The 55,000-nt window shown below is 37.8% G+C and overlaps 2 protein-coding genes across 2 annotated transcripts in view; both read left to right on the top strand.

Moving 5' to 3' along the window:
• Positions 1 to 12,546: 12,546 nt before the first annotated feature.
• Positions 12,547 to 46,628, top strand: LOC139734736 (neprilysin-1-like). The gene is made up of 20 exons (XM_071645530.1): positions 12,547 to 12,685; positions 18,638 to 18,748; positions 20,032 to 20,193; positions 21,071 to 21,154; positions 23,573 to 23,790; positions 25,542 to 25,607; positions 26,643 to 26,759; positions 27,314 to 27,400; positions 29,105 to 29,238; positions 31,041 to 31,263; positions 31,815 to 31,913; positions 33,343 to 33,420; positions 33,892 to 33,995; positions 36,125 to 36,177; positions 36,990 to 37,109; positions 38,827 to 38,957; positions 42,317 to 42,382; positions 45,116 to 45,214; positions 45,808 to 45,884; positions 46,482 to 46,628. The coding sequence occupies exons 1-20, from the start codon at positions 12,547 to 12,549 to the stop codon at positions 46,579 to 46,581; spliced, it is 2,268 nt and encodes a 755-aa protein (XP_071501631.1). The 3' UTR covers positions 46,582 to 46,628.
• Positions 46,629 to 51,958: 5,330 nt separating this feature from the next.
• LOC139734737 (mesenchyme-specific cell surface glycoprotein-like) overlaps positions 51,959 to 55,000 on the top strand; it is a 64,020-nt gene continuing 60,978 nt past the window's right edge. Inside the window, exon 1 of the mRNA XM_071645531.1 lies at positions 51,959 to 52,114. The gene's annotated coding sequence lies outside the window, so the exon portion shown is untranslated. The remainder of the gene's footprint in view (positions 52,115 to 55,000) is intronic.

Here is a 55,000-nt window from a genome sequence, read left to right on the forward strand (position 1 = left end):
TTGTTTGCTTTGTTACTGACACCAATTGTCATCCAGTGATGAAATACATGTACTACTGTCATAGGGGCCTACCAGTATAGTACCTACAATAGGAAAGCCCAGTTCACTTAATACCAAGGTCAGGAAAACACCGCCTTTTTATTGTTTGCAGACTGATGATACACGTGTTGCCGATCTTCGAAATGTATAATTGCATGCAACAAGTAAAATGTATACAACATACAAATATATGCATGCAATTAAACACACTATGGCCTATGCACCCACTGCATGTACAATTTTGTATCACAGGTATACAGTTTCTTGTACTGTTGTACATGAGCTTGCTCCACATGCATGTAACACAGTTGAACTGTAGGAGGTTGCATACAGTTGTGATTATTTCTGCCACTTGAGGTTTTATGTTACTTATATATAGTATTGTCTGCATTATTGTTTGTATGCAAAACAACTTGAAAGGTTGAGAACACATTTGGATGAAACTTGTATGAAAAGATGATAATAACACAATTACATTTTAAAAACAGATGATAAATATAAATTTTGGTAGTGATGCGAGAATCTTTATGAAATTTTGATGATTTTTATCTTATGGCAGATGAGATCAATGGAATTGGGAGTTCAAGCTGCATGAATTTGAGGTTTGCATCCATGCGCACTAAAGGTAAAGGCATGTGCTCAAGGTATAATGCACTACCACACACCTGGAAGTTGATGGCATTTAAAAGCAAAAGGCTTTTATGTGGGAAATTTGGCAGTTTTTAGCATGTGTGGATGGGTGGAAATGAGCTGCTTGGCAAAGGTCTGCACTGTCTGAGTATGTTTCTAGTGTAGATATCAATAACTCCATTCTTTTGGGGGAGGGAGTGGGATGGGGCATGTGGATATATGTACACACACAATGCTTCTGTTGTCATAACTTCATCTTAATTCAAGAAGTTCCATTTATTACTTTTTATGACACGCTCATTCATACCTCTCCAAACCGTATAGGCCCTTCACACTAAAAAATGGGGGGGGGGGGTAGCAAAGGTAGGGGATATGTTTGATTACTCTTTGTAAGTGAGATATTTTGTCAGCTTTTATCTTTATTTTTTGCACACTCATAGTGGGGCCTACTTTCCCCCAGCCAAATTTGATCCATGGGTGCTGTTGGCTAAATTAAACCCACGAAGGGGCGCAATGGGCGGTGGTGGGGGGGGGGGGGGGGGTGGGGGTGAGGGGATCTGGCAACCCCTTTCCCAACCAGATATCGTGTCAGTTTTTATATTTTCATTATGTAAACTTATAGTACTTTCATTGGACCAAGTTTGGTGCATGGGCTGCGTGGGGTAAATTACACCCGCCAGGGGGGGCCCAGGGGGGGGACGGTCTGGCAACCCCTTTCCCGACCAGATATTTTGTCAGTTTTTATATTTTTATTATGTACACCCCTAGGCCATTCTTTTAGACCAGGTTTGGTCCATGGGCTCCATGGGGTAAATTACACCCGCCGGGGGCCATTTTGGGGGGGTCCCTGGGGGACGACCCCGCCCTCAGGTATCAGGCTGACGCCCAGTTTTGTAATGAGGGGGGTGGCCCCAGTAACTTTGAGGGGTCAAACCTTTTGGGCTTGATGGGGTAAATTGACCAGCAGCCAGCTCCTGGTCTATCTGATTCACTGGACCACGGTGCCTCTTTGTAACTGTAGGCCTATGCCCTGGTTCAGGGGGGCATTTCATGAAGCATTTTGGTCGGATATTTTTCTGACAAACTGTTACAAGCTACTGAAATCCTTGCATCTGATTGGCTGAGAGCAGATTTGTCCGACAACGTTGTCGGACAAAATGCTTCATGAATTGCCCCCCACCCCCCCCCCCCCCCCCCGGACTGTCAACGAAAATGTTTCAGGTCTACCCAAAAAAAAAAAAATTAAAAAAATAAAAAAATAAAAAAATAAATAAAAACTGGCCAAACGCTGATCCCAAGATTTGCCTCGACTTCTCAAACTTTCTTTTATTATCAGATGAGCTAGCAAAAGTTAAAAAGGAATAGATAAGAACTGAAAGACCGCTCAAGACGTATACATGCGTGATGTCCAGCACGAAAATGGTTATGTTTTGATACGAAGACATTTTCTGGTTTTGTTGTCATTCATACACTTTGCAAAGTCATGAACTAAAAGAAAGCAAAAAATGACATCTTCTTCAAGCGCAACTATCATCTTGCTCATATTGTGTGAACGCTGATTTCTCTTAAACTGGTTGAACTCAGAATGTGTTGACGCTATTGCGAGTCAAGGTGACTCCACATTCCCCGATTTCAAATTTGATAGGGGCCTATCCAAAATGCTTCATGGGAAATTCTCCTTAGTTTCTTTGTCGCTATTGTTACAAACGAACACGGTACTCTGTAAACGTGAGATAAATCATTGAATTTACTAATAAAGTAACAGCCCCCATAGAAAAAAAAAATGAAGGGGTGGCAAAGTTATCAATTACGCGTAACCCACATAGAATAATAAAAGTACTTGGGAATCGTTTTCTGCGCACATATCAAACATTTGAACCAACCTTGACAGTGACCTTGACCCAGACCACTGCGCGAATAGTTCCTGTGACCGGACTTACTCCCTTGTGTTTCTGCCATTGTCAACAGTGCATTATCTACCATGATGCAATCGAATGTTGCAATCCTACAGTATAATGCTGCAGATATCACCTCTCGTAAAGATTAGAAGAGGAAAGAACAAAAGGAAAACACAATCAAACAACCCTTTAAAGTAGGGCATGGGGAAATTGCCGGCAATTGGTTTCCTTTTTAAAAACAGTGTCACGTAAATTACGCCCTTACAACTGCATCGTATATTGAGCTGCCCGGAGGAAACCCACAGAATCGAACCATCCACAGGGTTTTAAATTGCTGACATCAAGAACCACTATATTTGTGATTTTTGTTTTGTTTATCTGATATTATTGGTGTTTTTTTGTGGGGGGGGGGGGTTGACATTTGTATTATCAAACAATAATGTAACAACGGTACAAATTTACTACTTTACATTTGCACAATCGGTAGGGAGCGATTAAGCATCATCTTAGAATAATTGGAACTTCTTGGTTTCTGTTTCTCCGTCTGTCTTTTCTTTTTATTTTTGACGCATCTTTCAGTCCATCTATCTGTTCATCTTTGCATGTCTTTCTCTATCTGTATATCTGTCTATAATCTATCTATCTATCTATCTATCTTCTGTCTATCTATCTATCTATCTATCTATCTATCTATCTCTATCTATCTATTTATCTATCTATCTATCTATCTATCTATCTATCTATCTATCTATCTCTCCATTGATTTGTCTTTGTACCTCTAGATATATGTCCTACAAAGATACTATAATGAGCAAATTGAATTATCACTGATGATAATAATGTGATCTTCTTTATCCAGGGTAGCCTGTTCAGTTTTGCCAATGCATTACCAGAGGGCCCTGCCAATGTTATCACGTTAGCCATGCTAGCGTGACAAGCTACCTATTAATGCTCCTTAGTCTATATAGCTGGACATTGTGGATTAAAAAGATCTTGTCCAAGGACGCAGTCACTTGAAGGGACTCGAATTCGGGACCTCCGATTGAAAGTCTACAGAGTCTTATCCACTATACCGCAGTGTCCCAATCATTGTTTGAAGCTTATCATTCAGGCACTGCCTGCTATGCAACACATTAGACAATGTGGCATTACAAAACTTTCGAAATTATATCAAGAATTTGAAGTTTCGAGAGCAGTGAATGCAGGATTTTGCAAATCTTTAGCTGCAACTATTACGAAACATACAGCACAAACATGCCTACAGGTAGAATGTTAAATAAAAAAAAAATGTTAAGGAATTTGTCCGGTGTAACTTTTCAATACATTGGAGGCCATCCCGCGAGCTCGAAGTCCACGAATCTTACCGCCCATGGGCTCTACATTTATACAAAAGGTCCATGAGTCATACATGTACAGCCGGGTGCACGTCACGAGTCCGACACCCACGAGTCATACAGCCCATAAGTAATATATCCCACGAGCGCGACACTTGGTAAATAAGGTCTATGAGTCCGACACTGGGCAAACAATTAAGGCCCACGAGTCTGGCACTAGGCAAAAATATGCTCAAGAGACGGACATTACATCACGGGACTTAACTGTACGCAGCAGCCTCGGTGTCGGACTCACGGGCCTAATTTGTCTAGTGTCAGACTCGTGGGCCCAATTGTTTTCGTACTGTTAGACTCATAGGCCTTATTTGCCTAGTGTCGAAATCATAGGTTCCATGACTCGTGGGCTTTATGACTTATGGACCTTTTTTTGAATGACGACTTCGTGGGCCGTATGATTCGTGGGTGTCGGGCCCGTAGGACTACACCACATAGCCCACGAGTTACACAGCCCATTAGCTCGACACTGGTCCCCCCCCCAAAAAAAATGGCCCCCACCAGCTCGACACAAGGGAAATAAGGCCCATTAGCTGGACACTTGTAAGCATCTAGCCTATAGCCCACAAGACCGACACAAGGCAAACAAGGCCCACAAACTCGACACTAGGCACGAAACCGACAATACATCACCGGCCTTAATGTACGCAATGTCGGCCTAGTGGGCCTTTTCTGCCTTGTGTCAAGCTCTTTGGTCTTGCTTGCCTAGTGTTGAGCTCCCTAATTGGCCGTATTTGTCTGGTGTCGAGCTGGTGGACCATATAGCGCGTGGTCATATTTTACTTGTTCACATAGTGTATAGCTCTTGGGCTGTATGACTCGTGGGTGGTATGACTCGTGGGTGTTGAGCTCTTGACGTGCACCCACGTCCCAAGCAGAAATGAGGGGACAATTTCTTCCTTCCTCATACCACTGATACAGACACGCCTTTCACCCATTCGTCTTGAATCGCTCTCGGTTTCAAATTCCAAACACTGCCAGTGGAACGCGTCGGTTTCAATAATTGATTTTTTTCTCTCTCTCTTCTTTATGATTAATAATAGAACCCTCAAGTCTTTCTATATACGGACAGAGAATTAGGAACGATACTTTTTCGTCACATTCTCATGGTGATTGTTGAGGTTATGACGTCACATTCAGACCCGAGAATATTGTACTCAAAGAATTATTTATGGACGACGAAAGTTTTATGACCTCGAGAAAGGTTTTCTGATTCCAGCGAGCAGCTCCTGGAATATCAATTGTTTGAATTTCACATTTACCTCACATTTTATATTCCTTATGTTGTATTGTAGGCCTATACTTTATGTTTTTTTTAAAGTCATCATTTCCTGCTCATGAACAGCAGATATGTTTCGATGTTGTCACATTAACTGAGCTTTTATAGCTAAAGTGATAAGGCTTAGTGTACATGGATATGGCGTGTGTGTAATGAGAATACGTTAGAAGTTATTGTCGCTCCTATCATAGTGATCTCAGGTCTGTTCGGGATGGTATAGTATTGCTGAGGTGAGGATTTAGTTTTGAACTTTTTTCTTGCGAGATACTTTAGAAACCACTTTATGAAATGTTACAGAGCATACAATTCTACGAGGAATTCAAAGGACTTCTTTTAATGAAATCGACTTTGAAATGGCCGAGATATCTAATAAGAAAGTAAAACAAAGCAATCCTCATAAAAGATGGGTCCTCCCGTTTATTAGGTTCGATTTGTTTGGGATATTTCGGCCACTCAAAATCAATTTTCATCAAATAATCTTTGAATTCCTTTTAGAATTATATGGTCTTTCATAAATCATAACAGGTTTCTCATTATCTAAAAAGAAAAATCATCTTAGAAAAAAAAAAAACACGTTGGAAACCTGCAGACCCATCTCAACCAAAACAGCACCATCCCGTTAAGATGGTTGTTTGTCTTCCAAAAGCGATGAATACCAGAATGCCAGTTTCTGTTTGTTTCTTCATTTGCTTGTGCACAGAAAGAACCCTGAATTATGATATTTACGGTACATTAATTTTTCTTAATGTGTTGTATAATATGTTTTGCTTTAATCATGTTAATGTTCTGTTTTTCCCTAGTCTTCGTTATAATAGTCCTCATAGGGCCATCACCCTAGAACTAAATGTATCGTCATTTCCCATTCGCTCTGTTTGCGCATATTTGATTTTAGCAGATTTATTGGGTTCTCTTTCACCATAATGCAAAGCTCAAGGGGAACATTTATGATGCTATCTGACATGCTCTTCTGTGATTGTTTAGACTAACCAACCAACCAACCAACCAACCAACCAACCAACCAACCAACCAATCAACCAACCAACCAACCAACCGTCCACAAAGTCAACCAACCAACCACCCCCCCCCCAAAAAAAAAACACCCAACCAGCCACCCATCCAACCAACCAACCAACCAACCAACCAACCAACCAACCAACCAACCAACCAACCAACCAACCAGCCAACCAACCATCCAACCACCCACCCAACTAAACAACCAACCAACCAACCGACCAACGACAGCAATACCTGTCTACCTATACCAGGCTATCCCTACACTTAAAACAATGTCGGAATTTTGAAGTTTGGGTATTTTTATTTTGTTCCAAGTTCATCGTGTCACTGCCGACAACCTGGGATAGCCTGGTGGTAGTGTCGCTGTCCGGAAAGCAGTAGATGACAGGTGCGAGTACCATGGCTCCTTTTCTTCCCCGACAAGTTTGTTAAATTACAGATCAGCAGTTGCGATCTTACAAATTTCATTTCTAGAGAGAGACAAATTAAAGAAAATTAATACCTCACTTTTATTATTATTATCATCGACTTCTAAGCTATCCTCCTCCTTCTGCTCCTCCTCCTCATCATCATTATCATCATCACCACCATTGTCATCATCATCAACAGTCATCACGACTTCTTAAGAAGCTTTCCTTAAGATATTACTCTACTTTTGTCTCTTTCACTGAAGGCTGCGTCAATATTCATACTACATTCTTTGCATTTTATCAATCGGTAAAACGCCAACAATGAAAAAGCAAGCAAACAAACAAACAAACAAAGGGTAGTACCTCCCAGGGCCCACTGAACTAGCGGCCAGTGTCAAAATCAGAATAATGTGTCGTAGCAGATATATCGGTCACAGTTTAACCTTCAAGCCCTCCTCAACAGGTGATTGCACGATTCTGCTACCCCACTGCGAAATCCCCAAAGGCCATTTCCCTCCGCTCAAGCTTTATAACCCCCTCCAAAAAAAAAAGGTTCAACGTAGTTTGTCAGCTGCCCCAATATAATGTACACACACACACACAAACATACACACTGACACATTTGAATGCACATTTAAACATATATGAAATACATACATACACATTATGCATGGATTATACATAATATATATATATATATATATATATATATATATATATATATCCCTAGTTGGCACCTTAGGGAGACATATTGGGGGGAAGTGTCTTCATTAGGGAGACAACTGGTCATTAAGGAGACAATTTTCGTGTCTCCATTGCGTAAATTGCCATTGAACATGTATTTTAAAATTTGCATATAAAACAAATGGGAATGTCTTCCAAATGACCCATCTAGGAGTATATATATATATATATATATATATATATATACATATATATATATATGTGTGTGTGTTTGTGTGTGTCTAAATAAATACATACAACATGCACATAAAAATAAATATACACATATGCACTCTTACATAAAAACAAACAAACAAACAAAAAAACATACATACATACATACATAGTCTCGATCTACGGTGTACATCACACCAATGAATCCAAGCGTGCGCTCATTCTAATGCTTATCATAAACTACAGTATCATGTACTTAAAGAAATGTAGCTCCATTCTCTCCGGCTCCTTTGACGTTGTAATAATTCCTATGATCGTTAACGGCCAGTTAACGATCGCCCCGACACTGTACAGGCATGCTAACCTGGAAACATTGAACCGCACATTACTTGAATATGAGACCATTCTGAAGCAAATAATTTTCACATAACAATAGATATATAATGTACTCTTAAATGAATCCCACAAGGATTGGAACAATCATCCCCTAGCATTCCCTCTGATTCCCACTGATCAGTTACTAGCCATCCCCTTTAATGCAAGTTTTATATTTATACGGCTGAAATATGAGATTTTTATCATTTCTGTAAACAAAATGAATAAGAAATTGTGAGACCATGACATCGTCAACTTGCTGATTTGATTATTCATAAGGACTGGTCAAGAACCAAAATATTTTGCGAAAAAAAAATCAAAATGTCATATCATCCTTAGTTCTTATCCGATTTTTTTTTTCATTTTTGTATCATTTTATAGGGACTATTTTCCTCTTTCTTTTGAAGTTAATTTGATTTTGGGGTGGATGTCCCCTTTAAACCAAAGTTCCAGCTCCTCATGCCAGCTTTTCACAATGTATTGATTACAGTAGTAGATAATATGAACTCCGCGCTATCTGACATAATGTTGAGGTAAAAAGATCACGTGATATTATGACGTAGTCGTCAGATTTAACGGGCCCTCACCTCCATGTGAGGAACGATTTATTGAGTCCTTGTCTAGTTAGTCATGGGACATAAAAACCTAATCGTTTGACGTTCATAGGGGTTATTTTTATCGCCACTGCTCGTGTACGCCGGGCATTTGTAAAGACAAGTTCATTTTTGATTTATTCTCAAAAGAAATAAGAAAAGAAGATAGTGTTGTGTTAAAAGACTCGTCGTTTCAAATTATATCTTGAGTCTTTCTGCAACAGCATGAACAGGATGACAATTTACTATACCACACTTTGCCAGCCCCTCTGTTTTTTACGCGACACTCCACTCAGTGCGTTCAATATAGAAAAAAAAAATATCGAATTAAGAACTTGTTCACAAGACATGATATCACATAATACAGGGGCGGATCCAGGAATTCTGTAAAAGGGGGGGGGGGGGCGTGACTAATATTTCTGGTGCCACTTCCGGGTTTCATTTCATTTTTTCTATTCCTTTTGTTTTTAACGAAAAATAAAGGGGGGGGGGGCGTGCGCCGGTTGCGCCCCCCTCTGGATCCGCCACTGTAATATTACATATATAGTGTGTTGTTTGAAGGTTTGCATGGTGAAGTAAATGAGGGAGAAAGTTTTGCGGTGTCACCGCAAAACTTTCTCCCTTACATTGATATTGCTATTATCATCGATCTTGTGGAGTAGCGATGTCATTGCTTCATGTCATGTTAATATGGATTATGACAAATATTACGAACTTGCAGAAATACAGTTATTTTGAAAGATTTCCTATAATAACTTCATTTTCCTATTGAAGGTCATGATACCACATTGTTAGCAATGTTTTCTCTTTGAAAAAAAAACCCAAACAAAATCAAAACTGCATGTCTTTTGCATGCTATCAATGTTTCCAATATTGTGTAAATATGAAACTTTCACATTAACAATAGTTGACAAAAATGTCTTTAAAAAAATAGCATAATATGCGAGTGACCGAACTTAGAGTAATCATTATCTTAAAAGCAAACAATAGGAAACTAATCAGAAATTGATATATTTTGTTAGTGAAAAATTTAACAAAGACAACGGGAATCCCATTATCTTTGTTTAATATCTCATCAATGAATTATGATAATTATCTTCTTACAAAGTGTCAGAAATATAAGCGCGTTGTTAGCATGGTAATAAGTTTGTTCATAGGTCTCTTGTACATGACAGCACTACATTCTGAAAAAAAAAAGTTTATGATAATGCTGGGTTGGGTGCGCTTTGTAAAAATCTATTTGTCCATCCTCACACAGCACATTCCACACAGTTCGAAAGATTTTGAACCAAGCCACGACAAGGTAGAACAAAAAAGAAAGAAAGAAAGATGTTTGAATGTACACGCTAATAGTCTTTCTAGCAAAGTCAATATGACCGTGGAAAAGTTTTTCCCTTGATCGTCCTATCATCATGATGGCAGTGAAAAAAAACACCAAACAAAAAAAAATACAAAAACAAAACAAAACAAAACAAAACAAAAACAAAAAACGACAGCTCTTCATTTCAAGACGAGATAACAAACTCTGATACGAATGTAATGGAAACATAAGCGTGTAACGGGAGTGCATTAAAGAAAATCAAACGAAAGACATCCAGCTGCAATGATATTCTGGCTGACAATTTTCGAAACGACATCCTTGCAGTTGCAGGCGACATGAATGACGGGATTTAGTACTTTAAATGTAAGATTGTATCTTTTTTATATATTTTGCCTTCTCATGAGACAAAACAACAACAACAACAACAAAAACGACGAGTTCTGTAGACTCGGTTGAATACCGGATATGTCGTTTCCACGCAAAGTGGTGAATTTGCCGCCAAATTGCGCTCGAACATGTACCATCCAACAACCACCGTTCTCTGTCTCCGAACAAACCAGGAGGGATGGTTGGAGAGACAGGCTCTCCGGGCGAGCGAGCGATGATTCAATTTTCTCTCACTAGTGGTGTTGATGACGTCGTCTAATTGAATCCTCGATTGCGCCCGATCATCGGTGCTTGAACGCGACGCCGTCAGAGCGCGTCTAAACGCCCGCGATGGCGAAGTTGTTAAAGGGAGGTGTCAACGAAGGGAAACAAAACAATACTGCGTAATTAATGCGCGAAATGCTCGCACGTTAACGCTGTGTTCGTATACTCACTGAGCGTAGCCTGTGAGCTGCTGCATTGTTTTACTGCAGCTCTTGCCGGAGGATCCTGACATTGATATTAGGATTGCCAGCCAGCTAGCTCTTACTTATTGTCGTAGTTAGGTCAGTGACATCGTGGGTAAACTGTCTTGAAAAAAAAAAATGGTTTAAGGATGTTCGCAGTGGGCGCGATTCGATCCTTGAATTTCTTCTTTTAGAATCAGGACCTAGAGCCACTTAACTCCTATTTCGGTGACGGACTTCAAACGCCGTATTTGCAGACAGAGTATCAGAGTTTGACTAAGACACGCAAATCTTGTAACTTTTACAACAGTGGACATTTTCTAAATCCCGCAACCAAGTGTTATCTTTTTCTTTTCCGTTCGGAAAAGCACTAGGTACTTGCCCGTCTTGGGAAGGATGGGTGCAGCAAAAGAGTGATGTAACCTCTTTCTATCACTTCCGCTATACTTTTTATTACTCCCTACTCCAGTTACAGCTCCTTCTCCTGATTTGTGTCAACATTGTTAGCTTCCTCATCCTTCCTGTTCTTTTTCTTCATCTCTGTACTTGTCCGCCCTTATTGTCATTTTTATGACGCGATGATGATGATGATGATGATGATTATCTGTATTATCATGATTATTGACATTTTCATGATACATCATTACCACAATCAACATTATTATAATCATCATCAGCATCGTCATCATCAACGATATCAATCTTGTCATTATCACTGATAGTTGTGACGATGGTTGAGGTACAGCAATTATGTTATGTTGCTGTAATTACTACCAATACTGCTCATGATGCTGATGATTATCAACGTTTCATAAAAAATCAATTCCACCTCCAAATACTACTACTGCCACTTCTACTGCTTCTGTTTATATAACACTCTATTTCAGTTTCAATCTTGTATTTATCATCATGCTTCTACACTCCCTATATCTTAAATGAAAACGTAGTCATCTTGCCAAACGCGTGCAATTGATTGGCATACCCAAAAATCATTATCGGAGGAAATGACGTAATGATCACATTTATATAATGATATTGATAGTGATGTTTACCATAATGATCATCTACATAATGGTGAAGATGACAAAGAGGTTTTCTCGCTATACTTTCTTTTCGATTTTCATCTAACAGTTGAGGCCGCCATTAAAGTTAAACGTCGCCTGTAATGGTACTCTTCAATATCATAACCTTGAATGGATAGATCTTGTACTTCATAATTATAATTTTTCAACGATTTTGACTGGAGTAACTTTTTGCTGTGTTTACAATCAGTGACAGATTGTTCAATATGTTTCTCCATTTTTTCCATGTCATTAGGGATTCCCTTATGTTCGCATACTTCTTTATAGTATTGTTTCTGAAAAAAAGGGAGCGATGCATGTCAAGTCAAATTGAAATCAGTTTAAAGGTATTGTTAACCATTGGGAGCAGTGAATAAAAAAAAAAATGTTCGAGAAGTCATGCATAAGTGTAAGTCATGTATCACAAATCATCCTACCATATAACAATTTAGCAACAAAGCCTTTAATGTAAGGGGATGTCACTACTCTTCTCAATAAACCATGACTGTAGATGGTTTAGTCTAGAAATATTTTTATTATAACTATTGTTCATTAAAGAAATATTTAACAATACTTAATATTGAGCATACTGATTCAAATTTTTATATTGGTTGTTTCTATCCCTAACTCACATTTTATAACTATTTTGAAGCACTAAAGCTGGGTTTTTGTTTCATCTGACAGATAGTAAATAATGCTTTTAATGTGTGCCATTTTGTACAATTCTAATATTCTGAACATATTACAAACTGTGGCCATGCCCATTATTATTTTGAACAGATCGAATTAGATGTTGCGTAATTGTGAGATGACCAGCAGTCAAGCCAAGCTCGCTGTGGAGGAGGGAGTCCCGGGCAAGCGCCGGAGCCCCAAGGTCGTCACCCGCAACCTCGTCGTCATCGTCGTGGTGTTGGCGCTCGTCACCGTGTCCCTTTTGGTCGCTACGGGTGAGCGTGATGTTAGGGGGAAAGAGTTAATGGGTATGTCGGGGTTGGTGAATTGATAATGATAAGGTCTTATTTATCCAGGGTAGCCTCTTCAGTGTTGTCACTGCTCTATACCAGAGGGCCCTGCCATTATTATTACCCTAACGTTGCCAGGTACCCATTTATACACCTGGGTCGAGAGGGACATGGTGGGTAAAATCATCTTGTCCAAGGACGCAAGCACTGGGCGGGAATCGAACTCAGGTCCTCCGATTAGGAGTTGGGAGTCGAATCCACTATGCAACAGCGCCCCCACACATAATTGGGTATAGGGTAGGATTAAATGATTGGCAGGAAGACAGCATCTCGACGTCATCATACAATGAAGCTATTTTTATTTCGTGCGCATAGCATAAATCCGCACCAACCAAGTGAGGGGCGGAACAAGTAGGGGTGATGGTGGGGAGGAGAGTATAATGTTGGGGTAGGGTTGTAGAGGAAGTATGGTATGGGTTAAATGGGACAAGGATGCAGATATCTTCTCAGAGATTCCATCAGATGAGCTGGAATGTAACACCATTAAGAAAATATATTATTATGTCCGCCAACCAGTGCAGGCAGAGATTTTTTTTGATTTTTTTATTTTTTACACACTCGTATGTCCTCCTATTCTCTTCGCAAACTCGCAATCTTCCTATCTGTCGTTTTCAATTTGCACGAACGACATTTACCTCAACGAAAGGATGAGACTTAAAGAATCATTTCTTTTGACACATTGCTAACCCCTTGCCCTTGCATTGAGCTAGAAATTCGGTACATGTTCTGTTGGTCCCCAAGAACACCGCAATAACATCTGTAGAGGCTACGATTAAGGACCTTAATGTCATCATGAAGAGCAGAGAAGTAGAGACGCAGAGACGATCTAGAGTAAATAGGAAGACGGAGGGGGGGGGGGGGGGGCAAGGGGAAGGGGGTAGGCAAGATGTAAGAGACAGTGAATCATGTGGATGTGAAATGTTCCTCAAGTACGCAGCTGGCTAAACACGTTAGTGGGGCTAGCCGGCTGAAGATCGGGTGTGGAGATAGAGAAAGGAAAGGGGGAGAGGGGATTAAGGACATTCGTTTGCATCTTCTTTCTATCCCAAGACAAAGATACTACAGGGATGAGTTGTGAGGCTCATTCATTATGTCGAGAGCACCGTCCTTGTATGTGACATTTCAAATGCAAAGAAGAATGGGGGGGGGGGTGGTGGAGAGAAGGTGATTGTAATGTGGGTAGGAGAGAGGGGTAACTTTCATTTATGTATTTTTTGTCTAAGAACACAGCGAGAGAATGGGAAAGGGAAAACACCTTTGTAGTGCGTGGAAGGAATAGAAAAGAGTAAAAGGAAGAGAGAGGGGAAAATATAATTTCGTGCCTGCCGAAGTGTGTGTGTGTCTGTCTGTCTGTGTGTTGGGGGGGGGGGGGAGGGTAGGGAGTAGGATCCGTAGAATAAGAATCAGTCCTTCCCACATTATATGTTAATTACATAGAGTAATTCCTTTTCTTTTCTTTGTTTTTTTTTTGTTGTTGTGCTCACGCCAGTATTATTACCCCAAACTGCTACGACAATTCTCGTGATCAGAGACATAATTTCATTTTCAATAAAGCACATTCGACAGGCGTTATACCAGCGTCTGCATCCTTTACATTGACAACTTGTAGGAATAGCTTGAACACGTAATTAGGAATCACTCGTTTCTGACAAGCAGTATACATCCCTTTTTGTTGAACGGTTGTCGCGGATTAACATGTTCATCTTTTAATTCTCTCATCCCTGTAGGATTTAAACGATGCCCACTCAATTTCCGTAAGCAGATACACGATCGTTTCGTTTGAATACCGCTTGGCTTTATTAATTTCATTATTAACAATAGGGTTTAGAATTTCACTTTTATTCCTGTACTCGCACATTTTTTTTTTTAAATCCCACTGACCATTCCAAAAATGTCCGAAGTTACAGTGCTGTGCTCCCTAACTGGTTTAAAAAACTATTGAAATTTCGAATATTGGAATAGAAAAGGAACATTAGGCAAAGGGCAGCTCCATTATCTGATTAATTAAACGTCATGTAGGAATGCTATCTTGTGTGAAATCTGCGTTTACATATATCATAATTATACTTAATTGTATATATCATAATTATTATACACGAAATTTTTGAAAAGTTCTAGGTTTGTTTTGCTCACCAAACTCCTTCGTGTGTAAAAGTAGCGATAATTGACCCCTTTACAAACAGAAGGAAAGCGTGTGCATAATTGCCAATAGTTACCAAACACATCTGTCTTAATTCACAAGAAAGAGAAGCCATACGAAATGATAATTTTCTTATATTAATATACTATCATTATGCCAAGTACGCATCCTCAAAAAAGCATGAAGCCCTTACGCTTAAAACCGATAAATATAACGCGTAATCCTGATGATCTTGAATATATTTAAGATTTTCAATAAATGTGTCTATCTGTGAATGCGTTAAACAGTCCTATGAGAATCAAACTATTCACACTTTACGCCCATTATGGTAGACAAGCAAGCGAAATGAATATCTAATTTGATCCAAACCACGCCAGCTGGGTGACGTTATGCCTACTTCACCTAAATTCTAAATACCTGGAACTGGTTGGGACACCCATATCGTACCCCCCCCCCCAAAAAAAAAAAACAAAAAACAAAAAACAAAAAACAAAACAAAACAAAACAACAACAACAACAACAAACAACAACAACAACAACAACCAACCAACAAACAACAACAACAACAACAACCAACAACAACAACAACAACAACAACAACAACAACAACAACTAACAAAAAAAAATCAAGCAAAATAAATAATTGTCTTTGGGGAGAAAATGTGTTGCGTTTCACCAGCGAGTACTTCACTTTGAAATGTCAACTCATAGAAATAACTACATGGACTAAAAATAGAACAAACAAACCAGAACTCCAAAGTGTGAGCATTCTTCCTTAGGACCTTGAATAAAATCATCTTGTTGTTTTTCTATTTTTTTTTTCGTTATGTGTCAGAGACCTGCGTCTCATTTTAACTTGACGGGTCATATCGTTTAGGCCTACATATTGGTCTTGATCGTGCGTCACTATTATCGGGTTTAACTTCTTTCTAAACTTTTCTCTTTCAGAGGCTGATAAGAACATAATACCGGAAATTATGTAATGCATTTGTTGTGTATCTCACGCAGTTTACCCTTTACTCACTCTTACCTGCATTTTTTTTTGTTTTAAGTATTTGTCCAGGCCATTATCAGGTCCTTATCCATGGAGGGGGTCAGGGGGCTCGAGCACCCACCCCCCCCCCCATAGTTATTATTTTCAAATAATTTTATCAGTTAAATAGCGATTTTAGTTTATTTCTTTTTGTTTTTTGCAACCTAAATACACTCAGCAAACCAAAAGAAAGTAAACACGTTTTCATGCTTATATTTCTCATAGAATGTTTTGCTAAATATTGATGTTTTATATACCATGTTCAAGGTCATTTAATTGGCTATCAACCTTGTATGTCATTAACAAGGGAAACTTTACACATGAGTGAGCACATGCGTTTTTTCTCTTCCAAGACACAAAAGTTAAAATTGAAAAAATGGGCAAGTTTTCGTTCGAATGTGCGCTTCCTTATAACCATGAAAAAAAAGACAATTTCAACACAATTAGAAACAAAAGTTCAGTTTTCAAAAATCACCCACTGATCTCTGCAATGTCTTTGTAGCCCCCAAAAATGAAGAATTGCAAAAATAATAATGGAGAAAATGAAGAATCTTCTGTCAAATCCAAATTCAAATGACACTAGAGAAGAGGCAATATAAACAAAAATGGTAGAAATTTGAAATGTTATTTCAAATTAAGAAAATTTAAATGATATTTGGTTCTTGAATTTGTCTCATGAATTCTAAAATTCCTAAATCAAAATAATAGAATACAGATATTCTCTCCATTTTATCACCTTTGCAGCTTACTCCCTATATCAATTGAATTTGAGTTGACAAAGACTCTTTTCCCCCTTTAATAGTTTCCCACTTTGTTTTTGTTTAAGGATATAAAGAGATACAAGGGAATAAAAACTTATTTTTGCTATTCATTCATGTCTCTCATCGCAATCAACTGCTCTTCTGTGTTCAATGCTATCGAAATGGGCATTTGCAAATGAATGACAAAATGTCAATTTCTGCAATTTTGTATATTTTTGTGCCTTAGAATACAAAAACGAGTGTGTTCACTCATGCGTACATTTCTCTTTGTACTAACCTATTACACAATACATTTGCACTTACACTTTAATACCAATATCCTATAAAATTTGTAAAAGTGAGTCGTGAAATCTTGGAAAATTATCATGTAATGAAACCTCACTTTCTCACTTTTCGTATTCTTTAAATGTCTCTTGTATGATATTTTCTTCTCGTCACTAACATTATTGGGAATATTCGGAAATTAATGATTGTGGAATGCAAACTGCGTCAAGGTCACCACTTTGTGAGCAAAAAAAGGAACAGCCAAAATTTGGCATTCGTTCAGTAGGGTAAAACGAAATGGCTTTGTTATACCGTTGTTCCATATCTGCTCACATTCTCTTCAAAATCTCGTTCATGCTGTCTCAATTAACTTCTATTTTGAATCCAGCACTTGACTTAACTTTTGCTCATATGCGTTTGCAACTACTGATTCAAAATTAGAATTGATTTTTATCAATACTGACTTCAAAGGAATTTGTGTATAAATTAATTATTATTTTAAACCTCTTCTCACAAGCACCCCAAATAAAGTTAATGTTTTCTGCATCACCTTCCCACCCTTACCCTTTTCAATGACTTGATACTGATAGCGTGGGGATCCATGGATGGCCCCTATGGCCCGAATTCACGAAGGTAGTACAAATGAAACCATGGTTTAAACCATTATGGACAAAAACCATGGAGCGCCAAATGTCGCACGGAATATTTCGTTACGAAATTGGCCATTTCGCCGACAAAATGACTGTTTCGTTAACGAAATTATCATTTCGTGGACGAAATGGTCATTTAGGCCTAGTTACAAAGTGTTGTCATTTCGTTACAAAATAATCATTTCCTCGACGAAATGACTGATTTTGTAACGAAATATTCAATGCGACACTTGGCGCTCCATGGTTTTTGTCCATGGTTTAAACCATGGTTTCATTTGTACCACCTTCGTGAATTCTGGCCATTGAGTCGATTTTTGTTCGCTGCCCACTGGGGCACATTCGAAAACCACATAATAGTGCCCGTCAGCGAATGCATGCATCGGAAGCTACAACCATCGGTAATTGTCTAGTCCAGTCGAGATTCTTGGGCTGTGTGTGTATTCACATACAGATCGCTGTGTGTGTATTCACATACAGATCAGTGATAAAATTGCACACAATTCGCTACGGGATTCTCGAATATATCCATGCCGGGCCAGCGGCCTTCCAACTCCAGGATACCCCCACGCTACCGTATCTGTAAATGCAATTCCCCATCACGCTCAAAATTTACTTTAACTAATAGTGTACAATAAGACGAACAAAATGGTAGACCTCTGTCTAAAGTCTGACAAAATATTATGATAAGGTCTTATCTCTCTTTAGTGTTACAACTGCTCTACCAGTTGGCCCTGTCATTGATATGCCCCTTGCCTTTGCTAGGCACCCATTTTCACACCTGGGTTAAGGGGAACATCACTTATGATAGACATCTCGTCCAAGGACTTTTACTACGGTGTGCCGTCAACTGGTATTTTAAAAGTGATCTTCTTAGAATTCAACGAGAAATTTCTCTTGTTTTCCCCTCTTTTTTGATTAGACCTATCGAGAGAATAAGTTATACAAAAAATACCCAAAACAATGACAACAAGGGTCCAGCGGATTAGTGTCTTATAACTTAACAAAGTACTTGCATGTTCTTTATTTCAGTTGTGATCGCGTCGGATCGCGAGCACCTTTCGTCCAGGCTGCGATCAGCTAATCAAGTGGCGCCATGTCCCCAGCCGAAGGAGTGTCTCACGCCGACGTGCGTCAAAGCAGGTACATTGATGCCGCATGCTCCATAATTACTAGAAACTGGATATCATGCATATTGTAATGGTCTAGTGGCCCGGGGCCACTTAAATTGGTGTAGGCCCACCAAACTTTCAAAAAGCATTTTTTGTGTGTGTGTGTGTGTGCATGGCTCAATTGGACAACTACAAAAGATTAAAATATAAATTATTGCCCGGACTGGCCACTAGAGAAAAAAAGTTATTGTTCTTCCCAGATATATATATACATATATATATACATATATATATACATATATATATATATATATATATATATATATATATGTATATACATATAACAGCAAAAAGTTTCTACTCGGAGTCTACGAAGATAGTTAGTTCAGAACAGTAGTAATTAAGGAAACTCCGTGAAAGACTTTATTTTAACGAATTTTTCGCCCATAGGGCTTTGTCAAGTTAATAGCAGATTTTTTTTTGTTTTTAAGATGGTATAAATCAAAATGATTTCTTTTATTTTGATTTATACCATTTTCAAAATAAAATCTGTCATTGACTTGACAAAGCCGTATGGGCGAAAATTCGTTAAAATAACGTCTTTTACGGTGTGCCCTAATTACTATTGTGAAACTTATACACATGTATATAATATATATATATATATATATATATATATATATATATATGTATATATATATATATGTGTGTGTGTGTGTGTGTGTGTGCGTGTGTGTGTGTGTGCGTGTGTGTGTAATATGTCTGAAAGTATACGAAGTCATTTAACCATTTTTCGATTACCATTGCTCTATGACAGTAGAGCTACCAGTGAATGACTCATGACACCAATAACTATGATTTCTGTCACATTTATAGTATTGAATGAAATTCAGTTTTTTACATACCAGAGTATCGTGAGTTTACACAAAATAATGTATTATGAAAAAGATTTTGTAATATCAACTTTTATGCAATAAACCGTGAACGCACCGGAAGACCAGATGTTGTGCCGTGATCGTTCTCAGTTTCGTAGAAGACATCAATATGCTGGGAATGTGAATAAATCTCTTGGTATATTACTGTGTGCCAAGAAGAGGACTGTCTACCTATAGACGCCGATGTTTTGAACTTTCGTCCTTCTGGAAATGAACGGACTTCGATTATGATACTCGTCCCTGGAAGATGTTTGTTTCGGCAAGGCTGCCAGTGAATGTAGACACAACGAAGCATCTCTATCTCTCTCTCTCTCTCTCTCTCTCTCTGTCTATATCATCGTTTTCTGCTTCCTTGTTTCCATGGCAACGCCAATGGCAGCCGCTGCTCTCATCGAGAGCATGAACACGGAGGTGAACCCGTGCGACAATTTCTTTGAGTTCTCCTGCGGGGGTTGGAGCAAGAAGCACGTGATCCCAGAGTACCGGAGTTCCTTCTCCTCCTTCTCAGTACTCCGCGAGCAGTTACAGGTCACACTCAAAGGTACGGAGGAAGGGGAATGAAAAGCTTCTAGAGGTATTATTTACTATTTGGAGATGCAGGGGCGGATCCAGGAATTCTGTAAAGGGGGGGGGGGGGGGCGTGACTAATATTTCTGGCGCCACTTCCGGGTTTCATTTCGTTTTTTTTTCTTTTTATTTCTTTTGTTTTTAACGAAAAATAAAGGGGGGGGGGCGTGCGCCGGTTGCGCCCCCTCTGGATCCGCCACTGAGACGAAACAAAAACCCAGCTTTAGTGCTTCAAAATAGTTCTGAAATGTGATTTAGGGATAGAAGCAACCTAAGTGAAAAATTTAATCATTATGATCAATATTAAGTATTGTTAAATATACAAAATGTGAACGATAGTTATAATAAACTTGTTTCCAGAATAAACCGTCTATAGTTATTGTTTATTGAGAAAAAATAGTGATATCTCCTTTTATTAATTTAAATTAAATTAAATTTCATATACTAGGATGTTTTGTGATACAACTGAACTACGTAATGTGCATCAAATGTGGTACTAGTATTAACTCGAACATTTTTAACATCACTGCTCCCAATGGTAAACAGTACCTTTAATGACAAACTCTTTTGCTTTGTTTTACAATGAAAACCATTTTTACTCTTTTTCTAACAATATTCGCTCCATGATCGGCTACATGTTTTAAGTTTTCTATTGAGAGTATAAAATTCTCCTTTTTGTCGCCGTATTGCGTGTCTTTTTACAGTATCTGACATTTATAGTTTGAACTGAAAGTGATTTGATTAATTATCATCATCACAATAATGCACTTACATGTGCATTACATTAATTTTCTTTCCTGATAATGATAGATGATTTAAAATGATGGATGATTTATTTTATTATGTCGCAGGCCTGTTCGAGGCGGATATATCACCGACTGACATCGAGGCAGAAATCAAAGTTAAACATTTTTACCAGGCGTGTATAGATGTCGGTAAGTTTTCACATCTTCTTTATTTGACAAAATAATGATAGTAAAAATAACACCAACAACATTAACTATGATGGTATCAATAACATTATAATGCGGGGTTTGATTCATTTCTACAGGATCAAAGTGCGTATAATTATGCGTGAATAATGATATATAATTTTTACGATGATATATAAATTCAAATTGGATATTACTTACACTACATTTAAATTCTTCTATGCATATTATTTTGTTTGTTTGTTTGTTTTTTATTGTTCCATATTCCACATTTCAACAAATACATAAAACATAAACATCACAATACAAAAGCCTGGATGAATTGTCACGTACAGCTTGTAAGACAATAAAACATGTGAAATATGAGGAATCTACATAGAAGCATTGCTTGTAGGGTGTAGATTCCCAGATGCGGATGTGAGATTATTTCTTACTTGGGTATGTAATTAAAGGAATGACAATTTCTGAATTGGAGAAATATAAACGCCAAAAAGTAAAAAGAAAAAGAGAAAAGAAAACAATGAAAACAATGTCCGCGGCACAGACTTCTTGAGTATTGCGTGATCACCCGAGCGAGGTACAAGTCAGATGCAGTGTACAATAGCAGAGATACCAAATGTGTACAAAGGAAGTTCAGGAGATAATACAGAAATCACGAGCGAGGCACATGTTACATAATCGATAATGTCAGTAATGTGAAGTATGAACAGAGAATATCGAGGAGGATTGAAGAATAGCTATAGATATGAATTCAGAAAAACTAGTTTCAGTTTATGTTTAAATGAATAAAGAGACTGAGATTGGATTATTTCTCTATCCAACTCATTCCAAAATTTAGGTCCTGTAGTGGTTATTGTTTTTAAAGCAGATACGGTTCGTACAGGAGAAAGATGAAAAGAATCTTTTTGTCTAGTAGGGTAAGAATGAACTTCAGTATTTTTGACAAACATCGAAGAAAACACATCAGGGAGACCACCTGAGTATAATTGATACATAAATGACCCGATATTAAAATGATATAAATCCTGGATCTTAAGTGTTCTACTGGAAAAGAACATAACCTATATAAGGCAAAAATAGAGTAGAATACAATGAATGCCACTTAGATACTGATTTTAATTCAGTATTTACGGTATTCCGTAAAACATGAGGGTTTCGATTTGAATAAAAAATACTGGTGTCATCGGCAAAAAGTAGAAAATAGAGCAGAGAGGACGAACTGCGAAAGTCATTCATATAAAGAATAAACAATAAAGGACCTAAAAGGGATCCTTGCGGTACCCCACAAGTTATAGGCTGTGAACTGGACATATGGCCATTCAAACTAACAAATTGAGTTCTTCCAGTAAGGTAACTTCTAAACCACTCCAAGGCCCTCCCACGAATCCCATAGTGTTGTAATTTGTATAATAATATTTCATGGTTGATTGTGTCAAAGGCCTTGGAGTAGTCAAGAAAGATACCTACTGTGTGACACTTGGCATCGATCGCTTTGATAATTTTCTCTATCATGAGTAAAATAGCATGAATTGTGGAATGCTTTTTACGAAATCCAAATTGATTTTCATCTATTACATTATACAGTCATTTAAGAATGTGTATGTAAGAATTATGTGTAACGTTAGAAACAGGAATAATTATCACCCACCTTACCGCGAACTGAAATACTTTAATTGACAATATTTTTTTTTTCAAGCTTTCTTAACTTGGAATAGTTTCCAAGTTGCTTGAATTTGGAATACTTTTTTCAATTATTAGAATTTGAAAAATATTAGAATGACAAGGCGAATTTGATACTCAAATGTTCAAAAGTAAATTAACGTCGCGAGACTGATCTCTCATAATACTAAAATGACATGAAGTCACTCTCCTTTGTGTACATGTTTTCTTCTCGTTTCTTTATTATCATGATGCATCATAATATTTCGATTGTGTATCCGTGACTGTTATATATTGGGCCTTTTGACAATTAAGCCTTGACTGCCCCCCCCCCCCCCCCGTATGTTGTACAATGCCATTTTTGTTACATACATATTGAATTTGGAAATAAACGAAATGAAATGAAATGAGATGTATTTTAATCAATAAAAGGGTTTCTTTAAGATATTTCAAACATTTCATCTTTGGTTCGACTTCAATGAACCTTCTACTTTTATGTTTATTATTTTGACCTAGTCAAGCCAATTCAAGTTGAATATGGTGTAGAAATGCTTTTTTAAAATGCCTTCAGAGTATCGGATATACTACATTATAGTTAAAAATGTGAGAATGACATCATTGTGCCCAAGGAGATGATTCTTCAACCACACGACTCAATTTCTTCGTGGAATATCGAGTCCGCATTTACTCAAGAAAAGAGAGTTACGGATAGATCATCACCAATACAATTTTAATATCCTGTACGTTTTTTCATCTGTCCAGACACTATCGAACAGGTCGACGATGCCCCCCTACGCGACCTCCTGCACAAACTGGGCGGATGGCCGGTTCTCGGTGATCGACACGGAGGTCGATGGAACGAGACCGCCTTTGACTTCGAATGGCTCCTGGCCACGCTGGCGAGCAAATACAGCAAATACATGCTGATCGAACCCTATGTCGGGGTCGATGACAAGAACGCATCGCGGTATGTGCTTCAGGTGAGGCATCCCTGCAGTGAGTAACGTAATAAGTTCAATTTAGTTTAACTTTATTTCATTTGCAAGAATAACAGCAAAGGGAGTTCAAAATCTTGCAGGTGCAGTAATCTCTTGACAACACGAGGTATGGGGGTGTTCTTCAATTTATATAATTATCACTAAAATGCGCTAAAACAGCAGCAGCGGCAGCAGCAGCAGTAATAGTGATAACATCACACTATAGAACCCACTAAAAAGCAATGCGTTTTGTACGGTGATGCAAAATCATGAACAGTGATTTTTAGTATGTAATAAGGAACGTTTAGGTCTTATTGAATTGAGTTGAATCGCATTGAATTGACTTAATTATTTCACGACAAAATGTTATTTCATTAATAGTGGACAGAAGAATATTACAATTACCAAAATACAATTCAAAGCCTAGAAATCAGTTACAATTAAAGTAGAAGCCATGATGAATGGATAAACGCATAACACAAGGCTAATTTCTTAATGAATGACGCAAAAAAAAGACAGCTTTAAAGGGAATTTTTAAAGTTTTAGTGTTGGGACCGCTAGATGAGGAGACTAGTAGAGGTTATGACGTATGAGTGGACAACAATATAAAGAAAATATAAAAGGAATTCCACAAAAATTAACTTTTCTAGCAAAATGAAAAAGTACTTGACTAACCGCTTTCAGAAGGCAGGGGGAATAAGTGCTACCCCTAACATATGTCAGTATCAAGTTGATGGAATGTGTAATTTTCATGAAAAATGAATTTTCACTGAATTCCCCTTATATTTTCTTTATATAGTAGTCCACTCATACCTCATAACCGCTAGTAGTCTCCTTACCCAGCAGTTCCAACACCAAAACTTTAAAAATTCATAACTTTTGCATCGATTGCCAGATTTTCCTCAAACTTTCATTGATGTGTTCTACTAATGTTACTGCTTTCACTCAATCCAACGTGCTCTTTGAGTTTGGTTTCCCTTGAAGTCCATAACCAGAGAAACGATGAACGAACTATTAAAGAGAAATGTTGGCGCATATATATATATATATATATACATATACATATATATAATTATATATATACATACATATATACACACACACACACACACATATATATATATATATATATATATATATATATATATATATATATATCCCTAGTTGGCACCTTAGGGAGACATATTGGGGGGAAGTGTCTTCATTATAGGGAGACAACTGGTCATTAAGGAGACAATTTTCGTGTCTCCATTGCGTAAATTGCCATTGAACATGTATTTTAAAATTTGCATATAAAACAATGGAAATGTCTTCCAAATGACCCATCTAGGAGTATATATATATATATATATATATATATATTATCACTACGGTGTATGCGCCCTTTAATTGCATAAAGAGGGAGAATCTATATGCGAAAAGTTGATAATATTCAATTAAGTCAGTCTTTTGGCATTGCAGTTCATTTAAACTCCAAAAACAATGAGCCCCCTGAACACAATATTTCCAGAGGTACAATGTATCCCCTCCTCCTGCGACTATAGTAGTCCTTAATATTGGGGTTTAGATGTTATGCAAAATTGAGGAGTAATGAATGGCAAATAACTGTTTGTCCTTTACTAATTATCGTAACACACTGTAGAAATTATAACAAAGTATTCTTATTATCTAGATGTTGACCAATCATAGCAATACGTTTGATTTCAATAAAAAAAATAACTTATGTGTTTTTCTCTCATGCTTATTTCATCAAGATCGATCAATCTGGTCTCGGACTTTCCAGCCGCGAGTACTTCCTCGACACAGTCAAACATGGCAAGGTATTCAATACATTCTTTACATTTATCAAACTCCCACGAGACACGAAATGTCATTTATTATGTATCGCCATTGAACACAATGTTATTGCTGACGGGCACACTACAACATTCTCTCTCTCTCTCTCTCTCTCTCTCTCTCTCTTTGTTCTTTTTTAAAGTTTAATCTCGTCATTAAGTAATTCTTAAACACGGGCAAAAACGAGCTCAGCATATTCATGAATACCCCTATTCCTTACCTTAATGGAACGTTATCATTTGTTTTTTAAAATACAAAAGCCATCGTTATGCTAAAGAATTCTTGCAATTTCAACTTTCACGACGAACTGTTGTGCAGTGAATAGCGTAGAACATTTTCATCATCTTGATGGTCCCTGATGCATATGGCCTACAGAATGGTTTTAATTGGTAATAAAATGAGGATGACAAAGGCTTTCACAAAGACAAATTAGTTAGCGTTCTGATGACGTTTTATTCATAATAGTGTCACGTAATATTTATTTTACTGACGATGATGATAGCATTGATTTATTGATAATAACTATATAAATGACTTGACACTGATGTTGATAATGATTATGATTATAATGAATATTTCTCAAAAACACAATGAGTACTCTTAACAACCACATCAAATAATTTTCATGACCATATTATTGTGATGACATTGTTTCTATCGTTATTGTTATTATCAACTGTCATACTTTTTTTTTCTCAATACAGTGCACTCTCGTTATAACGAACACGATTTTAACGAAATTCCGGTTACGACGAAATAAAAATTCAGGCCGCAACATTATACTCTCTTTGTTTTTTACTGTTTATTTCTTCGGTTATAACGAAATTTCGATGTAACGAAAGAAACCTGCTGTTCCCGGGGACTTCGTTTAACGGGAGTCCACTGTATTACTGCCCTTAGCATCGCCTGTGTGGTTCCTGCCAATCCTAACTGTAATGCCGCCAAAGGCGTTAAACCATTATTTTCACGACGACGAAGCCATGCCGACAAAGATTTTATTTCTTTGTTTCTCCACCAAGATCCAAGAGGCATACCTCAAACTCATGACATCAGTCGCCGTCCTGCTCGGCGCGAACCTCAACGATGCGAAGCGTGAAATGAGAGAAACCATGGATTTTGAGACAAAGCTTGCAAACGTACGTACTTTCGCTCTTTCCTAGACAATATCAAAAGAACTCAATGTAGTGAACAAAACAATAATAAAGTAGAAAGAGAAAATAAAAGATGGTAAACATAAAAGATAGATGACTTTGATGTTATTAGTCTTGTCTGTGCGTGCGTGATGACAATAATTATGATTATTTAAACTTCATCAGGATTGATTATTGCAGAACATTAATATATATTAATATTGATAGTAATAAGATTAAATTATTCAATTCCATTTATTTAAAATCAATTCAATTCAGTCAAATAAAGTATAATTAAAATGAATCTAATCTAATTAGCATAACGTGTCATTGTTATGTAATAACGTGTTGTAATGCTGTAACATTCCATGACTTTCTATTTCATGTCCGATACTCAGGAAGCTTTTGTTATTCTGTTTCTTTGACATCATTTCCAAAAAAAAAAAAAAAAAAATCAGATCATTTCTCTCTGGATGTTGATATTGGCTGGTATGGACATGGTTAATGTGATTTCTTGCCTTGTCTTCACCAAATTTCAATTTTCTGCATTCTCCCTGTAGATTACAGTTCCGCCAGCGGACAGGCGGGACAACGAACTGCTCTACAATCCAACAACATTGAGCGGCTTGATAGCAGACTATCCACGGGTAAACTTTATCAGTCGATTAGATTTCTGTGTAACGTAGGTATTAATGGATACCATCATGACTATGGACAATAATGGACAAGAAGTTCGTATGAAATTGTAAAAGTGAGGTTTTAATAGTGAAATGTCGGTGATTGAAAGAAAAACAACGGAATAAGAACAATAACGATACCAAATATAATCGTGTGAGTAAAGTGGACAGTAAGAGGTTAATAGCAACTGATCGCTCCACCCCCCCCCCCCCCCCCCGTCCTCCTGTTGGAGGCATCCACGGAAATCGACTCAAATTCTGCAGAAAACCCGTGTCTCACTTCCTGGTCATCTAACCTAACTGTTACTCCTAGAAATGAATCCGGTTAAATTGAACGAGGTCCATAGCGCGTCCATCCTTTTAAGTTTTACAATGGGAATGGAACGTTATGTTTTAAAACTTTTGAATTATACTGACGTTCCCCACCTTTCCACCGTTGAGGACGGACTGATTTTGCTGCAACACTTCTCTCCCGTAGACACTTGCCCGAGTATCTTAACGGGCTACAAACTGCTCCCTATTTTTTTTATTTATTTATTTATTCTCCACTCATGGGACGGATAGCCCTAGTCAGCTAAGAGCTGGGCCCTGTTGCATAAAACCCTTACCGCTGGACTTACCGCTCCTTTCTAGCGGTAAGTCTTCAAATTAGCGGTAAATTTAGAATCCTTGATGCTGATTGGCTGTGATGCCTAATTTTGACGGTAGTTACCATTGAAATTCAACGGTAAGTTTTATGCAACGGGCCACAGTTTTTCACAGGGGTCCGACCATATATTACAAAACAAAGATAAAATCAAATCAAAACATACAATCATTAAAATGTACAAACATTAAAACACACGTAAAAGTAATAAGAAAGAGATAGAAAAAATATTTGTACAATATATGCAATATGCTTAGAAATACACACAATACATTACAATATAAAATGCATTACATTATTTAAAAAAAACATTATTCACACAGAAGAAAAGATGCCTCCATCACTAGACATTTTTTCTGTTTTTATATGTAATGAGTTCCATGACCTTTTACCCCATGACCCTTAATCCAGATCAGTTCAGCTTCAGAGAAAACATAATTCTATTTAAGTTATTATGATAATAAATTTATTAATTTACTATTATCATGATTTAAAGTCCTGTGTCCTTGACCTTGTGCCATCAATCCAACCCCCCAAAATAATTAATAACTGCCACTCCAAGATGTATTGTTATTACATGTCAGGAGGTAATGTGCAGGTTGTTATGTTTCTGTTCCTCCTGGAAGATCCATCACCGCAAGCAGCAGCGATTTTATTGTCAAGCTATCGTTTAGGTTACAAAAAAGGCGAAACAAAACTGAAATGAACAAACGTTCAGTTCAGTATGGCTTTGAACGAATATCATGAATAAAACTATGATCATTTGCATTCGAAACACATCTTCAAGCCCCAAGAATGATCCTTTAGTATCTATCTTTCCAACTTATCCTTTAGCCTCTGTAAAAATGTGGAAGATTCGAGTGGATATAAAGACGCTGTCATACCGGTGATGGATGTGTCACTGGTGTGAGGAAAGTATATTCTGGAATCAGAGTTTGATTTTCGCCTTTGCTATAAGCCGACTGTATTTTACTCTCTCTCTCTCTCTCTCTCTCTCTCTCTCTCTTTCTATTTCTCTCTTTGCCCAGATTGACTGGCCCCGATTCTTTGATATTCTCCTCCCGAACGTCAGCAAGCCCATAGCCAACGACGAGTTTATCATCAACAAGGAACCAGAATATATCACCCAGGTCATCCAGCTCATAAGACAGACTTCAAACAAGTATGTTGGTTCGCCCACAACTCCTCCTCCCATAAAATATAATCAAGCAAAAGCAACCAAAAATGTAAAGAAGATAACACATAAAAAACGCCATGCGTTTCAGTGTGAGTTCCTTTGCTTTCACATAATTAAGTAAGCATGTAAATGTTTATAGGCAAGTACGCACCCAACTGACAGCTTTAAAATCCCTTTTGAAGTCATAGCTTTCCTTTGTCCATGTAAGTGATGACTTTCAAACTGACTTGATGTCTCTGTGTTATATTGTTGTTGTTGTTGTTGTTTGTGTGTGTGCGTGTACGTGCGTGTGTGTTTTTGTTTGTGTGTGTGTTTACGTAGTTCATATCCGTGCCTAGGCATTGATATAATTTCACCGCATTAATTCTGACAAACTCACTCTGTCTAGATACATTTTTTGTTGATCACTCTCATTTTTTAATGCTATATGGTCGTAGAACACACTTCGGAAGAAAGGCTGGCCTATCGTATATGGAAACGCGAGATCAAGTTTGCTATAATAATGACAATGACCCGTGTCCTTTACCTTGCTTTCTTTTTTGTTCATGATCAGTTTTCTTTAATCTGAATAGGCTTCCCTGTTATCTCGAATATAATTTAACTCAATGATTTGAATCGACCCATATTTAGAGCTCATTTCCAGAAGAACACAACGAAGAACATCTACCGCAACTACAAAAACAGTAAAGTCAACAACCAAATCATTAAGAGTCTTCACAGTAATTGAAAGTTTGTTATTGTGTGTGTTTCTTTTATCTTCAGTTTGCTAATTTTGCTATTTTTCTCTTAAAATCTGCTTTCTTGATATATCACTATAGAGCGAAACTTCGACTCATCTCTAACTAACTTGAAACAGACAAGCATACAAACGTTCAACAAAAAAACAAACAAACAAACAGACAACCATTCAAACAAACATTACAACGAGATACAGCATCAACATTTTGCAATGTGGTTGGGAAAATACATACGTATTTTTTTTTTTTACATAAAAAAAGTTCGGTGGTGAATTTATGCTTTATTACAATACGTCCAAAAGAAGCTGTAAACAGATTGGGCATTGCCCCCCCCCCCCCATTTTATAGGGAGGTGTTGAGTGCATACTTTGAGTTTATGTTGTTAGACAAATTATTATGCAAAGAAGTCGAACAATCTTATGGAATAATGAGATGATTGTGGCAGATGGAAAAACAGTGTTCATCAAGGATTTTTTACAAGCTGGTTTATGGTATGTTTCAGATTTGTACGATGATGGAGGTAGAGTTATTGATTCCGCAAAGTGGAGGAAGAGGGGATAATAAATAAATAAATAAATAAATAAATAAATAAATAAATAAATAACACACACACACACACACACACACACACACATATATATATATATATATATATATATATATATATATATGTATATATATATATATATATCTAGATGGCACCTTAGGGAGACATATTGGGGGGAAGTGTCTTCATTAGGGAGACAACTGGTCATTAAGGAGACAATTTTCGTGTCTCCATTGCGTAAACTGCCATTGAACATGTATATAACAAATTTGCATATAAAACAAATGGAAATGTCTTCCAAATGACCCATCTAGGAGTATATATATATATATATATATATACATATATATATATATATATATATATATATATATATATATATATATATATATATATACGTGTGTGTGTGTGCGTGTAAATGAATAAAAATTCAGAGATACTTGATGGTAAAGAAACATTGTGTTATTCGTTTCCGCGTTCCCTGTTCTTTTCTCGCCCGCCAGGACTCTCGCCAACTACATGTTATGGCGCATCACCAGGCACCGCATTCTCAATCTGGGCAAGAAATTTCAGGACGTGAACGACGATTTTCGCGCCGTTCTGTACGGTGTGACGTCCGACGACGCTAGGTGGCGCCGTTGCGTTGACGACGTCAATGGAGCAATGATCTTTGCTACCGGACGGATGTACGTCAGGGAAAATTTCGCTGGAGAAAGCAAGAACAACGTGAGATATGATTGCTATTTACTTTGTGATAAGAAATGCTGATCCGATCCCCCATTAAAAAACAAAACAAAACATTCTTTTGCATGTTGATATATTGCCCATTTATCCTCTGCAAATTGCATTGTGTTCCTATTCTTCATTTAAGTGTACGTCAGTTTTCATTAGAATACTGATTCTGCTGGTCGCCTTTTTGTCCTAATTGTCTTGTTCTCCATGTTTTATGATAATGTATCTTTGTAACTATCCGTCTATCTACTTGTTAATCTACCTATCTTTCTCTTTGCATCCACAAAGTTGAGCATTGCCCACTAATATCCATATGTTATATCGGTATTAATTATCATGATGTGATCAATCTGGAGAAGCTTTGTAAGTGATATGCACATAATAATGGTTTTCCTAATGTAGCTGTTACAGTGGTGTACCAAGCTTTTCCTTCTGCGTGATAACTCTCAGAAAAGTAAGAATCAAGCAAGATGATTTAAAAGGTCTTTAAATTTTGAAAAAAAACCCCGAAAACCCCCCACATTTTTTGTCTTCTCTGCATGTAGACTCTAAGGATGATAAAATATCTCAAACGGGCTTTCAAGGAGATGTTAAAAGTAAATGAGTGGATGGACGAACAGACGAAGCAAGTTGCAGCCGAGAAGGTAAGCCACTTTTATACGTCTAGGGCACTATTTCAAGAAACGTGTCAATCCTGACAAGTTGTCAGTGTCTGACAATAATTTTGCGGTAAAATCCTTGTTTTCGATTGGCTGAGAAGCTCGGGTAAATAACTGTTACTATGGTCACATGGTAATTAATGTCAGAGACTGACAACTTGTCAGGGCCGGCTGACAACTTTCATGAAACGGTGCCCAGATCTTACACACGAAAAGAATGAAGACGATAGCTGCGTTGGAAGTAACTGGTACCGGTAATCTGTAGATTAAAAACCCGCCGAAAACTGTGCGATTTCTTGCGACACGATGACATTACATCGCAAGAGATTACCAGATGGCGCACAGTGTGAAGGAGGTCTGCGATGCAAAAGCCTGCGATTTTTGAACATCCTGCATCGAAGAGCAACGGTGCGTGATATCGCTCAGTGTTGCGTTGAAACGCATCGCCAGTTATCGCAAGACATAATCCCACCGTGTGAGGCGGGCTTTGTTATGAGTCAGTTACTATGTGGGGTATTGCCGGTATGGAGTACTGCTGAAAATAAATCTAACTTCGTCTATAGGGACAAAATGTGTCTTGAATGAACCTTAAACAAATTCCTTCTCTGTGCATGTCACTGGATAAAGATAACGCAGATATTTGATATGGATTGTCTCTATTGACACCTATGATGAAACTCGTTGTGTATCAAAGCAGCATAAACGTTTACAGGACGGGTGTTAAACGTTTCTGTATTATTGACATCATTGTATAAAGATTTCTTTTACGTGACGGAAGCAATAAGTGCTAAAAGCAATGACCCATGAGAGATGGTCGGCTTTAAATGCCCTCCAAAGGACTTGGTTATGTGGGAAAACAGCCTCTTGCAAAGGGGCACAACCACAGCATTAGGGTACTTCGAACCAGAGACTTTGTGATTGACAGTCCGCAGTCTTATCCACTGAGCCAAAATAGCTCTTTGATTTGATTTGATTTGATTTGATTTGATTTGATTTGTTTTAATTTGATTTGATTCATGCATTTTCACATAATAAATACAGCGTAACCAAAAAAAAAAAAAAAATGACATACATAAACATGCATACCAATGATAAAATGTAGTATGCGTAGATCGTTAGTTAAGCACGAACAGTATATTGGAAAATCGCTGATTATTCATTAGTCTGTGTGTGTGTTTGTGTATGCGTGTGTTTGGGGGGGGGGGGGGAGGTATTTTCAATTAGTGCTGCTAATGTAAATTGTTCGTCTGCGTGACATCTTTCTATTTTCAACGCATGCGCGATTGTGATACATTCAATAATCAAGCTAACCAAACTCCTTTCCTGTCTATTGACATTGTTGGCGATATTACGCATTTATTTCTGACAACAGATCTTTTCTTTCTGTCTTTTTTCTCTCTCTCTCCGATTGCAGTGTGATGCTATGCAGGAGTTGGTTGGCTATCCAGACTGGCTTTTCGACGATCAGAGATTGAACGATGAGTACAAGACTGTAAGTCAACTCGTACTCTTGGTCTGGTTTCATATCGAATCTTGAATTTGGTGGAATCCGCTTGTGTATGATCAGTCATCTGTATAATCATGATAAAAATCATTTGTAAGTTACAGCAGTTTTGATGCAATTTGAATCGTCTCAAATACTAGAATGATAATAATCAAAGATTTCTTTCTGTGTAATGCCCTATTAGACAAAAGCGCAAAATAGGATAGCTTAGCTTGAACGTTTATAACACGTTCTTGGGGATATTATTAAGTTCATTCTTTTCATTCAAAATAGTAATGGGGTGGAAAGATTTGTTTTTCAGTAGTTTTGGCAAAAAATTGTCCTACCTATTTCATTTGGTTTCCAAGATCCATCTTTGTAAACCTCACGGAACTCTGTCCTCATAGTCATCCTATTGATCTTAAGTGTCTTCCTTTTTATTATTTGTAATAAATTATTCCATCATTTCATAATTTCCAGCTCAATTTCTCACGAGACGATTATTTTGGAAACATCGTGCGATATTTCGAATGGTCTGCCCACGACAACCTGAAGAAACTCCGCGAAGAGGTCGACAGGGATGGGTAAGAAGAGATAACGAATTGGTGGGATCATGATGAATGAGGTCTATGTTTACCAGACTCCTTGGTAGTCTACATGGTTGAATCACTGGGGTTAAAATGTAAAATGCGTCATTCTTTTCTTCCGTCCTTTTTTCTCTCACAGTGGTAAGAGAAGCCACGTTTGTTTTCTCAAGAAGGAAAAACCATTCACTTTGTATTTCAACCCGGTTCCCAAGTCCTCTTGATCCCGTGTATGAGAGAGTCACAACTCATGCACGTAAAAGATCCCGCTTCATTCATTCATCGCAAAGAGCAGGGTGTCTAACCCGGTGAAGTGGTCCCACCCCACATCCAACTGGACCCCATGGAAGACCAGCTTAGTGTAGCTGAATATGGGCTATCCAGCCATCTTTCACAGATGGAAAATGAACAACAACAACAACAACAACAACAACAACAACAACAACATTACACATCACTGTGTAATGCTCGTGTTCTCTCTGAAGTTTTGGAGGAGCCCTAAGTAGAGTGAAATACAAGCAACGCTTTTAAAGGAATGGTATACTGCCCTACTTTGGCAAAAGGAAGCAAGTGACGTTTTATGGATATTGACTTTTGTATTGATTTGGCATATTTGAGACATGCTCTATTTAACTGAAAAATCCAAAAGTTACAATTTTGGCCCATTTCTGAGATATTCGGGTGGAAAAAGGAAGCAAGTGCACAAAATTGCATGAGAAAAATGGCAAAAGGAAGCAAGTAACATTTTCATGATGTGATTGTCGCTTGGTTCCTTTTGCCACATTTTTTATGTTTGCTAAAAGTCTGAAATACTTTGGCAAAAGGAAGCAAGTTACAACCCCTTGTCACTTGCTTCCTTTTGCCAAGTTATTTATGTTTGCACACTATCTAAAATACTTCGTTTAAAGGAAGCAAGTGACATCCTTAGATGATATGATTGTCACTCGCTTCCTTTTGCCAATTTTTAATGTTTGCTACAAATCTATAATACTTTGGCAGAAGGAAGCAAGTAACATACGCATGATATGATTGTCACATGCTTCCTTTTGCCAGATTTTTCATGTTTACTACAAATCTATAATACTTTGGCAAAAGGAAGCAAGTTACATAATAATGAGATTCTATGGGAATATCAAAATTCGTCGAATTGTCATAAATGCATCACCAAATGACTTGACAGAATACCGACATTATTTCTCATCACAAATTTCCATGTTGAAGGGCCTACCCAAAGACATATTTTCTTCATTTGTAGCATTTGTACTCGATGTCACTTGCTTCCTTTTGCCAAAGTAGGGCAGTATAGTTTTGGTTGGGATGGGAGACTTAGGCCCGAATTCACGAAGGTGGTACAATCTTGTCCATGGTTTAAACCATGGACAAAGACCGTAGTTTTTTATGGGGCGCCAAGTGTCGCATGGCCCATTTCGTTATGAAAGCAGTCATTTCGTCGACGAAATGCTGTTTTCGAGATGATTAGAAACCACTTATGAAATGTCAAAGAGCATACAATTCTAAAAGGAATATTTAATGAACATCGGAATTGAAATGGCAGAGATATCCAAACAATGGTCCTGATGTGGTCCTGATAACAGGTAGGACAAACCTATTATTAGGACCACTTTGTTTTTGGTTATCTCAGCCATTTCCAATCAATTTTCATAAAATAAACCTTGAGCTCCTCATAGAATTACAAGCTCTTTTATATTTTATAGGTGCTTCTCATCTTACAAACAAGTTAGAAACCTAATGTCCCATCTCAACCAAAGCTCTACCATTTCTTTAACAATCACCAATGGGACGTACATGATTATACATGTCGCAAAGGTATTGATATGATTTAGTCAGGGTTTCAGAGTGGATGATAGGTGCATAGTGGTCGAAAGTAAGATTAACTTCAATTTCTCGTCAATTTTGTTAAGTTGAAAACATTAATCACGTCAATAGACATCATCTGAATAGAAATACAAGTATCCGATGATTGAATCTATCAACTGTTCTTTCTCTCCACGTGTAGAAAAAATGGGAAATGACTGATATGCATAACCTGAATTTGTCATTTTTAGTTTGATATCAATAATAAACTTGCTTACCTCTACGATAATCCATCATATTGCGTTTCCTTTCAGGTGGCTTATCGGACCCGCCGTCGTAAACGCATACTACCGATCGAATCAAATAGGTATGTCAGAGAAAAAAGAAAAGAAAGGCCAGTTCACTATTATTATAAGAAAGACGTTAAGTCAATGTTCTTTTCCAGTCCCCCATATTGAACACTACAAAATCTATACTTGCAAACATAACGACCGTAATTGAAGACCTGAATATAAGAACGACCCAAATCCATTTTTTGGCAAAATTCAGTTTGACATGGGAAATTGTAGCTTATGCATGGACTCATCTTGTGTATAAATGATAAATCCTAATTACCCCCAGAAGTGCCTGAAATGAATGAGTTAAATCTTATATGAATGTAAGAATGAAGGACTTGGGTCATTCTAACATTCATATTATAGCGCCCTCTCTCATCCTTCTCTCATCTCTATAGCAGAATATCATGTATATGATTCAAAGAACGACCCAAGTCCATCACACAAAATGGCCTCTCCACAATTAAATGTAAATGTCAATTGTCATAATAATATATGTTCTAATTTTTATATACAATGTTGCCTTCCCATCACAATTAAATAGAATATTATTGGACAAATAAAAAAAATATGAAGTTTTTTTCAAGTTTACTTGAATTGGTCTTCCATGGACTTGGGTCGTTCTTATATTCAGATACTCAATTCTTTCAGCATGATCTATCGAATTTCTTCGTTCTCCCTTTTCTTTCTGTCATTTTCACCTCAAAGTATTCATGCGATCGTGTTTAATAATAAGCAGCAATGGCAAACGCCAATTTATTTCCGCTGAAACTGGAAAACGAAAACTCAATAATAAAGGTTGTATATTCAATAATTTTCTGCTTGGTTTTGTTCTTGTACGCAGTGTTTCCCGCCGCCATTTTGCAACCTCCATTTTACCACGCTGACTTGCCCTGGTACCTCAACTTTGGGGGCATCGGTATGGTGATCGGACACGAGATCACTCACGGATTCGACGACAGAGGTGAGTCTCACCAAGCCTCTCCTGGGAAATAAAAATGTAAAAAGAAATAGTAACACAAATACAAAGAAACTTTGTACCTTGCATTCCTCTGTGTCTCATTTCTTTGAAGTCCTAAGACTTGTGTTATAAAGGGATCGCACAGTTTTGGTTGGGACTTAACTTCAGGTTTCATACAGTTTTGGTGAGATAATGAGAAACCTCTTATGAAATATGAAAGAGCATGTAATTCCAAGAGGAATTCAACGTTTAGTTGCAGACAATTGGTTTTGAAATGGCTGAGATATTCTAAACAGAGTGATCCTAATAAAAGGTGGGACACACCTTTTATTACTATCACTTTGTTTTATTTTGTTTGTGGATGTCTCAGCCATTCCGAAACCGATTCCTATCAAATAAACTTTGAATTTATCTTAGAATGGTATGCTCTTTACTATTTCATAAGTGGTTTCTTTGTATCTCACAAAAAGTTAAGAGCCCAGTCCTCATCCCTACCAATACTATACCATCCCTTTAACATCGTATATGTATGTGCTTCATGTCAGTGCAACATTGACGCGATTCTGACATGTTATCCCGTTTGCCATTTATTCTAGCCGCTGTTTGTCTTTATAGAATCCAAATACAGTGTAATAATTACTGCTTTGCTTTTTAACATATTTGTCCCTCTTTCATGCTTTTGATGCTTCCACAACTCTTGTACTACATTCAATCGAACATCATTCAATGAATACATGGAAAATTGTGAATCATTTGAATTAATGATATAAAAATAATTCAACGCAGATTTTGATCATTTTGTAACGAAAGGGAGAGACACTCAAAACACATTGTGCATGTAGTACAAAATAAAAAGAAATTGTTAGAATAAACTAGGAAAGTTTGAAGAATATTGGACAATCCTTTTAAAAGTTATGAATATTAATTCAAGTAAACAAATATGTAAGCTGTCATCGCTGGATTAGAAGGCTACACTTATATGTCTGTCGTGTTACAGTCGATGATGATATTTCTTTTACAGAAATAAGAATAGATTTCCCCAATTGTCATTTTCAATAAGAAATACGCATTCCTTGATTTATTACTGATATGATACTTTGAAGGTGATATCATTAAACCTGTCTCCTGAAGGATATGAGCCAAGTGCTCTTCCATCTTGCCGAGTATCATAAAATACATTTTACCTGAATTATTTGCTATGACAGAGATAAATACAGCAATAATGCATTTCTGCATTCACCAAATCCAGCTACTTCGTATTTAAAGGGATGATATAGTTTCGGTTGAGATGGGGCTTCAGGCTTTTAACTTTTTATGAGATAATGAGAAACCTCTTATGACATATGAAAGAGCATACGATTCTAAGAGGTTTCAAAGTTCATTTGATTTAAATTGGTTTTGGAATGGCTGAGCTTTCCAAAGTAAAGCGATCCCCATAAAAGGACGGATAATGTTCGCTTTGGCTTACTTTATTTTTGGATATCTTAGCCATTTCAAAAACGATTTTTGTCAAATGAACTTTAGAGTCCTTTTAGAATTGTATGCTCCTTCACATTTCAAAAAGCGGTTTCTAATTATCTCGCACAAAGTTAAAAGCTGAATCCTCATCTCAACCAATACTATACCATCCCTTTAAGGGGTATTTAAAGTCTCCTTTAAGATATACTGGTTTAGAATCCTCACTGATGATCTATTGGTTGACTTCTTCTCTCCACTGCAGGTAGGCAGTACGACAAAGACGGCAACCTGGTTCAGTGGTGGAGTAACAGCTCCATCGCCGCTTTCAAGGATCGAGCCCAGTGTATCGTGGACCAGTATACGGGTTATGTGATGCCGGAAAACGATATGAACGTACGTAATCCTCCGGGGCCCCGTTTCATGAAAGTTGTCAACCCTGACAAGTTGTCAGTCTCTGACAACTTCAGTAAATTCCTTGATTTTGATTGGTTGAGAAGCTCTGGTGTCTGATTGTTACCATGGTGATTGTCAGAAGCTGACAAATGCTGACAACTTTCATGAAACGGTGCCTGGGAATATTAGGGAGGGGGGGGGGGGGGGGAGGGGGAGGAAGGGGGTAAAGGGATAGAGAGTATAAGATAATGTTTGATGCTATGCTATGGTTGTGATAGTAAGTCATCAAACGGTAACTGATTTGGAAATGTTACCTTTTGTGAATCATTTATTTCATCATATAACATCTTACATGTACCTAAGAATCTTATCCACAGGCATGACAGGAGCACCAAACACTAAGTTGACTTTGATTTTGACTTGCTAGCTATTGCGATGTCCTCTGAAGCCAACTTACCCAGTATTGCGATTACATCAAGGTGGTTTCTTTGATGGTCATACAGCAGACATCTTACAAGTTCAACATCTGCAATTTGCGTCCATATTCTTCTTCCTTTTTTAAAAGTATGATGCACATCAAAGTATACTAATATCAAACGAAATGATACCGAGGACACACTGATCTAATTTAAAATGAAAAAGAAAATGATAGGACTGTACAAAAAATGGTATCACAGTTAAACCTCGTCGTCCTCTTTTGTTCACATGCATGTGACACACCCTATAAGACGATTATTCAAACAAAACCGGAAACTTGGAATTCGAAAATTGGAAAATGGAAGAGGTGGTGAATATAGTTTCTAAGTTGTAATAACAATTATATCCCATTCAAAGAGAAGATTTTTTTTTTCCTTTGATGGTCAGTACGTTCGAATACGCATAGAGGAATTCCCATCAGTGTGACAGCCCTCTCTAATTATGTCCTGGCGTGCAAATATGAAGTTTCAAATTTTAGTGGATTGGAGAGGGAGAGGCGAGTCAATCGCATTGCGCACGGAATCATTCCCCTTTCCCGATCCCCACCTAAGTTCCTATCCCCCACCCTCCTCCTTGTCCTCCTCCTCCTCCTCCTCCTTGCACTCCACTTGCTGTTCATCCATTACTGCTTCGCCTCCCAGCGGAAACGCCAGATCCATCTTCATCAAGCCCTCCCCGTCGTCTCGCAGACGAAGTATGAAGTTAATAGATGAACCATAAACGAGAGGGAATAGACGTTGGGAAGGGCCAACTAGGTTCCCGGGACAGGACGCTTACTTTTTAACTCGTTGGAGACCGTAAAACAAGCTTGAGAGAAACGGTAATCAGATTCACATAAAATGCAGAAAACGAACACGCATATGACTAGTTTCGTTACAGAGTAAAATTATGAAGGAAAGAACTCGTGCTGAAATGGAAAATGACGAGAAAAGATCTTGGTATAGAATGCACAATGAAGATGATTACGCCACAGGAAAAAAAAAAATGTTCACTGTTGTGGATGAAGTGCGGTTGTAACAAAAAGCTGCAGTTTTGTTTTATTTTTGTTTTGTTTTTAAATTCTAGTGTGGCTTAGTAACATGCTGTCAAGTTCACCGACTGACACACTTTTCAGAAAAAAAAAAGAAACTTGACTAAAATGCCTGGCACTTTAATAAGTATTAAGCACGACGAGTAATTACTTTTTCAGTCGGAGGAGCCAAGTTTATGTAGACGCGAGTATAACCTTTCGAAAGGTCGGAGCTAATTGGGGCAGTGTGTAATGAGAGTGGTGGCGTGACATCCTATAATAGGCTTCAACGACACCGGAACGTCCACAGAAGTTTGTCTTTGGAAGACACATTAGTCGTGATTAAGCACCTGTCCGTACACACCGTGATTGACGATTAGCTTCCTTTATTTTTTCTGCTGTCCCACTCTTGTGCCTCGGTGATGCATACACTCGATGCACTCAACTCAACAGAGGGGGCGCCCCACAAACAAGCACTAGTCTTTGTTCACCAGACCTTTCCCTGCCCAGAGCCCGTTACAGCTATGGGAGATACCTCCCTGGTCACAGCAGTTGCTTACAAAAAAAAGTTTTGATACACTTGTCGACAAAATGATAAAATATGATCGCGGGCTGTCTCTTTTTGATTTTTTTCTCAGGTTCGAATGGAAATAAGATAATTGGATTTGTTGCAGTATGAATCTTTCAGAAATTGCAGTACCTATGCGTTGGTTCAACAACAACAACAACAACAACAACAACAACAACAACAACAACAACAACAACAACAACAACAACAACAACAATACCAACACCAGCAGTATCAGCAGCATCATGTATAACATCATCATCATTATCATCATCATCATTATCATGATCAACAATCTAACAACGCTTTAACGACCATGATGTTAATCATTTTGTACATAGTTAGTCATGCACCATGGTGATGACTGGTGGTCCTATAGTAACAATTTGACCTCAAATACGATAATTTTGAATTAGCTACAATTTTTGTCAACATTGAAACATTGCACCTCGCATTCCGTCCTGCGTACAGTAGAGCCTATTCAACTCTCACATCGTATCAACTTGGAGCCCAAATCCACACAATTTTGTTATGTGCAGGCTGATCATATGTAGGCCCTGAATGAAATAATTCAAACAGAATTCAAGTTTAATGATTCAAGTTTATTTCCGAACCTTGTGGATCTCAGGTTCATTTCGGTCATTCTGTTTGTTTTTATTTTGCTTCTTTTACATTTTTTTTTCTATTCAAAACAGGCTTGAATATAGTGTAGAATAGTCCTTTAAGAAAACTCATTTTGTGTTATTGTTGTGGGTGTGGCTGTTTTGTTATTCGACGTCTTGCCTTGCGCTGTAGGTCAAGGTTAGGCTCACTCGGGCACGCGTAGTGTTAATTTGACACATGGGTTCACCGACCATTTGACTCTTCCCTGGCCTTTGGCATGATTTTCCCTAAATATTCAGGTCAGATTCCATACTCCGTTCCACACGTCGCCACCTTGGCGTGCGACGTATTGCACTTGTGGATCCGTGACGCCTTCGAGTAACATAAGGAGAGAGTGTTGATGACTGGAAATCAGTCATAATGCCATCTGGTTCAACCATCAGAATCTCCAGAAGTCTTGTCGTAATAGTGTTTGTTGTTATTTAGGTATACAGTTCGGTAGATGGTTGTCATCTTGTAACTCACTTTGTTGAAGTCCAGTGCGTTTCCATCGATGAAGATATGAGCAGGGAGGTGGGAGTCTCTCTACGATCTCCGTGATATGAGTGAAGCTCAATGCTATATTATGGAACTCATTTCCACGATATTAATCTTTTCATATGTTTTTTAGTCCTGTTTTTTTTTGTTACTTTTTAATCACAGCTGAACGGTAAAATGACGCAAGGCGAGAACATTGCAGACAACGGAGGACTGAAAGAAGCATTCAAGGTTTGCACGTCATGCAATCTTTAATTCGGTTCATTTCGATTTAGTTTCTGCACTTCCAGTGAAAATCATACACAAAATAGCAATGCATATTTTGTTGATATCTAAAAAAACTCAAACTACCACATGAGATGCGCAGTGTAATAAGTCATGACAGATTTTAAGATATTTGAACGAATACATTGAAATCAGGGAAGTTCAACGACACGATTCCTCACCTTAAAGGGACTGTACAGTACTGGTTGAAGTGGGGATTCATGTTTTGAACATTCCTAAGTGAGATAATGAGAAACCTCTTATGAAATATGAAAGAGCATATAATTTTAAGAAGGATTCAACGTTTATTTGATAAAAAATTGGTTTTCAAATGGCTGAGAAATCCAAAAAAGTGATAATGATAAAAGGCGACAGGCCACGCCTTTTATTAGGATCTCTTTGTTTCACCTTGTTTTTGGATATCTCAGCCATTTCAAAACCGATTTTCATCAAATAAACTTTTGATACCCCGTAGAATTGCATGCTCGTTGACATCTCATAGAGTGGTTCTGAATATCTCGCAAAACATTAAAAGCTAAATCCTCACCTCAACCAGAACTGTATACTATACACACCCTTTAACCTTTTGTGTGCTTTGAGTGCTGATTGGCACAGTAAACCCATAGCATGGTAACTGTCCACAGTCCTGTGGAGAAAGGGTTAAAGGTCCTGTTTACCTTTCGGAGCGGTTATTTAAAGAATGTTAAACATATCACATTTGATGCATATGCGTAGGTTAGTTGTATCACAAGACATCCTACCATATGATTTTTTTTTGCAATAAAACCTGAAATAATTATAACGAGATATTACTATTTTTCTCAATAACCACAACTGTAGACGGTTTAGTCTGGAAAACACTTTTATTTTAAACATTGTTCACATTTGGTATATCTAACAATACTTAACATCGATTATACTGGTTCAAATTTTTATATTGGTTGTTTCTATAGAACTCTATGCTGGACTCAGCATGCTCTTTTTGACGGCAACCTCAAAAAAAAAGGAAAAAAAAGAACTTGCCTAAATTTTTGTGAAGAAATCACTAATGCTGGATTTTGCGAGCATTATTAAAGGGATCTGAGACCTAATTTCAGGTCTCTAACATTTTTGGGTGGATAATAAACCTCTTATGATGAAAGAGCATGTAATTCTATGAGGAATTCAACGTTTATTTTGAAATTGGTTTTGAAATTGCTGAGATATCCAAAAAAAGATCGCTTTGTTTTACTTTGTTTTTGGATGTTTCAGTCATTCCAAGCCTGATTTTCATCAAATAAACTTTGAATTCCTCTAAAAATGGTATGCTCTGTACTATATTATCATAAGTGTTTTCTTGGTATCTCGCAAAAAGTTAAAAGCTAAATTCTTGTCTCCACCAATACTGTACTATCCCTTTAAGGCCAACTATTGTTTGTCATCCCTAGTTGATGCATCCCTGCTACCATATTGACTTCGTTTTATGGAAAAATGATATTTTACCAGGCATGAAAGTGTCTGAAAGATATCATCCTAGGAATATGATAGGCCTAAACGCTATTACATATTCTCTGTGTTACGACAAAGCGGATCTGAAAGGGGGTGAAACAAATAATATACATGTGCATCAATCTTTAAACATCCATATCTTTTGAAAGGATTGACTAATTTTCCTCAAACTCTCACCGATGTGTTCTACTGATGTTGCTGCATTCACTCAATCCACCTTATACGATATTTGGGTTTCATTATCCTTTATGTTCATGGAATAAAATCAGGCTCGGTTTAGTTTAATATTTCATTTTCTTTTAAATTAAATAATACGGATTGCTTAAGAATACATTTGGGCACTGTGATTTCAGTCTTTCAAATCTCAGCATTGGATTGAATTTACACTGAGTGAAAAATCATTATCCTGATATACTGGAAGAAATATAACATTCAGACATTCATAATAGGGCTTTTTACACTTGTAAATTTTTGCTTAGTCCCGTACCAACGGTGGGGCTAAGGGGGGGGGGGGGGGGGGCTTTAAAGCCCCACCGTTGGTATGGGACTATCCTTACCCCACTTTCTGTTTACACTCGTTTTTGCCAAAGTGGGCTAGCCCCACCGATAGTCCGGTACTATCTGGCCCTGCAAAATAGCAGGGTTAGCACCGCAATTGCGGTGCCAAGCAACTGAGTGTAAACAGAACGAAAAAAAATAATCCTGGGCTATTAAAGCGACGGAGACGAAGTCCGACCCTCACTGACCAATCAGAAACGAGGTAATCAAGTGCTGCCGGTGCGTGCGTGTACGTGTACAGTACACAGCGTAATCATGAATATTCATGTGGTTTGGAAAGTCCGGGGCTAAGAAATACGAGTGTAAAAAGGTCAGTTTTCTCCTTAGCCCCAGAGAAGAGATAGTACGGGACTAATTGGCCAGTGTAAAAAGCTGAAAAATTGGTACGGGACTAACGATAGTCCTGGGTCAGAGAAAGTCCGGGGTTAAGAAACACAAGTGTAAAAAGGGCTTTAGAACGTCTGTTTGTTGAAGCTTATGTGTTTCAAAATACCTTAAAATATTATGTAATTATGGAAATACAATCATTTTGAATTAAATTAAAATTAATTGAATTGAACGTCACCATTTTCCCACATGAACTTCACTCTTTCGATAAGTTTTGTCTTGCGTTGAATTTGAATGTCTTTCTCACTTTGTCTTATCTCAAATTAGGCGTATCAACTCCTCCTGAATGACACGGGCGAAGTCCATCAGACGCTGCCGGGGCTGGATTTAAATCAGGAACAATTATTTTTCTTGAATTTCGGACAGGTTTGTTGGAAATCTCTATCATTATTGAACTACATTTACAGTATGAATTTAAATGTTAGTTCTTGTTTACACAGAGGTCTAAGGCGTAATTGTAACGATATATACTTTCAGGAGAAACAAAAACTAACGGATGTTGTAGATCATCGTGACGGAGAAGCAATGCGCTTTGTACTCTCAGGAATTCAATTAAAATTCAAACAAAGTGAAAAAACACACAAAGAAATTATTTTATCGGTATCTACATGTTGTCGTACATGTCATTAAGCCAATTCGTAGTTCTGTTTTGAACATGAGCAGAAAAAGGTCGTTTGCCATTACGCGCAAGCAATAACAGTAGTAGTGGTAGGGGTAGTGGTGGTGGCATAGTTGTAGTAGTAGTAATAGTAGTAGTAGTTGTAGTAGTAGTAGTAGAGATAGTATTAGCAGTGTTATCATTATTATTAGTAGAAGTAGTAGTAATAGTAACAGTAGTAGCAGTAGTAGTCACAGGAGTAGTCGTAGTCGTAAGTGGCGTGATAGTAGAAGTAGTTTTACAAGGAGTATCCATATGAATGTAACAAATGTTGTGTATGATATTGATTGTGACTGACCAGGTCTGGTGTAGCGCCTTTCGGCCGGAAGGAGTGCGGGCACGAATATTATCAGGAGTTCATTCACCCGGAAGATATAGGTAAGAGATACCTGTCAGGCCATATCAGTATGATTACCCGCCAACGATAATTAGTACTATTACTTTGTACAAAGATTACTCACCGACCTTACAGGCCTAGATAACGATTTTGACCCTATTTTGTTTTGTCCCCCTATTGGTGACACTTCCAAGGCTTGTTGCTCTGATTGCATCAGTAGTTATGCTTATTAAATTTAAGTTTAGAATCTGAATTCAGCATTTTGATAATGCAATGTTATCGGTTGATAACGAGTAACGTGCCATTTTTGTGATTGTTCTTTTTTTTAAAGAATCCTAGACAGGAATAGAGTTGCATAATGTATTCATTGTGCTCTTGCTTCCGATAGTCTTCTCACTCTGGTTCTGGGGTTGGAATAATTACGTAGGAATATCTTCCCTTGCTTGCTCAGAGTATTAGTTTACTCGTGCATTCCTTTGGAACGGGGTGTGGTAAGGGTTGGGGTAAGTTGGCGGAGGGCAGACTGCACCTTAAGAAAGAAACCCGCTTCTTCTTCCGACTGTTATTTTGTCAGATTCATCAATCTCTTATATTCTTCTTTTCTTTTCTGTTCTTTGCCCTCCCTCTTACTCCTCCAGAACAATAGGACCGGCTCAGAACATGCCCGATTTCGCCCGCGTTTTTGGATGCAAGAACACAGATTACATGGTTTCCAACAAAACGTGTACTATATGGTGATAACTTGAAATTGCGATGAGGGAGAAAAAAAAAAACTTTAAAAAAAGATAGGAAAAGAAAAATTGAAACTTTCTGATTGAAGCGAAAGTTTCGACCCACAGTTGATTTAAGGCTTGGGGTAATCCGCCACGTCTTGCCAGAGGGATCCGTAACGTCAAATTACAGGGATCAATGGGTCATATTCAAGATCATGACTGCTATATCTTCTCAGTTCAGATAGGGTTAATGTGGTACAGCATTTAACCGTTTGTATATGTGTTTTCGTTATTTTTTTTTTGGGGGGGGGGATGGAGATGAGGAGTTTGCTGTATCAATTCAATCGTTCACTCATTCATTTATCCATTCATCCATCCATCTATTCGTTCATTCGTCAGTTCATTCATTCATTCATTCATTCATTCATTCATTCATTCATTCATTCATGTCTTCATTCATTCATTCCTGTCTTTATTCATTCATTCATTCATTCATTATTTCAGTTTTTAATTCATAATAGTCATTCATCCACCCGTTCATTCATTCATTTATTCATTTTTATTCTTCATGTCTTCGTTCGTTCATTCATTCATGCATTATTCCGTTTTTTCATTCGTTTATTCATTCATGCATTCATTTCATTCATGCATTATTCCGTTTTTTCATTCGTTTATTCATTCATGCATTCATTTATTTATTTCTGGTTATCAATCAGTCGCTAGGTTTGACGTTGCGGGACCCTGAAGAAAATAATTATAGTAAGCAAGGCAGATGGTGTCATTTTCTTTTTTTGTAATCAGATCGAAATTGAGTCGGGCGGAACAGTAATCAGAATCATCATTAACCTTAACGATTAAGATAATTTCAAGATAAGGCAAAAATGCAACGTTTCAGAACCGGCATTGTCGCTTCAGTGAGTCGCTACAAGGCTAACAGTGGATGCGTGTGTCAAAGATAGATATCGAGTACTATGTCGTGTAAATAGTAGTCGACAAGCAAATATTTTATATGAAAGTATTATATACACACAAATTCTTACACGGCGGATGTTGACCAAGAACACTATCTTTAGCTCTACGGGAGATTAGGGAATGGTATTGCACGGAGGTGGAGAGGAAATGGACTTGAATGATTAGGGACTTCTTTTTGAATGATGGAACAGAGAATGCACGTGTTGTTAAACTTGTTTTGTTTTTCTTTATATCTCAATATTCGGAGTTTACTCAAATGCGGTATGAGATTCACACCTGGAAAGTTTATGATAAACTTGCTTTATATGATCACATTCTCGAGAAGACAAATGTGATGATGGTGCTTTTGATAACAGTCATTAATTTGTTTCACCAATTGAATTTTATGATAGAATCATTGGTGATTATATCTTAAGTGTGATTATGGTGATAATAATATTGATGATGATTGACACCGCAGAATGACGATAATGATCATGCGAATGAAAATACCCTGATAACAGTAGGGCCTATGAATTAGATTTATAATAATTGTCGTAATTGAACTGACAATTATTTGCTTAATTTCAAATTCAAAGAAATTATAAAGCTTGAAGCTAGGAAGATGACTAAAAGTATACCTCGGTAGACCCAATGCCAAGTTGAGAAACTGTACGCGTTCGTTGTCTAGCATAGATGGACCGCCGACGAGTTGGAAGAAATATGTTATATAGAATGATAACAAGATAATGAAATTTATGTACGTCGCGCGGACAGGGGTGAATCGTTGGCCCGTATTCAAACACGTGCACACGAGCCATCATTGTTGGCCATCGTAGGTAGCATCTTGATGATAGGCTTGAAGAGAAGGCCGAAGTAAGAATTGCCTTTTCTTCTCCCCCTTTTTTTCTTTTTCATGACGTTTGGAATATTAACAAAAAAACTGGATTTTTAACGCTTTTTATTGCCATTATTATTATTATTACAATTATTACCATTATTGTTATTGTTATCATTATTGTAATAATCACAACAGATATACCGTTATTTCATTTTGTAAAAAAAAAAAAAATAATAATAACAATCTCAATCGTCACCCAAGAGGTTGACCAATCACGAAAGCGCATTTTTCACCAAGTGAGGGCGCCGTATTCCTTGAGCTGGAAGTCACCGATGTGCATGATGTTTAGACTCATTTGTGTTTGAGTCGATTGAAAATAAGACAACTAAAAAAAAAAAAAACCAAACAGGAAGGTGATGAGAAGTGCGTTGAACTCTATAAGCACAACTTGACGGTGGCTCGTTATAAGTATAGATATTGTAGACAATCAGAAAGTCACATACGTCTGATCTTGTGTATGCAGTATATTTTGTTAATGAGTTTCACGTATATATATGTACCAAAGTTTTCAACAAATACGTAGTTGTAGTCAAAAGCAACCTTTTCTAATGCGACAATTATAGTGTTCATACACATGTATAGATCTATTGTATGTTTCCGTGTGACAGAATGCTGCTTAGGACTTGCCTAGTGTAGAATTTTCAGTATCAATACGAGTATCATAAATCGAGCGAGACTCATTTTTCATTTTCATCTGTGTCATTTCATCGTTTTATCGAAAACTTTTCCTCAGTATTTAAGTCATTTACCTCTCACCGTGATAAAGGTATAACTTATATGACATCACTCAACGTATGAACGAAAAGGAATGATGTTGCGCGTCTTATTGTATATCCAAATATTATGATTTATACCCTACCGGTATATTAAATGGAATGTTGTTTCTTTTTTCATGTCACACAAGACTTCCGAAGCACTTGTTCTGATTCCGTAGCTATGCTTGCCAGTGACCTTGAGACGCAAAAAGAAAGAAGTAAAGGAAGAGAGAAAAAGGGAGGAGCAGAAGAAGGAAGGATGAGGAAGAGAAGGGAAAGGGAAGGAGGAAAGGAGAGAAGAGAGGAATATATAGGGAAGAAAAAAAAAGCTAATCAAGATGGAAAAGAGGTAGATGCTCAGAGACTGACCAACTGATGACCTTTTGTGACTCTCGGGCGAAGACGCTCATGACTATGCCTCGTCTTCAATTTAGCGGGCTGCCGCATCATTACAGCTAATGAACGCTGCATCACCTCCCGCACTCATCTCATTGGTTGTAAAATGATATGTGGAAGGGATGGGGGGGGGGGGGGGGGGGGTAGGGAGATTCCTTTCTATCAGTTCGACATGCCGCATCATCCCCAGTACCAACAAGCGGAAGAGAAGGTGATCATGACAATATCCGCTTTTTCTGCTCCGAGTCCAATGTTTAAAGGGAAATTTGGCATCAGTAGAAAGTTAATTTGATTTAAAAAAACGTGTAACATTTCATAAGCAAAGCAATGAAAATTTGATCAGAATCGAATAAAGATTAAGGAAGTTCTGAACTTGTGAAGTTTTGATAATTTTTCAGGGTTCAATGAGTGAGGGAGAAGTGATCATATCACCGCTTCACAGCTTGTCATATAGCTTGTTCACAAAATTTTGAAATTTCATGTTTTCTTTTTGTTCAAATGACATTCTGCCCAGTCTCAAATTAAGTTATATCTGGCCGATCTAATTTTGAAATCATTCAGTCAGGAATGACATTATGTTTCACCCTTATACAGCAGAAAAATTTGATTTTTGTCGCTTTCTTTGTGTACACAATCAATGGAAAAGTGTAAGGTAATGACGCCATCAACTCACTATTGGCATGATCATATGAACTGTTTTGTAAAAACTTTAACTTGGGCCTGTTTCACAGAGATTTATCGTAAGACTGTTCTTAGGATTGATGCGATTCAAAAAAGTTACGCGCGATCTGCTATTAAACTGTGTTTAAATCAAGCACAAATATCTCTATGAAACAGACTTACAATTATTAGTATTGGTCTAAAGCCCGATTCGCTGAGTTACGCTCAATAAATGGAGCGTAAGATCAGTCTTAACTCTTTATGAAACAGGCCCCAGCTGGTCTGGATTTCACCTTAAGATGTCAGTTCAGTTCAAACATGGAGTTACCAGCATGAACAGCAATTCTTTAATATGAGTTACATCTACATGGTATTCACTTTACTCTAAGGGAAAAGAGGCTTATGCGTAAAACCAAGCGCCAAGTAGAGTGACACTACCCATTGAATTCGTTGTATTGTATTCATTCATTTTCCGCCTGATGGTTGGATAAACCCATAAATGAAAGTAATTCTTCATCCATAAAAGTACATGTTTAGACGTTGCTGTATTTCTGCTTTGAAGCAAAGAGCGTCAGGATGATAAAAAAAAAGTTGTGTTCAAAATAATGTTTTCAAGGATGCTGAAGGCATATTACGTTCGACGCCAGCATTATATCAATTCCTGGGATCCGTTTCATAAAGTCGTCATTATGGAAGTCTGTGAATAAATCCCAGGTGAAAGGCCAAAGTCGCTCATATTTAGCCACAAAAAAAGTAAAATCCATTCCATGAAGTCTCTCATGAGTGTGTATAAATTAACCCGTTGAGGAGTGATTTTGTTATAACACGCATTTCCCATAGACACCTGCTCGAGTATTCTCGGGACTCGTCTTCAACGGGTTTTGAAAGCGAAAAAGCGAAAAAGTCTCAAAAGAATTTCATGAAAGGGACCCAGGTTATCATTTCACTTTTAGAGTTACAAAATGCATACGGTATGATTATACAGTCATGACAGCCCCCCTAAATAGAGTTACTTCGGCTCCCCCCCCCCCCCCCCTCTTTCTATCATTCACGTCTTCGTCATACCTCTCAGACCTCGACAGCGGCTGGCCTGTCATTAAGGCACTATTCCAGTATTAATTTATCCGTCTGCTCCACATATCAATAATGGAGTCGTATCATGCATATTGTGTCGTTACCTATTACCTCAACTCCTAGTCTCTCTTTTCTCACTTTCCTTGCCCTGTCTTTATCTCCTCCCAACGTCTTTCTCTCTCTCTCTCTCTCTGTTGTCTATAAAGTATCTGCTTGTAATCAAGGAAGAAAAAAAACACGTGAAAGGAAGGCAACATTTTCTTGAAGTCTATTTTTTTTTTTTGGCGGGAAAGCTCTTGAAGCCAAGATTGACGGTGCATTCGTATTTTGCATCTGGTTTTCAACTCACGTCTGTCACACGCCGTAGGCTGAATACGTGCGTAGAATACACGTACTAATTGTTCCAATGCCGAAAGACAAAACAGCACCAAACAGAAAAAAAAAAAAGATCTTTATACCCAACACGAAAACTGAGCAAAACCAAACTAAACGGTCAATCTAGTGCAATTGCAAGCGACTCGAAATTGAGACTAGCACAGCGGGAGTTCATAACCACAACAACAACGACAAAATCAGTAGAGGCATGACATCTAGAGGAGATGAGAGATCGCTCGAGCGTTCGGTTCGGATTGACTCTGGCGTGGTGACGGTTGATTGTCGAACATTCGTTTCATTCCGCCCTGGACATACGACCGCACAGAGTCGTTCAGAGAAGGTAAGAGCAGAAATCGAGCCTTCTCGCGCTCGGCGATTTTATTTGTGTGGGTCTAATGGTATTGGAGCTGGACAGTGATTGTCGCTGTGATTGCGGGCCGAAACAGGTGAGTCTCTCTCCCCTCTCTCTCTTTTTTTTTTCTGAGCATTCTCCAGTTGTAAGCTCATTAGAATGATGATGTATATTTTGCTCTTCTACCTTGATGTTTGAGCGTCGATTTTAGGAAAGGCTTCGACATATCGAACTATACGCAAAACGGCATATAAATGTATGGGGTTAATAAAAAGGGGCACAGCTTTTCATTGCGGCTATTTTTGGTGGAGATAGTGGTGGCGGTGGTGGTGTTGGTTGATGGGGGTTGTGGGGGGGGGTGTGGAGTGATAAATGCTGCTGAAACATATCAATGCTGGTCTGTTTGTCCGTTAACGGGACACGAACAACGTGAAACGTTTGACACACCGAGTAGATAACTTTCAGTGAATTTGCAAATCCCCGACAAGTTGAGTGTATCAAGTGCGTAGAAAAAACGATGCAGAACAGTGTAGAACTTTCATTAAAATTGGACCCAAGACAAGAAAGTCATGGGGTTTGAAACTTTCGCATTTTTCAAAGAAACAATGCTGTTTGAGTCAATCGAGTCCATTTAAAATGAGTTAATAATCTAATCGCCAAATGATTATAATCATCATAAATATGTTTCTGCAATCGATATAATTGTTTTGTGGTAACAAGTGAAACATCAATTCCAGAATGTCTTAAAAATCAAGGAAACTGCCTGTTTTTTCCTTGATTTTAGTTTATTTGTCGAAGGTAATATTAGCATGGACTGACTTCAAATTCACTACCTAATTGAATGGAAATCAAAGTACATTCAATGTGTTGTTTAACATAAAACAGGGAATTCCTTCGGAACTGGTGCAATTATTATTCTTGTAAGGTGACTGCAGGCTTTTCCTCATTACTTTGAGACTTCTACTATCGTAATCAGGTAATTCTGCTCCTCTCCGCTGCGACATAATGGCAACAAATCATCTTTTGCTCCATCAAAATTGGCTGAAAGAGTGATGATATCAGCGTTACAATTTTATTTTGATTCGTCCGCAAAGTTTACTGCAGTGAAAAAAAGAGGCAAAAATCATCCTTGAGAATACGAGTTTTCTTATCTTGAAACAACTTTTTCATAGACTACGCTTATTAGGAGGTAATATTTAGTGCTAATATTTGGAGGTTTTTTCGAGCAAAAATGTGCTTTTGGAGAAAATCCAGAAAAAAAGCAAACAACAAAACAACATACACAATCAGTGAGATGTCACTGTCATTATATTGTTGAAGGGGTAATATTTTGCTATCATAATACTGAAAATACAGTATAATTGCAAAAACAAAACAAAACAAACAAACCAAAAAAACAAAACAGTCATGTGCAAGAAAGAACAGAAATAAGATGAGTCGACCAAAAGGTACCGATTTAGTAGAAGTGATTAGAATTAACCTTTTAACTGCAAGATACTGCAACTTCAAATAGAGTTACTATATGGTCAATCCAATTTCCGTTGTCAAAGGCTTAGGTGAATACCTGATCATGCGTTTGCATTAAAACTGCTCTGGACAATCTGGAGTTATCAGAGCGTTTGTCGCCTTGGTCAAAGTCGCGCTGCCGCGGACCCTGGATTTGCTCTGTCGACTTTTGAATGGCCTTTGGAGCAGTGAAAGTTAGTGGAAGGAAGGAAGGGAGTACTTTCTCGGGCTGTTGGGTATTGTCTGTGGTTATGTTAGAAACTTATTCTATAATGACTTAGAAAAGGGTGTATTTAACAGGGGCGGATCCAGGATTACTGTAAAGGGGGGGGGGGGGGAATAATATTTCTGGTGCCACTTCCGGGTTTCATTTATTCTTTTTCGTTTAATTTCTTTTGTTTTTAACGAAAAGTAAAGGGGGGGGCGTGCGCCGGTTGCGCCCCCCTCTGGATCCGCCACTGTTTAATTTGATCTGGTGTGTTTAATCTGGACGGGAGGTATGCTTTTCACGATGAGCCAACTTTGGGTTAGTACCCCTCTCGCAGTATCTTTCAGCTTTAACAGTTTTCAAAAGATGACGTTCTACAGGCTGTCTCCGTCATGTTGTTGTTGGGTTTGTTTCTTCAGTGATAGAATCAGAGTGACTTATACACATGTACATGAGAGGGAGTTTCCTAGGCTTATGGCATTTGCAGTGATTTACCTATAGTAGTCCATTACGTACATTTATAACGAAGGGTTTTTGGCTAAGAGGATAGGATGACGAACTGTCAATCGTGGGTGCCCTGATTCGAGTTCACAACCAGCAGTGGCACGCAGGATTCGTGAGCAAGGCACTTCATAACCATTTTCTAATTCTGTGCAGTGGACTTGAAGCTCACTGGCTTGCGAGGATTAAATGATGTCTTTATAATGATCATGTAAAATGCAGATCGAAACTCAACAAGTCGCACAACTCTTTGCCCATCCAACGAGCGTGAGTCATACCGAAACAGTAAGTAAACGGAGTTGAGAAGTTTGACAGGCCTATATATATATACTCTGATGAAATATTATTGGCAAGATATGTTTGCGTCTCGCAGTCACGAACTTCATGCTGTACAAAGAAAGAGAGTCAACTTTACGGTTCGAAGATTCAAGAGCGATTACAGACTCCACCCGATGTTACAACATACACGCAGTGTGTTGGAATGAGGCATCGTCGATAAAGCGAAGTACTCGAGAAGAAAACGAAGTTCATGTTGGAACCAAGGATATTGACATATGCATTTACCAAAGGGCCAATCCTTAATTGACAGTGGAAGGACTTTAATAGTGTGTGTATGATGTATACTATTAGTGTATAGAAAACCGGCATTTAAAAGCGAAGATCTCGTACGGATATATAAGCGTATAGATAAGCCACGTTTGTGCATAATACGGACATTTGAGGGAAACAATGTGAACATGAGATGTTTTTGCACATGGTACATCA

The sequence above is a fragment of the Diadema antillarum genome, unplaced genomic scaffold (genome assembly GCF_040938485.1).
Source record: "Diadema antillarum isolate AM-2024a unplaced genomic scaffold, OU_Dant_1.0 seq00000546_RagTag, whole genome shotgun sequence".
In the NCBI taxonomy this organism is placed as follows: Eukaryota; Metazoa; Echinodermata; class Echinoidea; order Diadematoida; family Diadematidae; genus Diadema; species Diadema antillarum.

Bases quoted from the DNA above. Each gene is read 5' to 3' on its own strand.
- LOC139734736 (XM_071645530.1), top strand. From the start codon at position 12,547: ATGACCAGCAGTCAAGCCAAGCTCGCTGTGGAGGAGGGAGTCCCGGGC. The intron at 26,760-27,313 runs GTACGTACTTTC...TTCTCCCTGTAG, and splicing joins TTGAGACAAAGCTTGCAAAC to ATTACAGTTCCGCCAGCGGA. The intron at 33,996-36,124 runs GTAAGAAGAGAT...GTTTCCTTTCAG, and splicing joins GAAGAGGTCGACAGGGATGG to GTGGCTTATCGGACCCGCCG.